Genomic DNA, 72,089 nt, shown 5'->3' with positions numbered 1-72,089 from the left:
GAAGTACGTGCTAAAAAAACTGAGTCACGGTCGAGGTTTTTTGAAACTTTCGTTGCGAATGATTAGGCTAGATGATTTAGATTAGAATGTCGAAGAAACGGAGCGTAAAAACCAGTAAAAGAGTGCTTAAAATCGAAACCCTTATTCGGAAACCCTAATCTGTGACGTTTGAAGTACATGCTAAAAAAACAGAGTCACCGTTAACGTTTTTCAAAATATTCGTGGGGAATGATCAGGGATAATGATTTAGAATACAATTTCGAAGAAACGGAGTGCATAAAACAGTAAAAGGGTGATTTAAATCGACTCCTAATCTGGATATTTGAAGTACGTGCTAAAAAAACTGAGTCACGGTCGAGGTTTTTTGAAACTTTCGTTGCGAATGATTAGGCTTGGTTATTTAGAATAGAATGTCGAAGAAACGGAGCGTAAAAACAAGTAAAAGAGTGCTTAAAATCGAAACCCTTATTCGGAAACCCTAATCTGTGACGTTTGAAGTACATGCTTAAAAAACCGAGTCACCGTCAACGTTTTTCAAAACTTTTGTGGGGAATGATCAGGGATAATGATTTAGAACACAATTTCGAAGAAACGGGGTGCATAAAACAGTAAAAGGGTGATTTAGATCGACTCCTAATCTGGATGTTTGAAGTACGTGCTAAAAAAACTGAGTCACGGTCGAGGTTTTCTGAAACTTTCGTTGCGAATGATTAGGCTAGATGATTTAGAATAGAATGTCGAAGAAACGGAGCGTAAAAACCAGTAAAAGAGTGCTTAAAATCGAAACCCTTATTCGGAAACCCTAATCTGTGACGTTTGAAGTACATGCTAAAAAAACAGAGTCACCGTTAACGTTTTTCAAAATATTTGTGGGGAATGATCAGGGATAATGATTTAGAATACAATTTCGAAGAAACGGAGTGCATAAAACAGTAAAAGGGTGATTTAAATCGACTCCTAATCTGGATATTTGAAGTACGTGCTAAAAAAACTGAGTCACGGTCGAGGTTTTTTGAAACTTTCGTTGCGAATGATTAGGCTTGGTTATTTAGAATAGAATGTCGAAGAAACGGAGCGTAAAAACCAGTAAAAGAGTGCTTAAAATCGAAACCCTTATTCGGAAACCCTAATCTGTGACGTTTGAAGTACATGCTTAAAAAACCGAGTCACCGTCAACGTTTTTCAAAACTTTTGTGGGGAATGATCAGGGATAATGATTTAGAACACAATTTCGAAGAAACGGGGTGCATAAAACAGTAAAAGGGTGATTTAGATCGACTCCTAATCTGGATATTTGAAGTACGTGCTAAAAAAACTGAGTCACGGTCGAGGTTTTTTGAAACTTTCGTTGCGAATGATTAGGCTAGATGATTTAGATTAGAATGTCGAAGAAACGGAGCGTAAAAACCAGTAAAAGAGTGCTTAAAATCGAAACCCTTATTCGGAAACCCTAATCTGTGACGTTTGAAGTACATGCTAAAAAAACAGAGTCACCGTTAACGTTTTTCAAAATATTCGTGGGGAATGATCAGGGATAATGATTTAGAATACAATTTCGAAGAAACGGAGTGCATAAAACAGTAAAAGGGTGATTTAAATCGACTCCTAATCTGGATATTTGAAGTACGTGCTAAAAAAACTGAGTCACGGTCGAGGTTTTTTGAAACTTTCGTTGCGAATGATTAGGCTTGGTTATTTAGAATAGAATGTCGAAGAAACGGAGCGTAAAAACAAGTAAAAGAGTGCTTAAAATCGAAACCCTTATTCGGAAACCCTAATCTGTGACGTTTGAAGTACATGCTTAAAAAACCGAGTCACCGTCAACGTTTTTCAAAACTTTTGTGGGGAATGATCAGGGATAATGATTTAGAACACAATTTCGAAGAAACGGGGTGCATAAAACAGTAAAAGGGTGATTTAGATCGACTCCTAATCTGGATGTTTGAAGTACGTGCTAAAAAAACTGAGTCACGGTCGAGGTTTTCTGAAACTTTCGTTGCGAATGATTAGGCTAGATGATTTAGAATAGAATGTCGAAGAAACGGAGCGTAAAAACCAGTAAAAGAGTGCTTAAAATCGAAACCCTTATTCGGAAACCCTAATCTGTGACGTTTGAAGTACATGCTAAAAAAACAGAGTCACCGTTAACGTTTTTCAAAATATTTGTGGGGAATGATCAGGGATAATGATTTAGAATACAATTTCGAAGAAACGGAGTGCATAAAACAGTAAAAGGGTCATTTAAATCGACTCCTAATCTGGATATTTGAAGTACGTGCTAAAAAAACTGAGTCACGGTCGAGGTTTTTTGAAACTTTCGTTGCGAATGATTAGGCTTGGTTATTTAGAATAGAATGTCGAAGAAACGGAGCGTAAAAACCAGTAAAAGAGTGCTTAAAATCGAAACCCTTATTCGGAAACCCTAATCTGTGACGTTTGAAGTACATGCTTAAAAAACCGAGTCACCGTCAACGTTTTTCAAAACTTTTGTGGAGAATGATCAGGGATAATGATTTAGAATACAATTTCGAAGAAACGGGGTGCATAAAATAGTAAAAGGGTGATTTAGATCGATCCCTAATTTGGGATGTTTGAAGTACGTGCTAAAAAAACTGAGTCACGGTCGAGGTTTTTTGAAACTTTCGTTGCGAATGATTAGGCTAGATGATTTAGAATAGAATGTCGAAGAAACGGAGCGTAAAAACCAGTAAAAGAGTGCTTAAAATCGAAACCCTTATTCGGAAACCCTAATCTGTGACGTTTGAAGTACATGCTAAAAAAACAGAGTCACCGTTAACGTTTTTCAAAATATTCGTGGGGAATGATCAGGGATAATGATTTAGAATACAATTTCGAAGAAACGGAGTGCATAAAACAGTAAAAGGGTGATTTAAATCGACTCCTAATCTGGATATTTGAAGTACGTGCTAAAAAAACTGAGTCACGGTCGAGGTTTTTTGAAACTTTCGTTGCGAATGATTAGGCTTGGTTATTTAGAATAGAATGTCGAAGAAACGGAGCGTAAAAACCAGTAAAAGAGTGCTTAAAATCGAAACCCTTATTCGGAAACCCTAATCTGTGACGTTTGAAGTACATGCTTAAAAAACCGAGTCACCGTCAACGTTTTTCAAAACTTTTGTGGGGAATGATCAGGGATAATGATTTAGAATACAATTTCGAAGAAACGGGGTGCATAAAATAGTAAAAGGGTGATTTAGATCGATCCCTAATTTGGGATGTTTGAAGTACGTGCTAAAAAAACTGAGTCACGGTCGAGGTTTTCTGAAACTTTCGTTGCGAATGATTAGGCTAGATGATTTAGAATAGAATGTCGAAGAAACGGAGCGTAAAAACCAGTAAAAGAGTGCTTAAAATCGAAACCCTTATTCGGAAACCCTAATCTGTGACGTTTGAAGTACATGCTAAAAAAACAGAGTCACCGTTAACGTTTTTCAAAATATTTGTGGGGAATGATCAGGGATAATGATTTAGAATACAATTTCGAAGAAACGGAGTGCATAAAACAGTAAAAGGGTCATTTAAATCGACTCCTAATCTGGATATTTGAAGTACGTGCTAAAAAAACTGAGTCACGGTCGAGGTTTTTTGAAACTTTCGTTGCGAATGATTAGGCTTGGTTATTTAGAATAGAATGTCGAAGAAACGGAGCGTAAAAACCAGTAAAAGAGTGCTTAAAATCGAAACCCTTATTCGGAAACCCTAATCTGTGACGTTTGAAGTACATGCTTAAAAAACCGAGTCACCGTCAACGTTTTTCAAAACTTTTGTGGAGAATGATCAGGGATAATGATTTAGAATACAATTTCGAAGAAACGGGGTGCATAAAATAGTAAAAGGGTGATTTAGATCGATCCCTAATTTGGGATGTTTGAAGTACGTGCTAAAAAAACTGAGTCACGGTCGAGGTTTTTTGAAACTTTCGTTGCGAATGATTAGGCTAGATGATTTAGAATAGAATGTCGAAGAAACGGAGCGTAAAAACCAGTAAAAGAGTGCTTAAAATCGAAACCCTTATTCGGAAACCCTAATCTGTGACGTTTGAAGTACATGCTAAAAAAACAGAGTCACCGTTAACGTTTTTCAAAATATTCGTGGGGAATGATCAGGGATAATGATTTAGAATACAATTTCGAAGAAACGGAGTGCATAAAACAGTAAAAGGGTGATTTAAATCGACTCCTAATCTGGATATTTGAAGTACGTGCTAAAAAAACTGAGTCACGGTCGAGGTTTTTTGAAACTTTCGTTGCGAATGATTAGGCTTGGTTATTTAGAATAGAATGTCGAAGAAACGGAGCGTAAAAACCAGTAAAAGAGTGCTTAAAATCGAAACCCTTATTCGGAAACCCTAATCTGTGACGTTTGAAGTACATGCTTAAAAAACCGAGTCACCGTCAACGTTTTTCAAAACTTTTGTGGGGAATGATCAGGGATAATGATTTAGAATACAATTTCGAAGAAACGGGGTGCATAAAATAGTAAAAGGGTGATTTAGATCGATCCCTAATTTGGGATGTTTGAAGTACGTGCTAAAAAAACTGAGTCACGGTCGAGGTTTTCTGAAACTTTCGTTGCGAATGATTAGGCTAGATGATTTAGAATAGAATGTCGAAGAAACGGAGCGTAAAAACCAGTAAAAGAGTGCTTAAAATCGAAACCCTTATTCGGAAACCCTAATCTGTGACGTTTGAAGTACATGCTAAAAAAACAGAGTCACCGTTAACGTTTTTCAAAATATTTGTGGGGAATGATCAGGGATAATGATTTAGAATACAATTTCGAAGAAACGGAGTGCATAAAACAGTAAAAGGGTCATTTAAATCGACTCCTAATCTGGATATTTGAAGTACGTGCTAAAAACACTGAGTCACGGTCGAGGTTTTTTGAAACTTTCGTTGCGAATGATTAGGCTTGGTTATTTAGAATAGAATGTCGAAGAAACGGAGCGTAAAAACCAGTAAAAGAGTGCTTAAAATCGAAACCCTTATTCGGAAACCCTAATCTGTGACGTTTGAAGTACATGCTTAAAAAACCGAGTCACCGTCAACGTTTTTCAAAACTTTTGTGGAGAATGATCAGGGATAATGATTTAGAATACAATTTCGAAGAAACGGGGTGCATAAAATAGTAAAAGGGTGATTTAGATCGATCCCTAATTTGGGATGTTTGAAGTACGTGCTAAAAAAACTGAGTCACGGTCGAGGTTTTTTGAAACTTTCGTTGCGAATGATTAGGCTAGATGATTTAGAATAGAATGTCGAAGAAACGGAGCGTAAAAACCAGTAAAAGAGTGCTTAAAATCGAAACCCTTATTCGGAAACCCTAATCTGTGACGTTTGAAGTACATGCTAAAAAAACAGAGTCACCGTTAACGTTTTTCAAAATATTCGTGGGGAATGATCAGGGATAATGATTTAGAAAACAATTTCGAAGAAACGGAGTGCATAAAACAGTAAAAGGGTGATTTAAATCGACTCCTAATCTGGATATTTGAAGTACGTGCTAAAAAAACTGAGTCACGGTCGAGGTTTTTTGAAACTTTCGTTGCGAATGATTAGGCTTGGTTATTTAGAATAGAATGTCGAAGAAACGGAGCGTAAAAACCAGTAAAAGAGTGCTTAAAATCGAAACCCTTATTCGGAAACCCTAATCTGTGACGTTTGAAGTACATGCTTAAAAAACCGAGTCACCGTCAACGTTTTTCAAAACTTTTGTGGGGAATGATCAGGGATAATGATTTAGAATACAATTTCGAAGAAACGGGGTGCATAAAATAGTAAAAGGGTGATTTAGATCGATCCCTAATTTGGGATGTTTGAAGTACGTGCTAAAAAAACTGAGTCACGGTCGAGGTTTTCTGAAACTTTCGTTGCGAATGATTAGGCTAGATGATTTAGAATAGAATGTCGAAGAAACGGAGCGTAAAAACCAGTAAAAGAGTGCTTAAAATTGAAACCCTTATTCGGAAACCCTAATCTGTGACGTTTGAAGTACATGCTAAAAAAACAGAGTCACCGTTAACGTTTTTCAAAATATTTGTGGGGAATGATCAGGGATAATGATTTAGAATACAATTTCGAAGAAACGGAGTGCATAAAACAGTAAAAGGGTCATTTAAATCGACTCCTAATCTGGATATTTGAAGTACGTGCTAAAAAAACTGAGTCACGGTCGAGGTTTTTTGAAACTTTCGTTGCGAATGATTAGGCTTGGTTATTTAGAATAGAATGTCGAAGAAACGGAGCGTAAAAACCAGTAAAAGTGCTTAAAATCGAAACCCTTATTCGGAAACCCTAATCTGTGACGTTTGAAGTACATGCTTAAAAAACCGAGTCACCGTCAACGTTTTTCAAAACTTTTGTGGAGAATGATCAGGGATAATGATTTAGAATACAATTTCGAAGAAACGGGGTGCATAAAATAGTAAAAGGGTGATTTAGATCGATCCCTAATTTGGGATGTTTGAAGTACGTGCTAAAAAAACTGAGTCACGGTCGAGGTTTTTTGAAACTTTCGTTGCGAATGATTAGGCTAGATGATTTAGAATAGAATGTCGAAGAAACGGAGCGTAAAAACCAGTAAAAGAGTGCTTAAAATCGAAACCCTTATTCGGAAACCCTAATCTGTGACGTTTGAAGTACATGCTAAAAAAACAGAGTCACCGTTAACGTTTTTCAAAATATTCGTGGGGAATGATCAGGGATAATGATTTAGAATACAATTTCGAAGAAACGGAGTGCATAAAACAGTAAAAGGGTGATTTAAATCGACTCCTAATCTGGATATTTGAAGTACGTGCTAAAAAAACTGAGTCACGGTCGAGGTTTTTTGAAACTTTCGTTGCGAATGATTAGGCTTGGTTATTTAGAATAGAATGTCGAAGAAACGGAGCGTAAAAACAAGTAAAAGAGTGCTTAAAATCGAAACCCTTATTCGGAAACCCTAATCTGTGACGTTTGAAGTACATGCTTAAAAAACCGAGTCACCGTCAACGTTTTTCAAAACTTTTGTGGGGAATGATCAGGGATAATGATTTAGAATACAATTTCGAAGAAACGGGGTGCATAAAATAGTAAAAGGGTGATTTAGATCGATCCCTAATTTGGGATGTTTGAAGTACGTGCTAAAAAAACTGAGTCACGGTCGAGGTTTTTTGAAACTTTCGTTGCGAATGATTAGGCTAGATGATTTAGAATAGAATGTCGAAGAAACGGAGCGTAAAAACCAGTAAAAGAGTGCTTAAAATCGAAACCCTTATTCGGAAACCCTAATCTGTGACGTTTGAAGTACATGCTAAAAAAACAGAGTCACCGTTAACGTTTTTCAAAATATTTGTGGGGAATGATCAGGGATAATGATTTAGAATACAATTTCGAAGAAACGGAGTGCATAAAACAGTAAAAGGGTGATTTAAATCGACTCCTAATCTGGATATTTGAAGTACGTGCTAAAAAAACTGAGTCACGGTCGAGGTTTTTTGAAACTTTCGTTGCGAATGATTAGGCTTGGTTATTTAGAATAGAATGTCGAAGAAACGGAGCGTAAAAACCAGTAAAAGAGTGCTTAAAATCGAAACCCTTATTCGGAAACCCTAATCTGTGACGTTTGAAGTACATGCTTAAAAAACCGAGTCACCGTCAACGTTTTTCAAAACTTTTGTGGGGAATGATCAGGGATAATGATTTAGAATACAATTTCGAAGAAACGGGGTGCATAAAATAGTAAAAGGGTGATTTAGATCGATCCCTAATTTGGGATGTTTGAAGTACGTGCTAAAAAAACTGAGTCACGGTCGAGGTTTTTTGAAACTTTCGTTGCGAATGATTAGGCTAGATGATTTAGAATAGAATGTCGAAGAAACGGAGCGTAAAAACCAGTAAAAGAGTGCTTAAAATCGAAACCCTTATTCGGAAACCCTAATCTGTGACGTTTGAAGTACATGCTAAAAAAACAGAGTCACCGTTAACGTTTTTCAAAATATTTGTGGGGAATGATCAGGGATAATGATTTAGAATACAATTTCGAAGAAACGGAGTGCATAAAACAGTAAAAGGGTGATTTAAATCGACTCCTAATCTGGATATTTGAAGTACGTGCTAAAAAAACTGAGTCACGGTCGAGGTTTTTTGAAACCTTCGTTGCGAATGGTTAGGCTTGGTTATTTAGAATAGAATGTCGAAGAAACGGAGCGTAAAAACCAGTAAAAGAGTGCTTAAAATCGAAACCCTTATTCGGAAACCCTAATCTGTGACGTTTGAAGTACATGCTTAAAAAACCGAGTCACCGTCAACGTTTTTCAAAACTTTTGTGGGGAATGATCAGGGATAATGATTTAGAATACAATTTCGAAGAAACGGGGTGCATAAAATAGTAAAAGGGTGATTTAGATCGATCCCTAATTTGGGATGTTTGAAGTACGTGCTAAAAAAACTGAGTCACGGTCGAGGTTTTTTGAAACTTTCGTTGCGAATGATTAGGCTAGATGATTTAGAATAGAATGTCGAAGAAACGGAGCGTAAAAACCAGTAAAAGAGTGCTTAAAATCGAAACCCTTATTCGGAAACCCTAATCTGTGACGTTTGAAGTACATGCTAAAAAAACAGAGTCACCGTTAACGTTTTTCAAAATATTTGTGGGGAATGATCAGGGATAATGATTTAGAATACAATTTCGAAGAAACGGAGTGCATAAAACAGTAAAAGGGTGATTTAAATCGACTCCTAATCTGGATATTTGAAGTACGTGCTAAAAAAACTGAGTCACGGTCGAGGTTTTTTGAAACTTTCGTTGCGAATGATTAGGCTTGGTTATTTAGAATAGAATGTCGAAGAAACGGAGCGTAAAAACAAGTAAAAGAGTGCTTAAAATCGAAACCCTTATTCGGAAACCCTAATCTGTGACGTTTGAAGTACATGCTAAAAAAACAGAGTCACCGTTAACGTTTTTCAAAATATTTGTGGGGAATGATCAGGGATAATGATTTAGAATACAATTTCGAAGAAACGGAGTGCATAAAACAGTAAAAGGGTCATTTAAATCGACTCCTAATCTGGATATTTGAAGTACGTGCTAAAAAAACTGAGTCACGGTCGAGGTTTTTTGAAACTTTCGTTGCGAATGATTAGGCTTGGTTATTTAGAATAGAATGTCGAAGAAACGGAGCGTAAAAACCAGTAAAAGAGTGCTTAAAATCGAAACCCTTATTCGGAAACCCTAATCTGTGACGTTTGAAGTACATGCTTAAAAAACCGAGTCACCGTCAACGTTTTTCAAAACTTTTGTGGAGAATGATCAGGGATAATGATTTAGAATACAATTTCGAAGAAACGGGGTGCATAAAATAGTAAAAGGGTGATTTAGATCGATCCCTAATTTGGGATGTTTGAAGTACGTGCTAAAAAAACTGAGTCACGGTCGAGGTTTTTTGAAACTTTCGTTGCGAATGATTAGGCTAGATGATTTAGAATAGAATGTCGAAGAAACGGAGCGTAAAAACCAGTAAAAGAGTGCTTAAAATCGAAACCCTTATTCGGAAACCCTAATCTGTGACGTTTGAAGTACATGCTAAAAAAACAGAGTCACCGTTAACGTTTTTCAAAATATTCGTGGGGAATGATCAGGGATAATGATTTAGAATACAATTTCGAAGAAACGGAGTGCATAAAACAGTAAAAGGGTGATTTAAATCGACTCCTAATCTGGATATTTGAAGTACGTGCTAAAAAAACTGAGTCACGGTCGAGGTTTTTTGAAACTTTCGTTGCGAATGATTAGGCTTGGTTATTTAGAATAGAATGTCGAAGAAACGGAGCGTAAAAACAAGTAAAAGAGTGCTTAAAATCGAAACCCTTATTCGGAAACCCTAATCTGTGACGTTTGAAGTACATGCTTAAAAAACCGAGTCACCGTCAACGTTTTTCAAAACTTTTGTGGGGAATGATCAGGGATAATGATTTAGAATACAATTTCGAAGAAACGGGGTGCATAAAATAGTAAAAGGGTGATTTAGATCGATCCCTAATTTGGGATGTTTGAAGTACGTGCTAAAAAAACTGAGTCACGGTCGAGGTTTTTTGAAACTTTCGTTGCGAATGATTAGGCTAGATGATTTAGAATAGAATGTCGAAGAAACGGAGCGTAAAAACCAGTAAAAGAGTGCTTAAAATCGAAACCCTTATTCGGAAACCCTAATCTGTGACGTTTGAAGTACATGCTAAAAAAACAGAGTCACCGTTAACGTTTTTCAAAATATTTGTGGGGAATGATCAGGGATAATGATTTAGAATACAATTTCGAAGAAACGGAGTGCATAAAACAGTAAAAGGGTGATTTAAATCGACTCCTAATCTGGATATTTGAAGTACGTGCTAAAAAAACTGAGTCACGGTCGAGGTTTTTTGAAACTTTCGTTGCGAATGATTAGGCTTGGTTATTTAGAATAGAATGTCGAAGAAACGGAGCGTAAAAACCAGTAAAAGAGTGCTTAAAATCGAAACCCTTATTCGGAAACCCTAATCTGTGACGTTTGAAGTACATGCTTAAAAAACCGAGTCACCGTCAACGTTTTTCAAAACTTTTGTGGGGAATGATCAGGGATAATGATTTAGAATACAATTTCGAAGAAACGGGGTGCATAAAATAGTAAAAGGGTGATTTAGATCGATCCCTAATTTGGGATGTTTGAAGTACGTGCTAAAAAAACTGAGTCACGGTCGAGGTTTTTTGAAACTTTCGTTGCGAATGATTAGGCTAGATGATTTAGAATAGTATGTCGAAGAAACGGAGCGTAAAAACCAGTAAAAGAGTGCTTAAAATCGAAACCCTTATTCGGAAACCCTAATCTGTGACGTTTGAAGTACATGCTAAAAAAACAGAGTCACCGTTCACGTTTTTCAAAATATTTGTGGGGAATGATCAGGGATAATGATTTAGAATACAATTTCGAAGAAACGGAGTGCATAAAACAGTAAAAGGGTGATTTAAATCGACTCCTAATCTGGATATTTGAAGTACGTGCTAAAAAAACTGAGTCACGGTCGAGGTTTTTTGAAACCTTCGTTGCGAATGGTTAGGCTTGGTTATTTAGAATAGAATGTCGAAGAAACGGAGCGTAAAAACCAGTAAAAGAGTGCTTAAAATCGAAACCCTTATTCGGAAACCCTAATCTGTGACGTTTGAAGTACATGCTTAAAAAACCGAGTCACCGTCAACGTTTTTCAAAACTTTTGTGGGGAATGATCAGGGATAATGATTTAGAATACAATTTCGAAGAAACGGGGTGCATAAAATAGTAAAAGGGTGATTTAGATCGATCCCTAATTTGGGATGTTTGAAGTACGTGCTAAAAAAACTGAGTCACGGTCGAGGTTTTTTGAAACTTTCGTTGCGAATGATTAGGCTAGATGATTTAGAATAGAATGTCGAAGAAACGGAGCGTAAAAACCAGTAAAAGAGTGCTTAAAATCGAAACCCTTATTCGGAAACCCTAATCTGTGACGTTTGAAGTACATGCTAAAAAAACAGAGTCACCGTTAACGTTTTTCAAAATATTTGTGGGGAATGATCAGGGATAATGATTTAGAATACAATTTCGAAGAAACGGAGTGCATAAAACAGTAAAAGGGTGATTTAAATCGACTCCTAATCTGGATATTTGAAGTACGTGCTAAAAAAACTGAGTCACGGTCGAGGTTTTTTGAAACTTTCGTTGCGAATGATTAGGCTTGGTTATTTAGAATAGAATGTCGAAGAAACGGAGCGTAAAAACAAGTAAAAGAGTGCTTAAAATCGAAACCCTTATTCGGAAACCCTAATCTGTGACGTTTGAAGTACATGCTTAAAAAACCAAGTCACCGTCAACGTTTTTCAAAACTTTTGTGGGGAATGATCAGGGATAATGATTTAGAATACAATTTCGAAGAAACGGGGTGCATAAAATAGTAAAAGGGTGATTTAGATCGATCCCTAATTTGGGATGTTTGAAGTACGTGCTAAAAAAACTGAGTCACGGTCGAGGTTTTTTGAAACTTTCGTTGCGAATGATTAGGCTAGATGATTTAGAATAGAATGTCGAAGAAACGGAGCGTAAAAACCAGTAAAAGAGTGCTTAAAATCGAAACCCTTATTCGGAAACCCTAATCTGTGACGTTTGAAGTACATGCTAAAAAAACAGAGTCACCGTTAACGTTTTTCAAAATATTTGTGGGGAATGATCAGGGATAATGATTTAGAATACAATTTCGAAGAAACGGAGTGCATAAAACAGTAAAAGGGTGATTTAAATCGACTCCTAATCTGGATATTTGAAGTACGTGCTAAAAAAACTGAGTCACGGTCGAGGTTTTTTGAAACTTTCGTTGCGAATGATTAGGCTTGGTTATTTAGAATAGAATGTCGAAGAAACGGAGCGTAAAAACCAGTAAAAGAGTGCTTAAAATCGAAACCCTTATTCGGAAACCCTAATCTGTGACGTTTGAAGTACATGCTTAAAAAACCGAGTCACCGTCAACGTTTTTCAAAACTTTTGTGGTGAATGATCAGGGATAATGATTTAGAATACAATTTCGAAGAAACGGGGTGCATAAAATAGTAAAAGGGTGATTTAGATCGATCCTTAATTTGGGATGTTTGAAGTACGTGCTAAACAAACTGAGTCACGGTCGAGGTTTTTTGAAACTTTCGTTGCGAATGATTAGGCTAGATGATTTAGAATAGAATGTCGAAGAAACGGAGCGTAAAAACCAGTAAAAGAGTGCTTAAAATCGAAACCCTTATTCGGAAACCCTAATCTGTGACGTTTGAAGTACATGCTAAAAAAACAGAGTCACCGTTAACGTTTTTCAAAATATTTGTGGGGAATGATCAGGGATAATGATTTAGAATACAATTTCGAAGAAACGGAGTGCATAAAACAGTAAAAGGGTGATTTAAATCGACTCCTAATCTGGATATTTGAAGTACGTGCTAAAAAAACTGAGTCACGGTCGAGGTTTTTTGAAACTTTCGTTGCGAATGATTAGGCTTGGTTATTTAGAATAGAATGTCGAAGAAACGGAGCGTAAAAACAAGTAAAAGAGTGCTTAAAATCGAAACCCTTATTCGGAAACCCTAATCTGTGACGTTTGAAGTACATGCTTAAAAAACCGAGTCACCGTCAACGTTTTTCAAAACTTTTGTGGGGAATGATCAGGGATAATGATTTAGAATACAATTTCGAAGAAACGGGGTGCATAAAATAGTAAAAGGGTGATTTAGATCGATCCCTAATTTGGGATGTTTGAAGTACGTGCTAAAAAAACTGAGTCACGGTCGAGGTTTTTTGAAACTTTCGTTGCGAATGATTAGGCTTGGTTATTTAGAATAGAATGTCGAAGAAACGGAGCGTAAAAACCAGTAAAAGAGTGCTTAAAATCGAAACCCTTATTCGGAAACCCTAATCTGTGACGTTTGAAGTACATGCTAAAAAAAAAAATTCACCGTTAACGTTTTTCAAAATATTTGTGGGGAATGATCAGGGATAATGATTTAGAATACAATTTCGAAGAAACGGAGTGCATAAAACAGTAAAAGGGTGATTTAAATCGACTCCTAATCTGGATATTTGAAGTACGTGCTAAAAAAACTGAGTCACGGTCGAGGTTTTTTGAAACTTTCGTTGCGAATGATTAGGCTTGGTTATTTAGAATAGAATGTCGAAGAAACGGAGCGTAAAAACCAGTAAAAGAGTGCTTAAAATCGAAACCCTTATTCGGAAACCCTAATCTGTGACGTTTGAAGTACATGCTAAAAAAACAGATTCACCGTTAACGTTTTTCAAAATATTTGTGGGGAATGATCAGGGATAATGATTTAGAATACAATTTCGAAGAAACGGAGTGCATAAAACAGTAAAAGGGTGATTTAAATCGACTCCTAATCTGGATATTTGAAGTACGTGCTAAAAAAACTGAGTCACGGTCGAGGTTTTTTGAAACTTTCGTTGCGAATGATTAGGCTTGGTTATTTAGAATAGAATGTCGAAGAAACGGAGCGTAAAAACCAGTAAAAGAGTGCTTAAAATCGAAACCCTTATTCGGAAACCCTAATCTGTGACGTTTGAAGTACATGCTTAAAAAACCGAGTCACCGTCAACGTTTTTCAAAACTTTTGTGGGGAATGATCAGGGATAATGATTTAGAATACAATTTCGAAGAAACGGGGTGCATAAAATAGTAAAAGGGTGATTTAGATCGATCCTTAATTTGGGATGTTTGAAGTACGTGCTAAAAAAACTGAGTCACGGTCGAGGTTTTTTGAAACTTTCGTTGCGAATGATTAGGCTAGATGATTTAGAATAGAATGTCGAAGAAACGGAGCGTAAAAACCAGTAAAAGAGTGCTTAAAATCGAAACCCTTATTCGGAAACCCTAATCTGTGACGTTTGAAGTACATGCTAAAAAAACAGAGTCACCGTTAACGTTTTTCAAAATATTTGTGGGGAATGATCAGGGATAATGATTTAGAATACAATTTCGAAGAAACGGAGTGCATAAAACAGTAAAAGGGTGATTTAAATCGACTCCTAATCTGGATATTTGAAGTACGTGCTAAAAAAACTGAGTCACGGTCGAGGTTTTTTGAAACTTTCGTTGCGAATGATTAGGCTTGGTTATTTAGAATAGAATGTCGAAGAAACGGAGCGTAAAAACAAGTAAAAGAGTGCTTAAAATCGAAACCCTTATTCGGAAACCCTAATCTGTGACGTTTGAAGTACATGCTTAAAAAACCAAGTCACCGTCAACGTTTTTCAAAACTTTTGTGGGGAATGATCAGGGATAATGATTTAGAATACAATTTCGAAGAAACGGGGTGCATAAAATAGTAAAAGGGTGATTTAGATCGATCCCTAATTTGGGATGTTTGAAGTACGTGCTAAAAAAACTGAGTCACGGTCGAGGTTTTTTGAAACTTTCGTTGCGAATGATTAGGCTAGATGATTTAGAATAGAATGTCGAAGAAACGGAGCGTAAAAACCAGTAAAAGAGTGCTTAAAATCGAAACCCTTATTCGGAAACCCTAATCTGTGACGTTTGAAGTACATGCTAAAAAAACAGAGTCACCGTTAACGTTTTTCAAAATATTTGTGGGGAATGATCAGGGATAATGATTTAGAATACAATTTCGAAGAAACGGAGTGCATAAAACAGTAAAAGGGTGATTTAAATCGACTCCTAATCTGGATATTTGAAGTACGTGCTAAAAAAACTGAGTCACGGTCGAGGTTTTTTGAAACTTTCGTTGCGAATGATTAGGCTTGGTTATTTAGAATAGAATGTCGAAGAAACGGAGCGTAAAAACAAGTAAAAGAGTGCTTAAAATCGAAACCCTTATTCGGAAACCCTAATCTGTGACGTTTGAAGTACATGCTTAAAAAACCAAGTCACCGTCAACGTTTTTCAAAACTTTTGTGGGGAATGATCAGGGATAATGATTTAGAATACAATTTCGAAGAAACGGGGTGCATAAAATAGTAAAAGGGTGATTTAGATCGATCCCTAATTTGGGATGTTTGAAGTACGTGCTAAAAAAACTGAGTCACGGTCGAGGTTTTTTGAAACTTTCGTTGCGAATGATTAGGCTAGATGATTTAGAATAGAATGTCGAAGAAACGGAGCGTAAAAACCAGTAAAAGAGTGCTTAAAATCGAAACCCTTATTCGGAAACCCTAATCTGTGACGTTTGAAGTACATGCTAAAAAAACAGAGTCACCGTTAACGTTTTTCAAAATATTTGTGGGGAATGATCAGGGATAATGATTTAGAATACAATTTCGAAGAAACGGAGTGCATAAAACAGTAAAAGGGTGATTTAAATCGACTCCTAATCTGGATATTTGAAGTACGTGCTAAAAAAACTGAGTCACGGTCGAGGTTTTTTGAAACTTTCGTTGCGAATGATTAGGCTTGGTTATTTAGAATAGAATGTCGAAGAAACGGAGCGTAAAAACCAGTAAAAGAGTGCTTAAAATCGAAACCCTTATTCGGAAACCCTAATCTGTGACGTTTGAAGTACATGCTTAAAAAACCGAGTCACCGTCAACGTTTTTCAAAACTTTTGTGGGGAATGATCAGGGATAATGATTTAGAATACAATTTCGAAGAAACGGGGTGCATAAAATAGTAAAAGGGTGATTTAGATCGATCCTTAATTTGGGATGTTTGAAGTACGTGCTAAAAAAACTGAGTCACGGTCGAGGTTTTTTGAAACTTTCGTTGCGAATGATTAGGCTAGATGATTTAGAATAGAATGTCGAAGAAACGGAGCGTAAAAACCAGTAAAAGAGTGCTTAAAATCGAAACCCTTATTCGGAAACCCTAATCTGTGACGTTTGAAGTACATGCTAAAAAAACAGAGTCACCGTTAACGTTTTTCAAAATATTTGTGGGGAATGATCAGGGATAATGATTTAGAATACAATTTCGAAGAAACGGAGTGCATAAAACAGTAAAAGGGTGATTTAAATCGACTCCTAATCTGGATATTTGAAGTACGTGCTAAAAAAACTGAGTCACGGTCGAGGTTTTTTGAAACTTTCGTTGCGAATGATTAGGCTTGGTTATTTAGAATAGAATGTCGAAGAAACGGAGCGTAAAAACAAGTAAAAGAGTGCTTAAAATCGAAACCCTTATTCGGAAACCCTAATCTGTGACGTTTGAAGTACATGCTTAAAAAACCGAGTCACCGTCAACGTTTTTCAAAACTTTTGTGGGGAATGATCAGGGATAATGATTTAGAATACAATTTCGAAGAAACGGGGTGCATAAAATAGTAAAAGGGTGATTTAGATCGATCCCTAATTTGGGATGTTTGAAGTACGTGCTAAAAAAACTGAGTCACGGTCGAGGTTTTTTGAAACTTTCGTTGCGAATGATTAGGCTAGATGATTTAGAATAGAATGTCGAAGAAACGGAGCGTAAAAACCAGTAAAAGAGTGCTTAAAATCGAAACCCTTATTCGGAAACCCTAATCTGTGACGTTTGAAGTACATGCTAAAAAAACAGATTCACCGTTAACGTTTTTCAAAATATTTGTGGGGAATGATCAGGGATAATGATTTAGAATACAATTTCGAAGAAACAGAGTGCATAAAACAGTAAAAGGGTGATTTAAATCGACTCCTAATCTGGATATTTGAAGTACGTGCTAAAAAAACTGAGTCACGGTCGAGGTTTTTTGAAACTTTCGTTGCGAATGATTAGGCTTGGTTATTTAGAATAGAATGTCGAAGAAACGGAGCGTAAAAACCAGTAAAAGAGTGCTTAAAATCGAAACCCTTATTCGGAAACCCTAATCTGTGACGTTTGAAGTACATGCTAAAAAAACAGATTCACCGTTAACGTTTTTCAAAATATTTGTGGGGAATGATCAGGGATAATGATTTAGAATACAATTTCGAAGAAACGGAGTGCATAAAACAGTAAAAGGGTGATTTAAATCGACTCCTAATCTGGATATTTGAAGTACGTGCTAAAAAAACTGAGTCACGGTCGAGGTTTTTTGAAACTTTCGTTGCGAATGATTAGGCTTGGTTATTTAGAATAGAATGTCGAAGAAACGGAGCGTAAAAACCAGTAAAAGAGTGCTTAAAATCGAAACCCTTATTCGGAAACCCTAATCTGTGACGTTTGAAGTACATGCTTAAAAAACCGAGTCACCGTCAACGTTTTTCAAAACTTTTGTGGGGAATGATCAGGGATAATGATTTAGAATACAATTTCGAAGAAACGGGGTGCATAAAATAGTAAAAGGGTGATTTAGATCGATCCTTAATTTGGGATGTTTGAAGTACGTGCTAAAAAAACTGAGTCACGGTCGAGGTTTTTTGAAACTTTCGTTGCGAATGATTAGGCTAGATGATTTAGAATAGAATGTCGAAGAAACGGAGCGTAAAAACCAGTAAAAGAGTGCTTAAAATCGAAACCCTTATTCGGAAACCCTAATCTGTGACGTTTGAAGTACATGCTAAAAAAACAGAGTCACCGTTAACGTTTTTCAAAATATTTGTGGGGAATGATCAGGGATAATGATTTAGAATACAATTTCGAAGAAACGGAGTGCATAAAACAGTAAAAGGGTGATTTAAATCGACTCCTAATCTGGATATTTGAAGTACGTGCTAAAAAAACTGAGTCACGGTCGAGGTTTTTTGAAACTTTCGTTGCGAATGATTAGGCTTGGTTATTTAGAATAGAATGTCGAAGAAACGGAGCGTAAAAACAAGTAAAAGAGTGCTTAAAATCGAAACCCTTATTCGGAAACCCTAATCTGTGACGTTTGAAGTACATGCTTAAAAAACCGAGTCACCGTCAACGTTTTTCAAAACTTTTGTGGGGAATGATCAGGGATAATGATTTAGAATACAATTTCGAAGAAACGGGGTGCATAAAATAGTAAAAGGGTGATTTAGATCGATCCCTAATTTGGGATGTTTGAAGTACGTGCTAAAAAAACTGAGTCACGGTCGAGGTTTTTTGAAACTTTCGTTGCGAATGATTAGGCTAGATGATTTAGAATAGAATGTCGAAGAAACGGAGCGTAAAAACCAGTAAAAGAGTGCTTAAAATCGAAACCCTTATTCGGAAACCCTAATCTGTGACGTTTGAAGTACATGCTAAAAAAACAGAGTCACCGTTAACGTTTTTCAAAATATTTGTGGGGAATGATCAGGGATAATGATTTAGAATACAATTTCGAAGAAACGGAGTGCATAAAACAGTAAAAGGGTGATTTAAATCGACTCCTAATCTGGATATTTGAAGTACGTGCTAAAAAAACTGAGTCACGGTCGAGGTTTTTTGAAACTTTCGTTGCGAATGATTAGGCTTGGTTATTTAGAATAGAATGTCGAAGAAACGGAGCGTAAAAACCAGTAAAAGAGTGCTTAAAATCGAAACCCTTATTCGGAAACCCTAATCTGTGACGTTTGAAGTACATGCTTAAAAAACCGAGTCACCGTCAACGTTTTTCAAAACTTTTGTGGGGAATGATCAGGGATAATGATTTAGAATACAATTTCGAAGAAACGGGGTGCATAAAATAGTAAAAGGGTGATTTAGATCGATCCCTAATATGGGATGTTTGAAGTACGTGCTAAAAAAACTGAGTCACGGTCGAGCTTTTTTGAAACTTTCATTGCGAATGATTAGGCTAGATGATTTAGAATAGAATGTCGAAGAAACGGAGCGTAAAAACCAGTAAAAGATTGCTTAAAATCGAAACCCTTATTCGGAAACCCTAATCTGTGACGTTTGAAGTACATGCTAAAAAAACAGATTCACCGTTAACGTTTTTCAAAATATTTGTGGGGAATGATCAGGGATAATGATTTAGAATACAATTTCGAAGAAACGGAGTGCATAAAACAGTAAAAGGGTGATTTAAATCGACTCCTAATCTGGATATTTGAAGTACGTGCTAAAAAAACTGAGTCACGGTCGAGGTTTTTTGAAACTTTCGTTGCGAATGATTAGGCTTGGTTATTTAGAATAGAATGTCGAAGAAACGGAGCGTAAAAACCAGTAAAAGAGTGCTTAAAATCGAAACCCTTATTCGGAAACCCTAATCTGTGACGTTTGAAGTACATGCTTAAAAAACCGAGTCACCGTCAACGTTTTTCAAAACTTTTGTGGGGAATGATCAGGGATAATGATTTAGAATACAATTTCGAAGAAACGGGGTGCATAAAATAGTAAAAGGGTGATTTAGATCGATCCTTAATTTGGGATGTTTGAAGTACGTGCTAAAAAAACTGAGTCACGGTCGAGGTTTTTTGAAACTTTCGTTGCGAATGATTAGGCTAGATGATTTAGAATAGAATGTCGAAGAAACGGAGCGTAAAAACCAGTAAAAGAGTGCTTAAAATCGAAACCCTTATTCGGAAACCCTAATCTGTGACGTTTGAAGTACATGCTAAAAAAACAGAGTCACCGTTAACGTTTTTCAAAATATTTGTGGGGAATGATCAGGGATAATGATTTAGAATACAATTTCGAAGAAACGGAGTGCATAAAACAGTAAAAGGGTGATTTAAATCGACTCCTAATCTGGATATTTGAAGTACGTGCTAAAAAAACTGAGTCACGGTCGAGGTTTTTTGAAACTTTCGTTGCGAATGATTAGGCTTGGTTATTTAGAATAGAATGTCGAAGAAACGGAGCGTAAAAACAAGTAAAAGAGTGCTTAAAATCGAAACCCTTATTCGGAAACCCTAATCTGTGACGTTTGAAGTACATGCTTAAAAAACCGAGTCACCGTCAACGTTTTTCAAAACTTTTGTGGGGAATGATCAGGGATAATGATTTAGAATACAATTTCGAAGAAACGGGGTGCATAAAATAGTAAAAGGGTGATTTAGATCGATCCCTAATTTGGGATGTTTGAAGTACGTGCTAAAAAAACTGAGTCACGGTCGAGGTTTTTTGAAACTTTCGTTGCGAATGATTAGGCTAGATGATTTAGAATAGAATGTCGAAGAAACGGAGCGTAAAAACCAGTAAAAGAGTGCTTAAAATCGAAACCCTTATTCGGAAACCCTAATCTGTGACGTTTGAAGTACATGCTAAAAAAACAGAGTCACCGTTAACGTTTTTCAAAATATTTGTGGGGAATGATCAGGGATAATGATTTAGAATACAATTTCGAAGAAACGGAGTGCATAAAACAGTAAAAGGGTGATTTAAATCGACTCCTAATCTGGATATTTGAAGTACGTGCTAAAAAAACTGAGTCACGGTCGAGGTTTTTTGAAACTTTCGTTGCGAATGATTAGGCTTGGTTATTTAGAATAGAATGTCGAAGAAACGGAGCGTAAAAACCAGTAAAAGAGTGCTTAAAATCGAAACCCTTATTCGGAAACCCTAATCTGTGACGTTTGAAGTACATGCTTAAAAAACCGAGTCACCGTCAACGTTTTTCAAAACTTTTGTGGGGAATGATCAGGGATAATGATTTAGAATACAATTTCGAAGAAACGGGGTGCATAAAATAGTAAAAGGGTGATTTAGATCGATCCCTAATATGGGATGTTTGAAGTACGTGCTAAAAAAACTGAGTCACGGTCGAGCTTTTTTGAAACTTTCATTGCGAATGATTAGGCTAGATGATTTAGAATAGAATGTCGAAGAAACGGAGCGTAAAAACCAGTAAAAGATTGCTTAAAATCGAAACCCTTATTCGGAAACCCTAATCTGTGACGTTTGAAGTACATGCTAAAAAAACAGAGTCACCGTTAACGTTTTTCAAAATATTCGTGGGGAATGATCAGGGATAATGATTTAGAATACAATTTCGAAGAAACGGAGTGCATAAAACAGTAAAAGGGTGATTTAAATCGACTCCTAATCTGGATATTTGAAGTACGTGCTAAAAAAACTGAGTCACGGTCGAGGTTTTTTGAAACTTTCGTTGCGAATGATTAGGCTTGGTTATTTAGAATAGAATGTCGAAGAAACGGAGCGTAAAAACCAGTAAAAGAGTGCTTAAAATCGAAACCCTTATTCGGAAACCCTAATCTGTGACGTTTGAAGTACATGCTTAAAAAACCGAGTCACCGTCAACGTTTTTCAAAACTTTTGTGGGGAATGATCAGGGATAATGATTTAGAATACAATTTCGAAGAAACGGGGTGCATAAAATAGTAAAAGGGTGATTTAGATCGATCCCTAATTTGGGATGTTTGAAGTACGTGCTAAAAAAACTGAGTCACGGTCGAGGTTTTTTGAAACTTTCGTTGCGAATGATTAGGCTAGATGATTTAGAATAGAATGTCGAAGAAACGGAGCGTAAAAACCAGTAAAAGAGTGCTTAAAATCGAAACCCTTATTCGGAAACCCTAATCTGTGACGTTTGAAGTACATGCTAAAAAAACAGAGTCACCGTTAACGTTTTTCAAAATATTTGTGGGGAATGATCAGGGATAATGATTTAGAATACAATTTCGAAGAAACGGAGTGCATAAAACAGTAAAAGGGTGATTTAAATCGACTCCTAATCTGGATATTTGAAGTACGTGCTAAAAAAACTGAGTCACGGTCGAGGTTTTTTGAAACTTTCGTTGCGAATGATTAGGCTTGGTTATTTAGAATAGAATGTCGAAGAAACGGAGCGTAAAAACCAGTAAAAGAGTGCTTAAAATCGAAACCCTTATTCGGAAACCCTAATCTGTGACGTTTGAAGTACATGCTTAAAAAACCGAGTCACCGTCAACGTTTTTCAAAACTTTTGTGGGGAATGATCAGGGATAATTATTTAGAATACAATTTCGAAGAAACGGGGTGCATAAAATAGTAAAAGGGTGATTTAGATCGATCCTTAATTTGGGATGTTTGAAGTACGTGCTAAAAAAACTGAGTCACGGTCGAGGTTTTTTGAAACTTTCGTTGCGAATGATTAGGCTAGATGATTTAGAATAGAATGTCGAAGAAACGGAGCGTAAAAACCAGTAAAAGAGTGCTTAAAATCAAAACCCTTATTCGGAAACCCTAATCTGTGACGTTTGAAGTACATGCTAAAAAAACAGAGTCACCGTTAACGTTTTTCAAAATATTTGTGGGGAATGATCAGGGATAATGATTTAGAATACAATTTCGAAGAAACGGAGTGCATAAAACAGTAAAAGGGTGATTTAAATCGACTCCTAATCTGGATATTTGAAGTACGTGCTAAAAAAACTGAGTCACGGTCGAGGTTTTTTGAAACTTTCGTTGCGAATGATTAGGCTTGGTTATTTAGAATAGAATGTCGAAGAAACGGAGCGTAAAAACCAGTAAAAGAGTGCTTAAAATCGAAACCCTTATTCGGAAACCCTAATCTGTGACGTTTGAAGTACATGCTTAAAAAACCGAGTCACCGTCAACGTTTTTCAAAACTTTTGTGGGGAATGATCAGGGATAATGATTTAGAATACAATTTCGAAGAAACGGGGTGCATAAAATAGTAAAAGGGTGATTTAGATCGATCCCTAATATGGGATGTTTGAAGTACGTGCTAAAAAAACTGAGTCACGGTCGAGCTTTTTTGAAACTTTCATTGCGAATGATTAGGCTAGATGATTTAGAATAGAATGTCGAAGAAACGGAGCGTAAAAACCAGTAAAAGATTGCTTAAAATCGAAACCCTTATTCGGAAACCCTAATCTGTGACGTTTGAAGTACATGCTAAAAAAACAGAGTCACCGTTAACGTTTTTCAAAATATTTGTGGGGAATGATCAGGGATAATGATTTAGAATACAATTTCGAAGAAACGGAGTGCATAAAACAGTAAAAGGGTGATTTAAATCGACTCCTAATCTGGATATTTGAAGTACGTGCTAAAAAAACTGAGTCACGGTCGAGGTTTTTTGAAACTTTCGTTGCGAATGATTAGGCTTGGTTATTGAGAATAGAATGTCGAAGAAACGGAGCGTAAAAACCAGTAAAAGAGTGCTTAAAATCGAAACCCTTATTCGGAAACCCTAATCTGTGACGTTTGAAGTACATGCTTAAAAAACCGAGTCACCGTCAACGTTTTTCAAAACTTTTGTGGGGAATGATCAGGGATAATGATTTAGAATACAATTTCGAAGAAACGGGGTGCATAAAATAGTAAAAGGGTGATTTAGATCGATCCCTAATATGGGATGTTTGAAGTACGTGCTAAAAAAACTGAGTCACGGTCGAGCTTTTTTGAAACTTTCATTGCGAATGATTAGGCTAGATGATTTAGAATAGAATGTCGAAGAAACGGAGCGTAAAAACCAGTAAAAGATTGCTTAAAATCGAAACCCTTATTCGGAAACCCTAATCTGTGACGTTTGAAGTACATGCTAAAAAAACAGAGTCACCGTTAACGTTTTTCAAAATATTTGTGGGGAATGATCAGGGATAATGATTTAGAATACAATTTCGAAGAAACGGAGTGCATAAAACAGTAAAAGGGTGATTTAAATCGACTCCTAATCTGGATATTTGAAGTACGTGCTAAAAAAACTGAGTCACGGTCAAGGTTTTTTGAAACTTTCGTTGCGAATGATTATGCTTGGTTATTTAGAATAGAATGTCGAAGAAACGGAGCGTAAAAACCAGTAAAAGAGTGCTTAAAATCGAAACCCTTATTCGGAAACCCTAATCTGTGACGTTTGAAGTACATGCTTAAAAAACCGAGTCACCGTCAACGTTTTTCAAAACTTTTGTGGGGAATGATCAGGGATAATGATTTAGAATACAATTTCGAAGAAACGGGGTGCATAAAATAGTAAAAGGGTGATTTAGATCGATCCCTAATTTGGGATGTTTGAAGTACGTGCTAAAAAAACTGAGTCACGGTCGAGGTTTTTTGAATCTTTCGTTGCGAATGATTAGGCTAGATGATTTAGAATAGAATGTCGAAGAAACGGAGCGTAAAAACCAGTAAAAGTGTGCTTAAAATCGAAACCCTTATTCGGAAACCCTAATCTGTGACGTCTGAAGTACATGCTTAAAAAACCGAGTCACCGTCAACGTTTTTCAAAACTTTTGTGGGGAATGATTAGGGATAATGATTTACAATACAATTTCGAAGAAACGGAGTGCATAAAACAGTAAAAGGGTGATTTAAATCGACTCCTAATCTGGATATTTGAAGTACGTGCTAAAAAAACTGAGTCACGGTCGAGGTTTTTTGAAACTTTCGTTGCGAATGATTAGGCTTGGTTATTGAGAATAGAATGTCGAAGAAACGGAGCGTAAAAACCAGTAAAAGAGTGCTTAAAATCGAAACCCTTATTCGGAAACCCTAATCTGTGACGTTTGAAGTACATGCTTAAAAAACCGAGTCACCGTCAACGTTTTTCAAAACTTTTGTGGGGAATGATCAGGGATAATGATTTAGAATACAATTTCGAAGAAACGGGGTGCATAAAATAGTAAAAGGGTGATTTAGATCGATCCCTAATATGGGATGTTTGAAGTACGTGCTAAAAAAACTGAGTCACGGTCGAGCTTTTTTGAAACTTTCATTGCGAATGATTAGGCTAGATGATTTAGAATAGAATGTCGAAGAAACGGAGCGTAAAAACCAGTAAAAGATTGCTTAAAATCGAAACCCTTATTCGGAAACCCTAATCTGTGACGTTTGAAGTACATGCTAAAAAAACAGAGTCACCGTTAACGTTTTTCAAAATATTTGTGGGGAATGATCAGGGATAATGATTTAGAATACAATTTCGAAGAAACGGAGTGCATAAAACAGTAAAAGGGTGATTTAAATCGACTCCTAATCTGGATATTTGAAGTACGTGCTAAAAAAACTGAGTCACGGTCAAGGTTTTTTGAAACTTTCGTTGCGAATGATTATGCTTGGTTATTTAGAATAGAATGTCGAAGAAACGGAGCGTAAAAACCAGTAAAAGAGTGCTTAAAATCGAAACCCTTATTCGGAAACCCTAATCTGTGACGTTTGAAGTACATGCTTAAAAAACCGAGTCACCGTCAACGTTTTTCAAAACTTTTGTGGGGAATGATCAGGGATAATGATTTAGAATACAATTTCGAAGAAACGGGGTGCATAAAATAGTAAAAGGGTGATTTAGATCGATCCCTAATTTGGGATGTTTGAAGTACGTGCTAAAAAAACTGAGTCACGGTCGAGGTTTTTTGAATCTTTCGTTGCGAATGATTAGGCTAGATGATTTAGAATAGAATGTCGAAGAAACGGAGCGTAAAAACCAGTAAAAGTGTGCTTAAAATCGAAACCCTTATTCGGAAACCCTAATCTGTGACGTCTGAAGTACATGCTTAAAAAACCGAGTCACCGTCAACGTTTTTCAAAACTTTTGTGGGGAATGATTAGGGATAATGATTTACAATACAATTTCGAAGAAACGGAGTGCATAAAACAGTAAAAGGGTGATTTAAATCGACTCCTAATCTGGATATTTGAAGTACGTGCTAAAAAAACTGAGTCACGGTCGAGGTTTTTTGAAACTTTCGTTGCGAATGATTAGGCTTGGTTATTTAGAATAGAATGTCGAAGAAACGGAGCGTAAAAACCAGTAAAAGAGTGCTTAAAATCGAAACCCTTATTCGGAAACCCTAATCTGTGACGTTTGAAGTACATGCTTAAAAAACCGAGTCACCGTCAACGTTTTTCAAAACTTTTGTGGGGAATGATCAGGGATAATGATTTAGAATACAATTTCGAAGAAACGGGGTGCATAAAATAGTAAAAGGGTGATTTAGATCGATCCCTAATATGGGATGTTTGAAGTACGTGCTAAAAAAACTGAGTCACGGTCGAGCTTTTTTGAAACTTTCATTGCGAATGATTAGGCTAGATGATTTATAATAGAATGTCGAAGAAACGGAGCGTAAAAACCAGTAAAAGAGTGCTTAAAATCGAAACCCTTATTCGGAAACCCTAATCTGTGACGTTAGAAGTACATGCTTAAAAAACCGAGTCACCGTCAACGTTTTTCAAAACTTTTGTGGGGAATGATCAGGGATAATGATTTAGAATACAATTTCGAAGAAACGGAGTGCATAAAACAGTAAAAGGGTGATTTAAATCGAACCCTAATCTGGGATGTTTGAAGTACGTGCTAAAAAAACTGAGTCACGGTCGAGGTTTTTTGAATCTTTCGTTGCGAATGATTAGGCTAGATGATTTAGAATAGAATGTCGAAGAAACGGAGCGTAAAAACCAGTAAAAGTGTGCTTAAAATCGAAACCCTTATTCGGAAACCCTAATCTGTGACGTCTGAAGTACATGCTTAAAAAACCGAGTCACCGTCAACGTTTTTCAAAACTTTTGTGGGGAATGATTAGGGATAATGATTTACAATACAATTTCGAAGAAACGGAGTGCATAAAACAGTAAAAGGGTGATTTAAATCGACTCCTAATCTGGATATTTGAAGTACGTGCTAAAAAAACTAAGTCACGGTCGAGGTTTTTTGAAACTTTCGTTGCGAATGATTAGGCTTGGTTATTTAGAATAGAATGTCGAAGAAACGGAGCGTAAAAACCAGTAAAAAAGTGCTTAAAATCGAAACCCTTATTCGGAAACCCTAATCTGTGACGTTTGAAGTACATGCTTAAAAAACCGAGTCACCGTCAACGTTTTTCAAAACTTTTGTGGGGAATGATCAGGGATAATGATTTAGAATACAATTTCGAAGAAACGGGGTGCATAAAATAGTAAAAGGGTGATTTAGATCGATCCCTAATATGGGATGTTTGAAGTACGTGCTAAAAAAACTGAGTCACGGTCGAGCTTTTTTGAAACTTTCATTGCGAATGATTAGGCTAGATGATTTATAATAGAATGTCGAAGAAACGGAGCGTAAAAACCAGTAAAAGATTGCTTAAAATCGAAACCCTTATTCGGAAACCCTAATCTGTGACGTTTGAAGTACATGCTAAAAAAACAGAGTCACCGTTAACGTTTTTCAAAATATTTGTGGGGAATGATCAGGGATAATGATTTAGAATACAATTTCGAAGAAACGGAGTGCATAAAACAGTAAAAGGGTGATTTAAATCGACTCCTAATCTGGATATTTGAAGTACGTGCTAAAAAAACTGAGTCACGGTCGAGGTTTTTTGAAACTTTCGTTGCGAATGATTAGGCTTGGTTATTTAGAATAGAATGTCCAAGAAACGGAGCGTAAAAACCAGTAAAAGAGTGCTTAAAATCGAAACCCTTATTCGGAAACCCTAATCTGTGACGTTTGAAGTACATGCTTAAAAAACCGAGTCACCGTCAACGTTTTTCAAAACTTTTGTGGGGAATGATCAGGGATAATGATTTAGAATACAAGTTCGAAGAAACGGGGTGCATAAAATAGTAAAAGGGTGATTTAGATCGATCCCTAATTTGGGATGTTTGAAGTACGTGCTAAAAAAACTGAGTCACGGTCGAGGTTTTTTGAAACTTTCGTTGCGAATGATTAGGCTAGATGATTTAGAATAGAATGTCGAAGAAACGGAGCGTAAAAGCCAGTAAAAGAGTGCTTAAAATCGAAACCCTTATTCGGAAACCCTAATCTGTGACGTTTGAAGTACATGCAAAAAAAACAGAGTCACCGTTAACGTTTTTCAAAATATTTGTGGGGAATGATCAGGGATAATGATTTAGAATACAATTTCGAAGAAACGGAGTGCATAAAACAGTAAAAGGGTGATTTAAATCGACTCCTAATCTGGATATTTGAAGTACGTGCTAAAAAAACTGAGTCACGGTCGAGGTTTTTTGAAACTTTCGTTGCGAATGATTAGGCTTGGTTATTTAGAATAGAATGTCGAAGAAACGGAGCGTAAAAACCAGTAAAAGAGTGCTTAAAATCGAAACCCTTATTCGGAAACCCTAATCTGTGACGTTTGAAGTACATGCTTAAAAAACCGAGTCACCGTCAACGTTTTTCAAAACTTTTGTGGGGAATGATCAGGGATAATGATTTAGAATACAATTTCGAAGAAACGGGGTGCATAAAATAGTAAAAGGGTGATTTAGATCGATCCCTAATATGGGATGTTTGAAGTACGTGCTAAAAAAACTGAGTCACGGTCGAGCTTTTTTGAAACTTTCATTGCGAATGATTAGGCTAGATGATTTAGAATAGAATGTCGAAGAAACGGAGCGTAAAAACCAGTAAAAGATTGCTTAAAATCGAAACCCTTATTCGGAAACCCTAATCTGTGACGTTTGAAGTACATGCTAAAAAAACAGAGTCACCGTTAACGTTTTTCAAAATATTTGTGGGGAATGATCAGGGATAATGATTTAGAATACAATTTCGAAGAAACGGAGTGCATAAAACAGTAAAAGGGTGATTTAAATCGACTCCTAATCTGGATATTTGAAGTACGTGCTAAAAAAACTGAGTCACGGTCGAGGTTTTTTGAAACTTTCGTTGCGAATGATTAGGCTTGGTTATTGAGAATAGAATGTCGAAGAAACGGAGCGTAAAAACCAGTAAAAGAGTGCTTAAAATCGAAACCCTTATTCGGAAACCCTAATCTGTGACGTTTGAAGTACATGCTTAAAAAACCGAGTCACCGTCAACGTTTTTCAAAACTTTTGTGGGGAATGATCAGGGATAATGATTTAGAATACAATTTCGAAGAAACGGGGTGCATAAAATAGTAAAAGGGTGATTTAGATCGATCCCTAATTTGGGATGTTTGAAGTACGTGCTAAAAAAACTGAGTCACGGTCGAGGTTTTTTGAAACTTTCGTTGCGAATGATTAGGCTAGATGATTTAGAATAGAATGTCGAAGAAACGGAGCGTAAAAACCAGTAAAAGAGTGCTTAAAATCGAAACCCTTATTCGGAAACCCTAATCTGTGACGTTTGAAGTACATGCTAAAAAAACAGAGTCACCGTTAACGTTTTTCAAAATATTTGTGGGGAATGATCAGGGATAATGATTTAGAATACAATTTCGAAGAAACGGAGTGCATAAAACAGTAAAAGGGTGATTTAAATCGACTCCTAATCTGGATATTTGAAGTACGTGCTAAAAAAACTGAGTCACGGTCGAGGTTTTTTGAAACTTTCGTTGCGAATGATTAGGCTTGGTTATTTAGAATAGAATGTCGAAGAAACGGAGCGTAAAAACCAGTAAAAGAGTGCTTAAAATCGAAACCCTTATTCGGAAACCCTAATCTGTGACGTTTGAAGTACATGCTAAAAAAACAGAGTCACCGTTAACGTTTTTCAAAATATTTGTGGGGAATGATCAGGGATAATGATTTAGAATACAATTTCGAAGAAACGGAGTGCATAAAACAGTAAAAGGGTGATTTAAATCGACTCCTAATCTGGATATTTGAAGTACGTGCTAAAAAAACTGAGTCACGGTCGAGGTTTTTTGAAACTTTCGTTGCGAATGATTAGGCTAGATGATTTAGAATAGAATGTCGAAGAAACGGAGCGTAAAAGCCAGTAAAAGAGTGCTTAAAATCGAAACCCTTATTCGGAAACCCTAATCTGTGACGTTTGAAGTACATGCTTAAAAAACCGAGTCACCGTCAACGTTTTTCAAAATATTTGTGGGGAATGATCAGGGATAATGATTTAGAATACAATTTCGAAGAAACGGGGTGCATAAAATAGTAAAAGGGTGATTTAGATCGATCCCTAATTTGGGATGTTTGAAGTACGTGCTAAAAAAACTGAGTCACGGTCGAGGTTTTTTGAAACTTTCGTTGCGAATGATTAGGCTAGATGATTTAGAATAGAATGTCGAAGAAACGGAGCGTAAAAACCAGTAAAAGAGTGCTTAAAATCGAAACCCTTATTCGGAAACCCTAACCTGTGATGTTTGAAGTACATGCTAAAAAAACAGAGTCACCGTTAACGTTTTTCAAAATATTTGTGGGGAATGATCAGGGATAATGATTTAGAATACAATTTCGAAGAAACGGAGTGCATAAAACAGTAAAAGGGTGATTTAAATCGACTCCTAATCTGGATATTTGAAGTACGTGCTAAAAAAACTGAGTCACGGTCGAGGTTTTTTGAAACTTTCGTTGCGAATGATTAGGCTTGGTTATTTAGAATAGAATGTCGAAGAAACGGAGCGTAAAAACCAGTAAAAGAGTGCTTAAAATCGAAACCCTTATTCGGAAACCCTAATCTGTGACGTTTGAAGTACATGCTTAAAAAACCGAGTCACCGTCAACGTTTTTCAAAACTTTTGTGGAGAATGATCAGGGATAATGATTTAGAATACAATTTCGAAGAAACGGGGTGCATAAAATAGTAAAAGGGTGATTTAGATCGATCCCTAATATGGGATGTTTGAAGTACGTGCTAAAAAAACTGAGTCACGGTCGAGGTTTTTTGAAACTTACATTGCGAATGATTAGGCTAGATGATTTAGAATAGAATGTCGAAGAAACGGAGCGTAAAAACCAGTAAAAGATTGCTTAAAATCAAAACCCTTATTCGGAAACCCTAATCTGTGACGTTTGAAGTACATGCTAAAAAAACAGAGTCACCGTTAACGTTTTTCAAAACTTTTGTGGGGAATGAGCAGGGAAAATGATTTAAAATACAATTTCGAAGAAACGGAGTGCATAAAACAGTAAAAGGGTGATTTAAATCGACTCCTAATCTGGATATTTGAAGTACGTGCTAAAAAAACTGAGTCACGGTCGAGGTTTTTTGAAACTTTCATTGCGAATGGTTAGGCTTGGTTATTTAGAATAGAATGTCGAAGAAACGGAGCGTAAAAACCAGTAAAAGAGTGCTTAAAATCGAAACCCTTATTCGGAAACCCTAATCTGTGACGTTAGAAGTACATGCTTAAAAAACCGAGTCACCGTCAACGTTTTTCAAAACTTTTGTGGGGAATGATCAGGGATAATGATTTAGAATACAATTTCGAAGAAACGGGGTGCATAAAATAGTAAAAGGGTGATTTAGATCGATCCCTAATATGGGATGTTTGAAGTACGTGCTAAAAAAACTGAGTCACGGTCGAGCTTTTTTGAAACTTTCATTGCGAATGATTAGGCTAGATGATTTAGAATAGAATGTCGAAGAAACGGAGCGTAAAAACCAGTAAAAGATTGCTTAAAATCGAAACCCTTATTCGGAAACCCTAATCTGTGACGTTTGAAGTACATGCTAAAAAAACAGAGTCACCGTTAACGTTTTTCAAAATATTTGTGGGGAATGATCAGGGAAATGGATTTAGAATACAATTTCGAAGAAACGGAGTGCATAAAACAGTAAAAGGGTGATTTAAATCGACTCCTAATCTGGATATTTGAAGTACGTGCTAAAAAAACTGAGTCACGGTCAAGGTTTTTTGAAACTTTCGTTGCGAATGATTGGGCTTGGTTATTTAGAATAGAATGTCGAAGAAACGGAGCGTAAAAACCAGTAAAAGAGTGCTTAAAATCGAAACCCTTATTCGGAAACCCTAATCTTTGACGTTTGAAGTACATGCTAAAAAAACAGAGTCACCGTTAACGTTTTTCAAAATATTTGTGGGGAATGATCAGGGATAATGATTTAGAATACAATTTCGAAGAAACGGAGTGCATAAAACAGTAAAAGGGTGATTTAAATCGACTCCTAATCTGGATATTTGAAGTACGTGCTAAAAAAACTGAGTCACGGTCGAGGTTTTTTGAAACTTTCGTTGCGAATGATTAGGCTAGATGATTTAGAATAGAATGTCGAAGAAACGGAGCGTAAAAGCCAGTAAAAGAGTGCTTAAAATCGAAACCCTTATTCGGAAACCCTAATCTGTGACGTTTGAAGTACATGCTTAAAAAACCGAGTCACCGTCAACGTTTTTCAAAATATTTGTGGGGAATGATCAGGGATAATGATTTAGAATACAATTTCGAAGAAACGGGGTGCATAAAATAGTAAAAGGGTGATTTAGATCGATCCCTAATTTGGGATGTTTGAAGTACGTGCTAAAAAAACTGAGTCACGGTCGAGGTTTTTTGAAACTTTCGTTGCGAATGATTAGGCTAGATGATTTAGAATAGAATGTCGAAGAAACGGAGCGTAAAAACCAGTAAAAGAGTGCTTAAAATCGAAACCCTTATTCGGAAACCCTAACCTGTGATGTTTGAAGTACATGCTAAAAAAACAGAGTCACCGTTAACGTTTTTCAAAATATTTGTGGGGAATGATCAGGGATAATGATTTAGAATACAATTTCGAAGAAACGGAGTGCATAAAACAGTAAAAGGGTGATTTAAATCGACTCCTAATCTGGATATTTGAAGTACGTGCTAAAAAAACTGAGTCACGGTCGAGGTTTTTTGAAACTTTCGTTGCGAATGATTAGGCTTGGTTATTTAGAATAGAATGTCGAAGAAACGGAGCGTAAAAACCAGTAAAAGAGTGCTTAAAATCGAAACCCTTATTCGGAAACCCTAATCTGTGACGTTTGAAGTACATGCTTAAAAAACCGAGTCACCGTCAACGTTTTTCAAAACTTTTGTGGAGAATGATCAGGGATAATGATTTAGAATACAATTTCGAAGAAACGGGGTGCATAAAATAGTAAAAGGGTGATTTAGATCGATCCCTAATATGGGATGTTTGAAGTACGTGCTAAAAAAACTGAGTCACGGTCGAGGTTTTTTGAAACTTACATTGCGAATGATTAGGCTAGATGATTTAGAATAGAATGTCGAAGAAACGGAGCGTAAAAACCAGTAAAAGATTGCTTAAAATCAAAACCCTTATTCGGAAACCCTAATCTGTGACGTTTGAAGTACATGCTAAAAAAACAGAGTCACCGTTAACGTTTTTCAAAACTTTTGTGGGGAATGAGCAGGGAAAATGATTTAAAATACAATTTCGAAGAAACGGAGTGCATAAAACAGTAAAAGGGTGATTTAAATCGACTCCTAATCTGGATATTTGAAGTACGTGCTAAAAAAACTGAGTCACGGTCGAGGTTTTTTGAAACTTTCATTGCGAATGGTTAGGCTTGGTTATTTAGAATAGAATGTCGAAGAAACGGAGCGTAAAAACCAGTAAAAGAGTGCTTAAAATCGAAACCCTTATTCGGAAACCCTAATCTGTGACGTTAGAAGTACATGCTTAAAAAACCGAGTCACCGTCAACGTTTTTCAAAACTTTTGTGGGGAATGATCAGGGATAATGATTTAGAATACAATTTCGAAGAAACGGGGTGCATAAAATAGTAAAAGGGTGATTTAGATCGATCCCTAATATGGGATGTTTGAAGTACGTGCTAAAAAAACTGAGTCACGGTCGAGCTTTTTTGAAACTTTCATTGCGAATGATTAGGCTAGATGATTTAGAATAGAATGTCGAAGAAACGGAGCGTAAAAACCAGTAAAAGATTGCTTAAAATCGAAACCCTTATTCGGAAACCCTAATCTGTGACGTTTGAAGTACATGCTAAAAAAACAGAGTCACCGTTAACGTTTTTCAAAATATTTGTGGGGAATGATCAGGGAAATGGATTTAGAATACAATTTCGAAGAAACGGAGTGCATAAAACAGTAAAAGGGTGATTTAAATCGACTCCTAATCTGGATATTTGAAGTACGTGCTAAAAAAACTGAGTCACGGTCAAGGTTTTTTGAAACTTTCGTTGCGAATGATTGGGCTTGGTTATTTAGAATAGAATGTCGAAGAAACGGAGCGTAAAAACCAGTAAAAGAGTGCTTAAAATCGAAACCCTTATTCGGAAACCCTAATCTGTGACGTTTGAAGTACATGCTTAAAAAACCGAGTCACCGTCAACGTTTTTCAAAACTTTTGTGGGGAATGATCAGGGATAATGATTTAGAATACAATTTCGAAGAAACGGGGTGCATAAATTAGTAAAAGGGTGATTTAGATCGATCCCTAATTTGGGATGTTTGAAGTACGTGCTAAAAAAACTGAGTCACGGTCGAGGTTTTTTGAAACTTTCGTTGCGAATGATTAGGCTAGATGATTTAGAATAGAATGTCGAAGAAACGGAGCGTAAAAACCAGTAAAAGAGTGCTTAAAATCGAAACCCTTATTCGGAAACCCTAACCTGTGATGTTTGAAGTACATGCTAAAAAAACAGAGTCACCGTTAACGTTTTTCAAAATATTTGTGGGGAATGATCAGGGATAATGATTTAGAATACAATTTCGAAGAAACGGAGTGCATAAAACAGTAAAAGGGTGATTTAAATCGACTCCTAATCTGGATATTTGAAGTACGTGCTAAAAAAACTGAGTCACGGTCGAGGTTTTTTGAAACTTTCGTTGCGAATGATTAGGCTTGGTTATTTAGAATAGAATGTCGAAGAAACGGAGCGTAAAAACCAGTAAAAGAGTGCTTAAAATCGAAACCCTTATTCGGAAACCCTAATCTGTGACGTTTGAAGTACATGCTTAAAAAACCGAGTCACCGTCAACGTTTTTCAAAACTTTTGTGGAGAATGATCAGGGATAATGATTTAGAATACAATTTCGAAGAAACGGGGTGCATAAAATAGTAAAAGGGTGATTTAGATCGATCCCTAATATGGGATGTTTGAAGTACGTGCTAAAAAAACTGAGTCACGGTCGAGGTTTTTTGAAACTTACATTGCGAATGATTAGGCTAGATGATTTAGAATAGAATGTCGAAGAAACGGAGCGTAAAAACCAGTAAAAGATTGCTTAAAATCAAAACCCTTATTCGGAAACCCTAATCTGTGACGTTTGAAGTACATGCTAAAAAAACAGAGTCACCGTTAACGTTTTTCAAAACTTTTGTGGGGAATGAGCAGGGAAAATGATTTAAAATACAATTTCGAAGAAACGGAGTGCATAAAACAGTAAAAGGGTGATTTAAATCGACTCCTAATCTGGATATTTGAAGTACGTGCTAAAAAAACTGAGTCACGGTCGAGGTTTTTTGAAACTTTCATTGCGAATGGTTAGGCTTGGTTATTTAGAATAGAATGTCGAAGAAACGGAGCGTAAAAACCAGTAAAAGAGTGCTTAAAATCGAAACCCTTATTCGGAAACCCTAATCTGTGACGTTAGAAGTACATGCTTAAAAAACCGAGTCACCGTCAACGTTTTTCAAAACTTTTGTGGGGAATGATCAGGGATAATGATTTAGAATACAATTTCGAAGAAACGGGGTGCATAAAATAGTAAAAGGGTGATTTAGATCGATCCCTAATATGGGATGTTTGAAGTACGTGCTAAAAAAACTGAGTCACGGTCGAGCTTTTTTGAAACTTTCATTGCGAATGATTAGGCTAGATGATTTAGAATAGAATGTCGAAGAAACGGAGCGTAAAAACCAGTAAAAGATTGCTTAAAATCGAAACCCTTATTCGGAAACCCTAATCTGTGACGTTTGAAGTACATGCTAAAAAAACAGAGTCACCGTTAACGTTTTTCAAAATATTTGTGGGGAATGATCAGGGAAATGGATTTAGAATACAATTTCGAAGAAACGGAGTGCATAAAACAGTAAAAGGGTGATTTAAATCGACTCCTAATCTGGATATTTGAAGTACGTGCTAAAAAAACTGAGTCACGGTCAAGGTTTTTTGAAACTTTCGTTGCGAATGATTGGGCTTGGTTATTTAGAATAGAATGTCGAAGAAACGGAGCGTAAAAACCAGTAAAAGAGTGCTTAAAATCGAAACCCTTATTCGGAAACCCTAATCTGTGACGTTTGAAGTACATGCTTAAAAAACCGAGTCACCGTCAACGTTTTTCAAAACTTTTGTGGGGAATGATCAGGGATAATGATTTAGAATACAATTTCGAAGAAACGGGGTGCATAAATTAGTAAAAGGGTGATTTAGATCGATCCCTAATTTGGGATGTTTGAAGTACGTGCTAAAAAAACTGAGTCACGGTCGAGGTTTTTTGAAACTTTCGTTGCGAATGATTAGGCTAGATGATTTAGAATAGAATGTCGAAGAAACGGAGCGTAAAAACCAGTAAAAGAGTGCTTAAAATCGAAACCCTTATTCGGAAACCCTAACCTGTGATGTTTGAAGTACATGCTAAAAAAACAGAGTCACCGTTAACGTTTTTCAAAATATTTGTGGGGAATGATCAGGGATAATGATTTAGAATACAATTTCGAAGAAACGGAGTGCATAAAACAGTAAAAGGGTGATTTAAATCGACTCCTAATCTGGATATTTGAAGTACGTGCTAAAAAAACTGAGTCACGGTCGAGGTTTTTTGAAACTTTCGTTGCGAATGATTAGGCTTGGTTATTTAGAATAGAATGTCGAAGAAACGGAGCGTAAAAACCAGTAAAAGAGTGCTTAAAATCGAAACCCTTATTCGGAAACCCTAATCTGTGACGTTTGAAGTACATGCTTAAAAAACCGAGTCACCGTCAACGTTTTTCAAAACTTTTGTGGAGAATGATCAGGGATAATGATTTAGAATACAATTTCGAAGAAACGGGGTGCATAAAATAGTAAAAGGGTGATTTAGATCGATCCCTAATATGGGATGTTTGAAGTACGTGCTAAAAAAACTGAGTCACGGTCGAGGTTTTTTGAAACTTACATTGCGAATGATTAGGCTAGATGATTTAGAATAGAATGTCGAAGAAACGGAGCGTAAAAACCAGTAAAAGATTGCTTAAAATCAAAACCCTTATTCGGAAACCCTAATCTGTGACGTTTGAAGTACATGCTAAAAAAACAGAGTCACCGTTAACGTTTTTCAAAACTTTTGTGGGGAATGAGCAGGGAAAATGATTTAAAATACAATTTCGAAGAAACGGAGTGCATAAAACAGTAAAAGGGTGATTTAAATCGACTCCTAATCTGGATATTTGAAGTACGTGCTAAAAAAACTGAGTCACGGTCGAGGTTTTTTGAAACTTTCATTGCGAATGGTTAGGCTTGGTTATTTAGAATAGAATGTCGAAGAAACGGAGCGTAAAAACCAGTAAAAGAGTGCTTAAAATCGAAACCCTTATTCGGAAACCCTAATCTGTGACGTTAGAAGTACATGCTTAAAAAACCGAGTCACCGTCAACGTTTTTCAAAACTTTTGTGGGGAATGATCAGGGATAATGATTTAGAATACAATTTCGAAGAAACGGGGTGCATAAAATAGTAAAAGGGTGATTTAGATCGATCCCTAATATGGGATGTTTGAAGTACGTGCTAAAAAAACTGAGTCACGGTCGAGCTTTTTTGAAACTTTCATTGCGAATGATTAGGCTAGATGATTTAGAATAGAATGTCGAAGAAACGGAGCGTAAAAACCAGTAAAAGATTGCTTAAAATCGAAACCCTTATTCGGAAACCCTAATCTGTGACGTTTGAAGTACATGCTAAAAAAACAGAGTCACCGTTAACGTTTTTCAAAATATTTGTGGGGAATGATCAGGGAAATTGATTTAGAATACAATTTCGAAGAAACGGAGTGCATAAAACAGTAAAAGGGTGATTTAAATCGACTCCTAATCTGGATATTTGAAGTACGTGCTAAAAAAACTGAGTCACGGTCAAGGTTTTTTGAAACTTTCGTTGCGAATGATTGGGCTTGGTTATTTAGAATAGAATGTCGAAGAAACGGAGCGTAAAAACCAGTAAAAGAGTGCTTAAAATCGAAACCCTTATTCGGAAACCCTAATCTGTGACGTTTGAAGTACATGCTTAAAAAACCGAGTCACCGTCAACGTTTTTCAAAACTTTTGTGGGGAATGATCAGGGATAATGATTTAGAATACAATTTCGAAGAAACGGGGTGCATAAATTAGTAAAAGGGTGATTTAGATCGATCCCTAATTTGGGATGTTTGAAGTACGTGCTAAAAAAACTGAGTCACGGTCGAGGTTTTTTGAAACTTTCGTTGCGAATGATTAGGCTAGATGATTTAGAATAGAATGTCGAAGAAACGGAGCGTAAAAACCAGTAAAAGAGTGCTTAAAATCGAAACCCTTATTCGGAAACCCTAATCTGTGACGTTTGAAGTACATGCTAAAAAAACAGAGTCACCGTTAACGTTTTTCAAAATATTTGTGGGGAATGATCAGGGATAATGATTTAGAATACAATTTCGAAGAAACGGAGTGCATAAAACAGTAAAAGGGTGATTTAAATCGACTCCTAATCTGGATATTTGAAGTACGTGCTAAAAAAACTGAGTCACGGTCGAGGTTTTTTGAAACTTTCGTTGCGAATGATTAGGCTTGGTTATTTAGAATAGAATGTCGAAGAAACGGAGCGTAAAAACCAGTAAAAGAGTGCTTAAAATCGAAACCCTTATTCAGAAACCCTAATCTGTGACGTTTGAAGTACATGCTTAAAAAACCGAGTCACTGTCAACGTTTTTCAAAACTTTTGTGGGGAATGATCAGGGATAATGATTTAGAATACAATTTCGAAGAAACGGGGTGCATAAAATAGTAAAAGGGTGATTTAGATCGATCCCTAATATGGGATGTTTGAAGTACGTGCTAAAAAAACTGAGTCACGGTCGAGGTTTTTTGAAACTTTCGTTGCGAATGATTAGGCTTGTTGATTTAGAATAGAATGTCGAAGAAACGGAGCGTAAAAACCAGTAAAAGATTGCTTAAAATCGAAACCCTTGTTCGGAAACCCTAATCTGTGACGTTTGAAGTACATGCTAAAAAAACAGAGTCACCGTTAACGTTTTTCAAAATATTTGTGGGGAATGATCAGGGATAATGATTTAGAATACAATTTCGAAGAAACGGAGTGCATAAAACAGTAAAAGGGTGATTTAAATCGACTCCTAATCTGGATATTTGAAGTACGTGCTAAAAAAACTGAGTCACGGTCAAGGTTTTTTGAAACTTTCGTTGTGAATGATTAGGCTTGGTTATTTAGAATAGAATGTCGAAGAAACGGAGTGTAAAAACCAGTAAAAGAGTGCTTAAAATCGAAACCCTTATTCGGAAACCCTAATCTGTGACGTTTGAAGTACATGCTTAAAAAACCGAGTCACCGTCAACGTTTTTCAAAACTTTTGTGGGGAATGATCAGGGATAATGATTTAGAACACAATTTCGAAGAAACGGGGTGCATAAAACAGTAAAAGGGTGATTTAAATCGACTCCTAATCTAGATATTTGAAGTACGTGCTAAAAAAACTGAGTCACGGTCGAGGTTTTTTGAAACTTTCGTTGCGAATGATTAGGCTAGATGATTTAGAATAGAATGTCGAAGAAACGGAGCGTAAAAACCAGTAAAAGAGTGCTTAAAATCGAAACCCTTATTCGGAAACCCTAATCTTTGACGTTTGAAGTACATGCTAAAAAAACAGAGTCACCGTTAACGTTTTTCAAAATATTTGTGGGGAATGATCAGGGATAATGATTTAGAATACAATTTCGAAGAAACGGAGTGCATAAAACAGTAAAAGGGTGATTTAAATCGACTCCTAATCTGGATATTTGAAGTACGTGCTAAAAAAACTGAGTCACCGTCGAGGTTTTTTGAAACTTTCGTTGCGAATGATTAGGCTTGGTTATTTAGAATAGAATGTCGAAGAAACGGAGCGTAAAAACCAGTAAAAGAGTGCTTAAAATCGAAACCCTTATTCAGAAACCCTAATCTGTGACGTTTGAAGTACATGCTTAAAAAACCGAGTCACTGTCAACGTTTTTCAAAACTTTTGTGGGGAATGATCAGGGATAATGATTTAGAATACAATTTCGAAGAAACGGGGTGCATAAAATAGTAAAAGGGTGATTTAGATCGATCCCTAATATGGGATGTTTGAAGTACGTGCTAAAAAAACTGAGTCACGGTCGAGGTTTTTTGAAACTTTCGTTGCGAATGATTAGGCTTGTTGATTTAGAATAGAATGTCGAAGAAACGGAGCGTAAAAACCAGTAAAAGATTGCTTAAAATCGAAACCCTTGTTCGGAAACCCTAATCTGTGACGTTTGAAGTACATGCTAAAAAAACAGAGTCACCGTTAACGTTTTTCAAAATATTTGTGGGGAATGATCAGGGATAATGATTTAGAATACAATTTCGAAGAAACGGAGTGCATAAAACAGTAAAAGGGTGATTTAAATCGACTCCTAATCTGGATATTTGAAGTACGTGCTAAAAAAACTGAGTCACGGTCAAGGTTTTTTGAAACTTTCGTTGTGAATGATTAGGCTTGGTTATTTAGAATAGAATGTCGAAGAAACGGAGTGTAAAAACCAGTAAAAGAGTGCTTAAAATCGAAACCCTTATTCGGAAACCCTAATCTGTGACGTTTGAAGTACATGCTTAAAAAACCGAGTCACCGTCAACGTTTTTCAAAACTTTTGTGGGGAATGATCAGGGATAATGATTTAGAACACAATTTCGAAGAAACGGGGTGCATAAAACAGTAAAAGGGTGATTTAAATCGACTCCTAATCTAGATATTTGAAGTACGTGCTAAAAAAACTGAGTCACGGTCGAGGTTTTTTGAAACTTTCGTTGCGAATGATTAGGCTAGATGATTTAGAATAGAATGTCGAAGAAACGGAGCGTAAAAACCAGTAAAAGAGTGCTTAAAATCGAAACCCTTATTCGGAAACCCTAATCTTTGATGTTTGAAGTACATGCTAAAAAAACAGAGTCACCGTTAACGTTTTTCAAAATATTTGTGGGGAATGATCAGGGATAATGATTTAGAATACAATTTCGAAGAAACGGAGTGCATAAAACAGTAAAAGGGTGATTTAAATCGACTCCTAATCTGGATATTTGAAGTACGTGCTAAAAAAACTGAGTCACGGTCGAGGTTTTTTGAAACTTTCGTTGCGAATGATTAGGCTTGGTTATTTAGAATAGAATGTCGAAGAAACGGAGCGTAAAAACCAGTAAAAGAGTGCTTAAAATCGAAACCCTTATTCGGAAACCCTAATCTGTGACGTTTGAAGTACATGCTTAAAAAACCGAGTCACCGTCAACGTTTTTCAAAACTTTTGTGGAGAATGATCAGGGATAATGATTTAGAATACAATTTCGAAGAAACGGGGTGCATAAAATAGTAAAAGGGTGATTTAGATCGATCCCTAATATGGGATGTTTGAAGTACGTGCTAAAAAAACTGAGTCACGGTCGAGGTTTTTTGAAACTTATATTGCGAATGATTAGGCTAGATGATTTAGAATAGAATGTCGAAGAAACGGAGCGTAAAAACCAGTAAAAGATTGCTTAAAATCAAAACCCTTATTCGGAAACCCTAATCTGTGACGTTTGAAGTACATGCTAAAAAAACAGAGTCACCGTTAACGTTTTTCAAAACTTTTATGGGGAATGAGCAGGGAAAATGATTTAAAATACAATTTCGAAGAAACGGAGTGCATAAAACAGTAAAAGGGTGATTTAAATCGACTCCTAATCTGGATATTTGAAGTACGTGCTAAAAAAACTGAGTCACGGTCGAGGTTTTTTGAAACTTTCGTTGCGAATGGTTAGGCTTGGTTATTTAGAATAGAATGTCGAAGAAACGGAGCGTAAAAACCAGTAAAAGAGTGCTTAAAATCGAAACCCTTATTCGGAAACCCTAATCTGTGACGTTAGAAGTACATGCTTAAAAAACCGAGTCACCGTCAACGTTTTTCAAAACTTTTGTGGGGAATGATCAGGGATAATGATTTAGAATACAATTTCGAAGAAACGGGGTGCATAAAATAGTAAAAGGGTGATTTAGATCGATCCCTAATATGGGATGTTTGAAGTACGTGCTAAAAAAACTGAGTCACGGTCGAGCTTTTTTGAAACTTTCATTGCGAATGATTAGGCTAGATGATTTAGAATAGAATGTCGAAGAAACGGAGCGTAAAAACCAGTAAAAGATTGCTTAAAATCGAAACCCTTGTTCGGAAACCCTAATCTGTGACGTTTGAAGTACATGCTAAAAAAACAGAGTCACCGTTAACGTTTTTCAAAATATTTGTGGGGAATGATCAGGGATAATGATTTAGAATACAATTTCGAAGAAACGGAGTGCATAAAACAGTAAAAGGGTGATTTAAATCGACTCCTAATCTGGATATTTGAAGTACGTGCTAAAAAAACTGAGTCACGGTCAAGGTTTTTTGAAACTTTCGTTGCGAATGATTAGGCTTGGTTATTTAAAATAGAATGTCGAAGAAACGGAGCGTAAAAACCAGTAAAAGAGTGCTTAAAATCGAAAACCTTATTCGGAAACCCTAATCTGTGACGTTTGAAGTACATGCTTAAAAAACCGAGTCACCGTCAACGTTTTTCAAAACTTTTGTGGGGAATGATCAGGGATAATGATTTAGAATACAATTTCGAAGAAACGGGGTGCATAAAGTAGTAAAAGGGTGATTTAGATCGATCCCTAATTTGGGATGTTTGAAGTACGTGCTAAAAAAACTGAGTCACGGTCGAGGTTTTTTGAAACTTTCATTGCGAATGATTAGGCTAGATGATTTAGAATAGAATGTCGAAGAAACGGAGCGTAAAAACCAGTAAAAGAGTGCTTAAAATCGAAACCCTTATTCGGAAACCCTAATCTGTGACGTTTGAAGTACATGCTAAAAAAACAGAGTCACCGTTAACGTTTTTCAAAACTTTTGTGGGGAATGAGCAGGGAAAATGATTTAAAATACAATTTCGAAGAAACGGAGTGCATAAAACAGTAAAAGGGTGATTTAAATCGACTCCTAATCTGGATATTTGAAGTACGTGCTAAAAAAACTGAGTCACGGTCGAGGTTTTTTGAAACTTTCGTTGCGAATGGTTAGGCTTGGTTATTTAGAATAGAATGTCGAAGAAACGGAGCGTAAAAACCAGTAAAAGAGTGCTCAAAATCGAAACCCTTATTCGGAAACCCTAATCTGTGACGTTTGTAGTACATGCTTAAAAAACTGAGTCACCGTCAACGTTTTTCAAAACTTTTGTGGGGAATGATCAGGGATAATGATTTAGAATACAATTTCGAAGAAACGGGGTGCATAAAATAGTAAAAGGGTGATTTAGATCGATCCCTAATATGGGATGTTTGAAGTACGTGCTAAAAAAACTGAGTCACGGTCGAGCTTTTTTGAAACTTTCATTGCGAATGATTAGGCTAGATGATTTAGAATAGAATGTCGAAGAAACGGAGCGTAAAAACCAGTAAAAGATTGCTTAAAATCGAAACCCTTATTCGGAAACCCTAATCTGTGACGTTTGAAGTACATGCTAAAAAAACAGAGTCACCGTTAACGTTTTTCAAAATATTTGTGGGGAATGATCAGGGATAATGATTTAGAATACAATTTCGAAGAAACGGAGTGCATAAAACAGTAAAAGGGTGATTTAAATCGACTCCTAATCTGGATATTTGAAGTACGTGCTAAAAAAACTGAGTCACGGTAGAGGTTTTTTGAAACTTTCGTTGCGAATGATTAGGCTTGGTTATTTAGAATAGAATGTCGAAGAAACGGAGCGTAAAAACCAGTAAAAGAGTGCTTAAAATCGAAACCCTTATTCGGAAACCCTAATCTGTGACGTTTGAAGTACATTCTTAAAAAACCGAGTCACCGTCAACGTTTTTCAAAACTTTTGTGGGGAATGATCAGGGATAATGATTTAGAATACAATTTCGAAGAAACGGGGTGCATAAAATAGTAAAAGGGTGATTTAGATCAATCCCTAATATGGGATGTTTGAAGTACGTGCTAAAAAAACTGAGTCACGGTCGAGGTTTTTTGAAACTTTCGTTGTGAATGATTAGGCTTGGTTATTTAGAATAGAATGTCGAAGAAACGGAGCGTAAAAACGAGTAAAAGAGTGCTTAAAATCGAAACCCTTATTTTGGAAACCCTAATCTGTGACGTTTGAAGTACATGCTTAAAAAACCGAGTCACCGTCAACGTTTTTCAAAACTTTTGTGGGGAATGATCAGGGATAATGATTTAGAACACAATTTCGAAGAAACGGGGTGCATAAAACAGTAAAAGGGTGATTTAAATCGACTCCTAATCTGGATATTTGAAGTACGTGCTAAAAAAACTGAGTCACGGTCGAGGTTTTTTGAAACTTTCGTTGCGAATGATTAGGCTAGATGATTTAGAATAGAATGTCGAAGAAACGGAGCGTAAAAACCAGTAAAAGAGTGCTTAAAATCGAAACCCTTATTCGGAAACCCTAATCTGTGACGTTTGAAGTACATGCTTTAAAAACCGAGTCACCGTCAACGTTTTTCAAAACTTTTGTGGGGAATGATCAGGGATAATGATTTAGAATACAATTTCGAAGAAACGGGGTGCATAAAATAGTAAAAGGGTGATTTAGATCAATCCCTAATATGGGATGTTTGAAGTACGTGCTAAAAAAACTGAGTCACGGTCGAGGTTTTTTGAAACTTTCGTTGTGAATGATTAGGCTTGGTTATTTAGAATAGAATGTCGAAGAAACGGAGCGTAAAAACGAGTAAAAGAGTGCTTAAAATCGAAACCCTTATTTTGGAAACCCTAATCTGTGACGTTTGAAGTACATGCTTAAAAAACCGAGTCACCGTCAACGTTTTTCAAAACTTTTGTGGGGAATGATCAGGGATAATGATTTAGAACACAATTTCGAAGAAACGGGGTGCATAAAACAGTAAAAGGGTGATTTAAATCGACTCCTAATCTGGATATTTGAAGTACGTGCTAAAAAAACTGAGTCACGGTCGAGGTTTTTTGAAACTTTCGTTGCGAATGATTAGGCTAGATGATTTAGAATAGAATGTCGAAGAAACGGAGCGTAAAAACCAGTAAAAGAGTGCTTAAAATCGAAACCCTTATTCGGAAACCCTAATCTGTGACGTTTGAAGTACATGCTAAAAAAACAGAGTCACCGTTAACGTTTTTCAAAATATTTGTGGGGAATGATCAGGGATAATGATTTAGAATACAATTTCGAAGAAACGGAGTGCATAAAACTGATTTAAATCGACTCCTAATCTGGATATTTGAAGTACGTGCTAAAAAAACTGAGTCACGGTCGAGGTTTTTTGAAACTTTCGTTGCGAATGATTAAGCTTGGTTATTTAGAATAGAATGTCGAAGAAACGGAGCGTAAAAACCAGTAAAAGAGTGCTTAAAATCGAAACCCTTATTCGGAAACCCTAATCTGTGACGTTTGAAGTACATGCTTAAAAAACCGAGTCACTGTCAACGTTTTTCTAAACTTTTGTGGGGAATGATCAGGGATAATGATTTAGAATACAATTTCGAAGAAACGGGGTGCATAAAATAGTAAAAGGGTGATTTAGATCGATCCCTAATTTGGGATGTTTGAAGTACGTGCTAAAAAAATTGATTCACGGTCGAGGTTTTTTGAAACTTTCGTTTCGAATGATTAGGCTTGTTGATTTAGAATAGAATGTCGAATAAACGGAGCGTAAAAACCAATAAAAGAGTGATTAAAATCGAAACCCTTATTCGGAAATACGAATCTGTGACGTTCGAAGTACATGCTAAAAAAAACCGAGTCACCTTCAACGTTTTTCAAAACTTTTGTTGGGAATGAGCAGGGATAATGATTTATGATACAATTTCGAAGAAACGGAGTGCATAAAACAGTAAAAGGGTGATTTAAATCGAACCCTAATCTGGATGTTTAAAGTACGTGCTAAAAAAACTGAGTCACGGTTTTGGTTTTTTGAAACTTTCGTTCCGAATGATTAGGCTTGATGATTTAGATTAGAATGTCGAAGAAACGGAGCGTAAAAACCAGTAAAAGAGTGCTTAAAATCGAAACCCTTATTCGGAAACCCTAATCTGTGACGTTTGAAGTACATGCTAAAAAAACAGAGTCACCGTTAACGTTTTTCAAAATATTTGTGGGGAATGATCAGGGATAATGATTTAGAATACAATTTCGAAGAAACGGAGTGCATAAAACTGATTTAAATCGACTCCTAATCTGGATATTTGAAGTACGTGCTAAAAAAACTGAGTCACGGTCGAGGTTTTTTGAAACTTTCGTTGCGAATGATTAGGCTTGGTTATTTAGAATAGAATGTCGAAGAAACGGAGCGTAAAAACCAGTAAAAGAGTGCTTAAAATCGAAACCCTTATTCGGAAACCCTAATCTGTGACGTTTGAAGTACATGCTTAAAAAACCGAGTCACCGTCAACGTTTTTCAAAACTTTTGTGGGGAATGATCAGGGATAATGATTTAGAATACAATTTCGAAGAAACGGGGTGCATAAAATAGTAAAAGGGTGATTTAGATCAATCCCTAATATGGGATGTTTGAAGTACGTGCTAAAAAAACTGAGTCACGGTCGAGGTTTTTTGAAACTTTCGTTGCGAATGATTAGGCTAGATGATTTAGAATAGAATGTCGAAGAAACGGAGCGTAAAAACCAGTAAAAGAGTGCTTAAAATCGAAACCCTTATTCGGAAACCCTAATCTGTGACGTTTGAAGTACATGCTTTAAAAACCGAGTCACCGTCAACGTTTTTCAAAACTTTTGTGGGGAATGATCAGGGATAATGATTTAGAATACAATTTCGAAGAAACGGGGTGCATAAAATAGTAAAAGGGTGATTTAGATCAATCCCTAATATGGGATGTTTGAAGTACGTGCTAAAAAAACTGAGTCACGGTCGAGGTTTTTTGAAACTTTCGTTGTGAATGATTAGGCTTGGTTATTTAGAATAGAATGTCGAAGAAACGGAGCGTAAAAACGAGTAAAAGAGTGCTTAAAATCGAAACCCTTATTTTGGAAACCCTAATCTGTGACGTTTGAAGTACATGCTTAAAAAACCGAGTCACCGTCAACGTTTTTCAAAACTTTTGTGGGGAATGATCAGGGATAATGATTTAGAACACAATTTCGAAGAAACGGGGTGCATAAAACAGTAAAAGGGTGATTTAAATCGACTCCTAATCTGGATATTTGAAGTACGTGCTAAAAAAACTGAGTCACGGTCGAGGTTTTTTGAAACTTTCGTTGCGAATGATTAGGCTAGATGATTTAGAATAGAATGTCGAAGAAACGGAGCGTAAAAACCAGTAAAAGAGTGCTTAAAATCGAAACCCTTATTCGGAAACCCTAATCTGTGACGTTTGAAGTACATGCTAAAAAAACAGAGTCACCGTTAACGTTTTTCAAAATATTTGTGGGGAATGATCAGGGATAATGATTTAGAATACAATTTCGAAGAAACGGAGTGCATAAAACAGTAAAAGGGTGATTTAAATCGACTCCTAATCTGGATATTTGAAGTACGTGCTAAAAAAACTGAGTCACGGTCGAGGTTTTTTGAAACTTTCGTTGCGAATGATTAGGCTTGGTTATTTAGAATAGAATGTCGAAGAAACGGAGCGTAAAAACCAGTAAAAGAGTGCTTAAAATCGAAACCCTTATTCGGAAACCCTAATCTGTGACGTTTGAAGTACATGCTTAAAAAACCGAGTCACCGTCAACGTTTTTCAAAACTTTTGTGGGGAATGATCAGGGATAATGATTTAGAATACAATTTCGAAGAAACGGGGTGCATAAAATAGTAAAAGGGTGATTTAGATCAATCCCTAATATGGGATGTTTGAAGTACGTGCTAAAAAAACTGAGTCACGGTCGAGGTTTTTTGAAACTTTCGTTGTGAATGATTAGGCTTGGTTATTTAGAATAGAATGTCGAAGAAACGGAGCGTAAAAACGAGTAAAAGAGTGCTTAAAATCGAAACCCTTATTTTGGAAACCCTAATCTGTGACGTTTGAAGTACATGCTTAAAAAACCGAGTCACCGTCAACGTTTTTCAAAACTTTTGTGGGGAATGATCAGGGATAATGATTTAGAACACAATTTCGAAGAAACGGGGTGCATAAAACAGTAAAAGGGTGATTTAAATCGACTCCTAATCTGGATATTTGAAGTACGTGCTAAAAAAACTGAGTCACGGTCGAGGTTTTTTGAAACTTTCGTTGCGAATGATTAGGCTAGATGATTTAGAATAGAATGTCGAAGAAACGGAGCGTAAAAACCAGTAAAAGAGTGCTTAAAATCGAAACCCTTATTCGGAAACCCTAATCTGTGACGTTTGAAGTACATGCTAAAAAAACAGAGTCACCGTTAACGTTTTTCAAAATATTTGTGGGGAATGATCAGGGATAATGATTTAGAATACAATTTCGAAGAAACGGAGTGCATAAAACAGTAAAAGGGTGATTTAAATCGACTCCTAATCTTGATATTTGAAGTACGTGCTAAAAAAACTGAGTCACGGTCGAGGTTTTTTGAAACTTTCGTTGCGAATGATTAGGCTTGGTTATTTAGAATAGAATGTCGAAGAAACGGAGCGTAAAAACCAGTAAAAGAGTGCTTAAAATCGAAACCCTTATTCGGAAACCCTAATCTGTGACGTTTGAAGTACATGCTTAAAAAACCGAGTCACCGTCAACGTTTTTCAAAACTTTTGTGGGGAATGATCAGGGATAATGATTTAGAATACAATTTCGAAGAAACGGGGTGCATAAAATAGTAAAAGGGTGATTTAGATCAATCCCTAATATGGGATGTTTGAAGTACGTGCTAAAAAAACTGAGTCACGGTCGAGGTTTTTTGAAACTTTCGTTGTGAATGATTAGGCTTGGTTATTTAGAATAGAATGTCGAAGAAACGGAGCGTAAAAACGAGTAAAAGAGTGCTTAAAATCGAAACCCTTATTTTGGAAACCCTAATCTGTGACGTTTGAAGTACATGCTTAAAAAACCGAGTCACCGTCAACGTTTTTCAAAACTTTTGTGGGGAATGATCAGGGATAATGATTTAGAACACAATTTCGAAGAAACGGGGTGCATAAAACAGTAAAAGGGTGATTTAAATCGACTCCTAATCTGGATATTTGAAGTACGTGCTAAAAAAACTGAGTCACGGTCGAGGTTTTTTGAAACTTTCGTTGCGAATGATTAGGCTAGATGATTTAGAATAGAATGTCGAAGAAACGGAGCGTAAAAACCAGTAAAAGAGTGCTTAAAATCGAAACCCTTATTCGGAAACCCTAATCTGTGACGTTTGAAGTACATGCTAAAAAAACAGAGTCACCGTTAACGTTTTTCAAAATATTTGTGGGGAATGATCAGGGATAATGATTTAGAATACAATTTCGAAGAAACGGAGTGCATAAAACAGTAAAAGGGTGATTTAAATCGACTCCTAATCTGGATATTTGAAGTACGTGCTAAAAAAACTGAGTCACGGTCGAGGTTTTTTGAAACTTTCGTTGCGAATGATTAAGCTTGGTTATTTAGAATAGAATGTCGAAGAAACGGAGCGTAAAAACCAGTAAAAGAGTGCTTAAAATCGAAACCCTTATTCGGAAACCCTAATCTGTGACGTTTGAAGTACATGCTTAAAAAACCGAGTCACCGTCAACGTTTTTCAAAACTTTTGTGGGGAATGATCAGGGATAATGATTTAGAATACAATTTCGAAGAAACGGGGTGCATAAAATAGTAAAAGGGTGATTTAGATCAATCCCTAATATGGGATGTTTGAAGTACGTGCTAAAAAAACTGAGTCACGGTCGAGGTTTTTTGAAACTTTCGTTGTGAATGATTAGGCTTGGTTATTTAGAATAGAATGTCGAAGAAACGGAGCGTAAAAACCAGTAAAAGAGTGCTTAAAATCGAAACCCTTATTTTGGAAACCCTAATCTGTGACGTTTGAAGTACATGCTTAAAAAACCGAGTCACCGTCAACGTTTTTCAAAACTTTTGTGGGGAATGATCAGGGATAATGATTTAGAACACAATTTCGAAGAAACGGGGTGCATAAAACAGTAAAAGGGTGATTTAAATCGACTCCTAATCTGGATATTTGAAGTACGTGCTAAAAAAACTGAGTCACGGTCGAGGTTTTTTGAAACTTTCGTTGCGAATGATTAGGCTAGATGATTTAGAATAGAATGTCGAAGAAACGGAGCGTAAAAACCAGTAAAAGAGTGCTTAAAATCGAAACCCTTATTCGGAAACCCTAATCTGTGACGTTTGAAGTACATGCTAAAAAAACAGAGTCACCGTTAACGTTTTTCAAAATATTTGTGGGGAATGATCAGGGATAATGATTTAGAATACAATTTCGAAGAAACGGAGTGCATAAAACAGTAAAAGGGTGATTTAAATCGACTCCTAATCTGGATATTTGAAGTACGTGCTAAAAAAACTGAGTCACGGTCGAGGTTTTTTGAAACTTTCGTTGCGAATGATTAGGCTTGGTTATTTAGAATAGAATGTCGAAGAAACGGAGCGTAAAAACCAGTAAAAGAGTGCTTAAAATCGAAACCCTTATTCGGAAACCCTAATCTGTGACGTTTGAAGTACATGCTTAAAAAACCGAGTCACCGTCAACGTTTTTCAAAACTTTTGTGGGGAATGATCAGGGATAATGATTTAGAATACAATTTCGAAGAAACGGGGTGCATAAAATAGTAAAAGGGTGATTTAGATCAATCCCTAATATGGGATGTTTGAAGTACGTGCTAAAAAAACTGAGTCACGGTCGAGGTTTTTTGAAACTTTCGTTGTGAATGATTAGGCTTGGTTATTTAGAATAGAATGTCGAAGAAACGGAGCGTAAAAACGAGTAAAAGAGTGCTTAAAATCGAAACCCTTATTTTGGAAACCCTAATCTGTGACGTTTGAAGTACATGCTTAAAAAACCGAGTCACCGTCAACGTTTTTCAAAACTTTTGTGGGGAATGATCAGGGATAATGATTTAGAACACAATTTCGAAGAAACGGGGTGCATAAAACAGTAAAAGGGTGATTTAAATCGACTCCTAATCTGGATATTTGAAGTACGTGCTAAAAAAACTGAGTCACGGTCGAGGTTTTTTGAAACTTTCGTTGCGAATGATTAGGCTAGATGATTTAGAATAGAATGTCGAAGAAACGGAGCGTAAAAACCAGTAAAAGAGTGCTTAAAATCGAAACCCTTATTCGGAAACCCTAATCTGTGACGTTTGAAGTACATGCTAAAAAAACAGAGTCACCGTTAACGTTTTTCAAAATATTTGTGGGGAATGATCAGGGATAATGATTTAGAATACAATTTCGAAGAAACGGAGTGCATAAAACAGTAAAAGGGTGATTTAAATCGACTCCTAATCTGGATATTTGAAGTACGTGCTAAAAAAACTGAGTCACGGTCGAGGTTTTTTGAAACTTTCGTTGCGAATGATTAGGCTTGGTTATTTAGAATAGAATGTCGAAGAAACGGAGCGTAAAAACCAGTAAAAGAGTGCTTAAAATCGAAACCCTTATTCGGAAACCCTAATCTGTGACGTTTGAAGTACATGCTTTAAAAACCGAGTCACCGTCAACGTTTTTCAAAACTTTTGTGGGGAATGATCAGGGATAATGATTTAGAATACAATTTCGAAGAAACGGGGTGCATAAAATAGTAAAAGGGTGATTTAGATCAATCCCTAATATGGGATGTTTGAAGTACGTGCTAAAAAAACTGAGTCACGGTCGAGGTTTTTTGAAACTTTCGTTGTGAATGATTAGGCTTGGTTATTTAGAATAGAATGTCGAAGAAACGGAGCGTAAAAACCAGTAAAAGAGTGCTTAAAATCGAAACCCTTATTTTGGAAACCCTAATCTGTGACGTTTGAAGTACATGCTTAAAAAACCGAGTCACCGTCAACGTTTTTCAAAACTTTTGTGGGGAATGATCAGGGATAATGATTTAGAACACAATTTCGAAGAAACGGGGTGCATAAAACAGTAAAAGATTGATTTAAATCGACTCCTAATCTGGATATTTGAAGTACGTGCTAAAAAAACTGAGTCACGGTCGAGGTTTTTTGAAACTTTCGTTGCGAATGATTAGGCTAGATGATTTAGAATAGAATGTCGAAGAAACGGAGCGTAAAAACCAGTAAAAGAGTGCTTAAAATCGAAACCCTTATTCGGAAACCCTAATCTGTGACGTTTGAAGTACATGCTTAAAAAACCGAGTCACCATCAACGTTTTTCAAAACTTTTGTGGGGAATGATCAGGGATAATGATTTAGAACACAATTTCGAAGAAACGGGGTGCATAAAACAGTAAAAGGGTGATTTAAATCGACTCCTAATCTGGATATTTGAAGTACGTGCTAAAAAAACTGAGTCACGGTCGAGGTTTTTTGAAACTTTCGTTGCGAATGATTAGGCTAGATGATTTAGAATAGAATGTCGAAGAAACGGAGCGTAAAAACCAGTAAAAGAGTGCTTAAAATCGAAACCCTTATTCGGAAACCCTAATCTGTGACGTTTGAAGTACATGCTTAAAAAACCGAGTCACCGTCAACGTTTTTCAAAACTTTTGTGGGGAATGATCAGGGATAATGATTTAGAATACAATTTCGAAGAAACGGGGTGCATAAAATAGTAAAAGGGTGATTTAGATCAATCCCTAATATGGGATGTTTGAAGTACGTGCTAAAAAAACTGAGTCACGGTCGAGGTTTTTTGAAACTTTCGTTGCGAATGATTAGGCTAGATGATTTAGAATAGAATGTCGAAGAAACGGAGCGTAAAAACCAGTAAAAGAGTGCTTAAAATCGAAACCCTTATTCGGAAACCCTAATCTGTGACGTTTGAAGTACATGCTTAAAAAACCGAGTCACCATCAACGTTTTTCAAAACTTTTGTGGGGAATGATCAGGGATAATGATTTAGAACACAATTTCGAAGAAACGGGGTGCATAAAAAAGTAAAAGGGTGATTTAGATCGATCCCTAATTTGGGATGTTTGAAGTACGTGCTAAAAAAACTGATTCACGGTCGAGGTTTTTTGAAACTTTCGTTTCGAATGATTAGGCTTGTTGATTTAGAATAGAATGTCGAATAAACGGAGCGTAAAAACCAATAAAAGAGTGATTAAAATCGAAACCCTTATTCGGAAATACGAATCTGTGACGTTCGAAGTACATGCTAAAAAAAACCGAGTCAACTTCAACGTTTTTCAAAACTTTTGTGGGGAATGAGCAGGGATAATGATTTAGAATACAATTTCGAAGAAACGGAGTGCATAAAACAGTAAAAGGGTTATTTAAATCGAACCCTAATCTGGATGTTTGAAGTACGTGCTAAAAAAACTGAGTCACGGTTGAGGTTTTTTGAAACTTTCGTTCCGAATGATTAGGCTTGATGATTTAGATTAGAATGTCGAAGAAACGGAGCGTAAAAACAAGTAAAAGAGTGCTTAAAATCGAAACCCTTATTCGGAAACCCTAATCTGTGACGTTTGAAGTACATGCTAAAAAAACAGAGTCACCGTTAACGTTTTTCAAAATATTTGTGGGGAATGATCAGGGATAATGATTTAGAATAAAATTTCGAAGAAACGGAGTGCATAAAACAGTAAAAGGGTGATTTAAATCGACTCCTAATCTGGATATTTGAAGTACGTGCTAAAAAACCTGAGTCACGGTCGAGGTTTTTTGAAACTTTCGTTGCGAATGATTAGGCTTGGTTATTTAATATAGAATGTCGAAGAAACGGAGCGTAAAAACCAGTAAAAGAGTGCTTAAAATCGAAACCCTTATTCGGAAACCCTAATCTGTGACGTTTGAAGTACATGCTTAAAAAACCGAGTCACCGTCAACGTTTTTCAAAACTTTTGTGGGGAATGATCAGGGATAATGATTTAGAATACAATTTCGAAGAAACCGGGTGCATAAAATAGTAAAAGGGTGATTTAAATCGAACCCTAATCTGGGATGTTTGAAGTACGTGCTAAAAAAACTGAGTCACAGTCGAGGTTTTTTGAATTTTTCGTTGCGAATGATTAGGCTTGATGATTTAGAATAGAATGTCGAATAAACGGAGCGTAAAAACCAGTAAAAGAGTTGTTAAAATCGAAACCCTTATTCGGAAACCCTAATCTGTGACGTTTGAAGTACATGCTAAAAAAATAGAGTCACCGTTAACGTTTTTCAAAATATTTGTGGGGAATGATCAGGGATAATGATTTAGAATACAATTTCGAAGAAACGGAGTGCATAAAACAGTGAAAGGGTGATTTAAATCGACTCCTAATCTTGATATTTGAAGTACGTGCTAAAAAAACTGAGTCACGGTCGAGGTTTTTTGAAACTTTCGTTGCGAATGATTAGGCTTGGTTATTTAGAATAGAATGTCGAAGAAACGGAGCGTAAAAACCAGTAAAAGAGTGCTTAAAATCGAAACCCTTATTCGGAAACCCTAATCTGTGACGTTTGAAGTACATGCTTAAAAAACCGAGTCACCGTCAACGTTTTTCAAAACTTTTGTGGGGAATGATCAGGGATAATGATTTAGAATACAATTTCGAAGAAACGGGGTGCATAAAATAGTAAAAGGGTGATTTAGATCGATCCCTAATTTGGGATGTTTGAAGTACGTGCTAAAAAAACTGAGTCACGGTTGAGGTTTTTTGAAACTTTCGTTCCGAATGATTAGGCTTGATGATTTAGATTAGAATGTCGAAGAAACGGAGCGTAAAAACCAGTAAAAGAGTGCTTAAAATCGAAACCCTTATTCGGAAACCCTAATCTGTGACGTTTGAAGTACATGCTAAAAAAACAGAGTCACCGTTAACGTTTTTCAAAATATTTGTGGGGAATGATCAGGGATAATGATTTAGAATACAATTTCGAAGAAACGAAGTGCATAAAACAGTAAAAGGGTGATTTAAATCGAACCCTAATCTGGATGTTTGAAGTACGTGCTAAAAAAACTGAGTCACGGTCAAGGTTTTTTGAAACTTTCGTTGTGAATGATTAGGCTTGGTTATTTAGAATAGAATGTCGAAGAAACGGAGCGTAAAAACCAGTAAAAGAGTGCTTAAAATCGAAACCCTTATTCGGAAACCCTAATCTGTGACGTTTGAAGTACATGCTAAAAAAACCGAGTCACCGTCAACGTTTTTCAAAACTTTTGTGGGGAATGATCAGGGATAATGATTTGGAATACAATTTCGAAGAAACGGAGTGCATAAAACAGTAAAAGGGTGATTTAAATCGACTCCTAATCTAGATATTTGAAGTACGTGCTAAAAAACCTGAGTCACGGTCGAGGTTTTTTGAAACTTTCGTTGCGAATGATTAGGCTTGGTTATTTAATATAGAATGTCGAAGAAACGGAGCGTAAAAACCAGTAAAAGAGTGCTTAAAATCGAAACCCTTATTCGGAAACCCTAATCTGTGACGTTAAAAGTACATGCTTAAAAAACCGAGTCACCGTCAACGTTTTTCAAAACTTTTGTGGGGAATGATCAGGGATAATGATTTAGAATACAATTTCGAAGAAACGGGGTGCATAAAATAGTAAAAGGGTGATTTAGATCGATCCCTAATTTGGGATGTTTGAAGTACGTGCTAAAAAAACTGAGTCACGGTCGAGGTTTTTTGAAACTTTCGTTGCGAATGATTAGGCTAGATGATTTAGAATAGAATGTCGAAGAAACGGAGCGTAAAAACCAGTAAAAGAGTGCTTAAAATCGAAACCCTTATTCGGAAACCCTAATCTGTGACGTTTGAAGTACATGCTAAAAAAACAGAGTCACCGTTAACGTTTTTCAAAATATTTGTGGGGAATGATCAGGGATAATGATTTAGAATACAATTTCGAAGAAACGGAGTGCATAAAACAGTAAAAGGGTGATTTAAATCGACTCCTAATCTGGATATTTGAAGTACGTGCTAAAAAAACTGAGTCACGGTCGAGGTTTTTTGAAACTTTCGTTGCGAATGATTAGGCTTTGTTATTTAGAATAGAATGTCGAAGAAACGGAGCGTAAAAACCAGTAAAAGAGTGCTTAAAATCGAAACCCTTATTCGGAAACCCTAATCTGTGACGTTTGAAGTACATGCTTAAAAAACCGAGTCACCGTCAACGTTTTTCAAAACTTTTGTGGGGAATGATCAGGGATAATGATTTAGAATACAATTTCGAAGAAACGGGGTGCATAAAATAGTAAAAGGGTTATTTAGATCGATCCCTAATTTGGGATGTTTGAAGTACGTGCTAAAAAAACTGAGTCACGGTCGAGGTTTTTTGAAACTTTCGTTTCGAATGATTAGGCTTGTTGATTTAGAATAGAATGTCGAATAAACGGAGCGTAAAAACCAATAAAAGAGTGATTAAAATCGAAACCCTTATTCGGAAATCCTAATCTGTGACGTTCGAAGTACATGCTAAAAAAAACCGAGTCACCTTCAACGTTTTTCAAAACTTTTGTGGGGAATGAGCAGGGATAATGATTTAGAATACAATTTCGAAGAAACGGAGTGCATAAAACAGTAAAAGGGTGATTTAAATCGAACCCTAATCTGGATGTTTGAAGTACGTGCTAAAAAAACTGAGTCACGGTCGAGGTTTTTTGAAACTTTCATTGCGAATGATTAGGCTAGATGATTTAGAATAGAATGTCGAAGAAACGGAGCGTAAAAACCAGTAAAAGAGTGCTTAAAATCGAAACCCTTATTCGGAAACCCTAATCTGTGACGTTTGAAGTACATGCTAAAAAAACAGAGTCACCGTTAACGTTTTTCAAAACTTTTGTGGGGAATGAGCAGGGAAAATGATTTAAAATACAATTTCGAAGAAACGGAGTGCATAAAACAGTAAAAGGGTGATTTAAATCGACTCCTAATCTGGATATTTGAAGTACGTGCTAAAAAAACTGAGTCACGGTCGAGGTTTTTTGAAACTTTCGTTGCGAATGATTAGGCTAGATGATTTAGAATAGAATGTCGAAGAAACGGAGCGTAAAAACCAGTAAAAGAGTGCTTAAAATCGAAACCCTTATTCGGAAACCCTAATCTGTGACGTTTGAAGTACATGCTAAAAAAACAGAGCACCGTTAACGTTTTTCAAAATATTTGTGGGGAATGATCAGGGATAATGATTTAGAATACAATTTCGAAGAAACGGAGTGCATAAAACAGTAAAAGGGTGATTTAAATCGACTCCTAATCTGGATATTTGAAGTACGTGCTAAAAAAACTGAGTCACGGTCGAGGTTTTTTGAAACTTTCGTTGCGAATGATTAGGCTTTGTTATTTAGAATAGAATGTCGAAGAAACGGAGCGTAAAAACCAGTAAAAGAGTGCTTAAAATCGAAACCCTTATTCGGAAACCCTAATCTGTGACGTTTGAAGTACATGCTTAAAAAACCGAGTCACCGTCAACGTTTTTCAAAACTTTTGTGGGGAATGATCAGGGATAATGATTTAGAATACAATTTCGAAGAAACGGGGTGCATAAAATAGTAAAAGGGTTATTTAGATCGATCCCTAATTTGGGATGTTTGAAGTACGTGCTAAAAAAACTGAGTCACGGTCGAGGTTTTTTGAAACTTTCGTTTCGAATGATTAGGCTTGTTGATTTAGAATAGAATGTCGAATAAACGGAGCGTAAAAACCAATAAAAGAGTGATTAAAATCGAAACCCTTATTCGGAAATCCTAATCTGGGACGTTCGAAGTACATGCTAAAAAAAACCGAGTCTCCTTCAACGTTTTTCAAAACTTTTGTGGGGAATGAGCAGGGATAATGATTTAGAATACAATTTCGAAGAAACGGAGTGCATAAAACAGTAAAAGGGTGATTTAAATCGAACCCTAATCTGGATGTTTGAAGTACGTGCTAAAAAAACTGAGTCACGGTTGAGGTTTTTTGAAACTTTCGTTCCGAATGATTAGGCTTGATGATTTAGATTAGAATGTCGAAGAAACGGAGCGTAAAAACCAGTAAAAGAGTGCTTAAAATCGAAACCCTTATTCGGAAACCCTAATCTGTGACGTTTGAAGTACATGCTAAAAAAACGGAGTCACCGTTAACGTTTTTCAAAATATTTGTGGGGAATGATCAGGGATAATGATTTAGAATACAATTTCGAAGAAACGGAGTGCATAAAACAGTAAAAGGGTGATTTAAATCGACTCCTAATCTGGATATTTGAAGTACGTGCTAAAAAAACTGAGTCACGGTCGAGGTTTTTTGAAACTTTCGTTGCGAATGATTAGGCTTTGTTATTTAGAATAGAATGTCGAAGAAACGGAGCGTAAAAACCAGTAAAAGAGTGCTTAAAATCGATACCCTTATTCGGAAACCCTAATCTGTGACGTTTGAAGTACATGCTTAAAAAACCGAGTCACCGTCAATGTTTTTCAAAACTTTTGTGGGGAATGATCAGGGATAATGATTTAGAATACAATTTCGAAGAAACGGGGTGCATAAAATAGTAAAAGGGTGATTTAGATCGATCCCTAATTTGGGATGTTTGAAGTACGTGCTAAAAAAACTGAGTCACGGTCGAGGTTTTTTGAAACTTTCGTTTCGAATGATTAGGCTTGTTGATTTAGAATAGAATGTCGAATAAACGGAGCGTAAAAACCAATAAAAGAGTGATTAAAATCGAAACCCTTATTCGGAAATCCTAATCTGTGACGTTCGAAGTACATGCTAAAAAAAACCGAGTCACCTTCAACGTTTTTCAAAACTTTTGTGGGGAATGAGCAGGGATAATGATTTAGAATACAATTTCGAAGAAACGGAGTGCATAAAACAGTAAAAGGGTGATTTAAATCGAACCCTAATCTGGATGTTTGAAGTACGTGCTAAAAAAACTGAGTCACGGTTGAGGTTTTTTGAAACTTTTGTTCCGAATGATTAGGCTTGATGATTTAGATTAGAATGTCGAAGAAACGGAGCGTAAAAACCAGTAAAAGAGTGCTTAAAATCGAAACCCTTATTCGGAAACCCTAATCTGTGACGTTTGAAGTACATGCTAAAAAAACCGAGTCACCGTTAACGTTTTTCAAAATATTTGTGGGGAATGATCAGGGATAATGATTTAGAATACAATTTCGAAGAAACGGAGTGCATAAAACAGTAAAAGGGTGATTTAAATCGACTCCTAATCTTGATATTTGAAGTACGTGCTAAAAAAACTGAGTCACGGTCGAGGTTTTTTGAAACTTTCGTTGCGAATGATTAGGCTTGGTTATTTAGAATAGAATGTCGAAGAAACGGAGCGTAAAAACCAGTAAAAGAGTGCTTAAAATCGAAACCCTTATTCGGAAACCCTAATCCGTGACGTTTGAAGTACATGCTAAATAAAACCGAGTCACCTTCAACGATTTTCAAAACTTTGGTGGGGAATAAGCAGGGATAATGATTTAGAATACAATTCCGAAGAAACGGAGTGCATAAAAAAGTAAAAGGGTGATTTAAATTGAACCATAATCTGGGATGTTTGAAGTACGTGCTAAGAAAACTGAGTCACGGTCGAGGTTTTTTGAAACTTTCGTTGCGAATGATTAGGCTTGATGATTTAGAATAGAATGTCGAAGAAACGGAGCGTAAAAACCAGTAAAAGAGTGCTTAAAATCGAAACCCTTATTCGGAAACCCTAATCTGTGACGTTTGAAGTACATGCTTAAAAAACTGAGTCACCGTCAACGTTTTTCAAAACTTTTGTGGGGAATGATCAAGGATAATGATTTAGAATACAATTTCGAAGAAACGGGGTGCATAAAATAGTAAAAGGGTGATTTAGATCAATCCCTAATTTGGGATGTTTGAAGTACGTGCTAAAAAAACTGTGTCACGGTCGAGGTTTTTTGAAACTTTCGTTCCGAATGATTTGGCTTGTTGATTTAGAATAGAATGTCGAATAAACGGAGCGTAAAAACCAGTAAAAGAGTGATTAAAATCGAAACACTTATTCGGAAATCCGAATCTGTGACGTTCGAAGTACATGCTAAAAAAAACTGAGTCACCTTCAACGTTTTTCAAAACTTTTGTGGGGAATGAGCAGGGATAATGATTTAGAATACAATTTCGAAGAAACGGAGTGCATAAAACAGTAAAATGGTGAATTAAATCGAACCCTAATCTGGGATGTTTGAAGTACGTGCTAAAAAAACTGAGTCACAGTCGAGGTTTTTTGAAACTTTCGTTGCGAATGATTAGGCTTGATGATTTAGAATAGAATGTCGAATAAACGGAGCGTAAAAACCAGTAAAAGAGTTGTTAAAATCGAAACCCTTATTCGGAAATCCGAATCTGTGATGTTCGAAGTACATGCTAAATAAAACCGAGTCACCTTCAACGATTTTCAAAACTTTTGTGGGGAATGAGCAGGGATAATGATTTAGAATACAATTCCGAAGAAACGGAGTGCATAAAACAGTAAAAGGGTGATTTAAATTGAACCATAATCTGGGATGTTTGAAGTACGTGCTAAAAAAACTGAGCCACGGTCGAGGTTTTTTGAAACTTTCGTTGCGAATGTTTAGGCTAGATTATTTAGAATAGAATGTCGAAGAAACGGAGCGTAAAAACCAGTAAAAGAGTGCTTAAAATCGAAACCCTTATTCGGAAACCCTAATCTGTGACGTCTGAAGTACATGCTTAAAAAACCGAGTCACCGTCAACGTTTTTCAAAACTTTTGTGGGGAATGATCAGGGATAATGATTTAGAATACAATTTCGAAGAAACGGGGTGCATAAAATAGTAAAAGGGTGATTTAGATCAATCCCTAATTTGGGATGTTTGAAGTACGTGCTAAAAAAACTGAGTCACGGTCGAGGTTTTTTGAAACTTTCGTTTTGAATGATTTGGCTTGTTGATTTAGAATAGAATGTCGAATAAACGGAGCGTAAAAACCAGTAAAAGAGTGATTAAAATCGAAACCCTTATTCGGAAATCCGAATCTGTGACGTTCGAAGTACATGCTAAAAAAAACTGAGTCACCTTCAACGTTTTTCAAAACTTTTGTGGGGAATGAGCAGAGATAATGATTTAGAATACAATTTCGAAGAAACGGAGTGCATAAAACAGTAAAAGGGTGAATTAAATCGAACCCTAATCTGGGATGTTTGAAGTACGTGCTAAAAAAACTGAGTCACAGTCGAGGTTTTTTGAAACTTTCGTTGCGAATGATTAGGCTTGATGATTTAGAATAGAATGTCGAATAAACGGAGCGTAAAAACCAGTAAAAGAGTTGTTAAAATCGAAACCCTTATTCGGAAATCCGAATCTGTGATGTTCGAAGTACATGCTAAATAAAACCGAGTCACCTTCAACGATTTTCAAAACTTTTGTGGGGAATGAGCAGGGATAATGATTTAGAATACAATTCCGAAGAAACGGAGTGCATAAAACAGTAAAAGGGTGATTTAAATTGAACCATAATCTGGGATGTTTGAAGTACGTGCTAAAAAAACTGAGCCACGGTCGAGGTTTTTTGAAACTTTCGTTGCGAATGTTTAGGCTAGATTATTTAGAATAGAATGTCGAAGAAACGGAGCGTAAAAACCAGTAAAAGAGTGCTTAAAATCGAAACCCTTATTCGGAAACCCTAATCTGTGACGTCTGAAGTACATGCTTAAAAAACCGAGTCACCGTCAACGTTTTTCAAAACTTTTGTGGGGAATGATCAGGGATAATGATTTAGAATACAATTTCGAAGAAACGGGGTGCATAAAATAGTAAAAGGGTGATTTAGATCAATCCCTAATTTGGGATGTTTGAAGTACGTGCTAAAAAAACTGAGTCACGGTCGAGGTTTTTTGAAACTTTCGTTTTGAATGATTTGGCTTGTTGATTTAGAATAGAATGTCGAATAAACGGAGCGTAAAAACCAGTAAAAGAGTGATTAAAATCGAAACCCTTATTCGGAAATCCGAATCTGTGACGTTCGAAGTACATGCTAAAAAAAACTGAGTCACCTTCAACGTTTTTCAAAACTTTTGTGGGGAATGAGCAGAGATAATGATTTAGAATACAATTTCGAAGAAACGGAGTGCATAAAACAGTAAAAGGGTGAATTAAATCGAACCCTAATCTGGGATGTTTGAAGTACGTGCTAAAAAAACTGAGTCACAGTCGAGGTTTTTTGAAACTTTCGTTGCGAATGATTAGGCTTGATGATTTAGAATAGAATGTCGAATAAACGGAGCGTAAAAACCAGTAAAAGAGTTGTTAAAATCGAAACCCTTATTCGGAAATCCGAATCTGTGATGTTCGAAGTACATGCTAAATAAAACCGAGTCACCTTCAACGATTTTCAAAACTTTTGTGGGGAATGAGCAGGGATAATGATTTAGAATACAATTCCGAAGAAACGGAGTGCATAAAACAGTAAAAGGGTGATTTAAATTGAACCGTAATCTGGGATGTTTGAAGTACGTGCTAAAAAATCTGAGTCACGGTCGAGGTTTTTTGAAACTTTCGTTGCGAATGTTTAGGCTAGATTATTTAGAATAGAATGTCGAAGAAACGGAGCGTAAAAACCAGTAAAAGAGTGCTTAAAATCGAAACCCTTATTCGGAAACCCTAATCTGTGACGTTTGAAGTACATGCTAAAAAAACAGAGTCACCGTTAACGTTTTTCAAAACTTTTGTGGGGAATGAGCAGGGAAAATGATTTAAAATACAATTTCGAAGAAACGGAGTGCATAAAACAGTAAAAGGGTGATTTAAATCGAACCCTAATCTGGGATGTTTGAAGTACGTGCTAAAAAAACTGAGTCACGGTCGAGGTTTTTTGAATCTTTCGTTGCGAATGATTAGGCTAGATGATTTAGAATAGAATGTCGAAGAAACGGAGCGTAAAAACCAGTAAAAGTGTGCTTAAAATCGAAACCCTTATTCGGAAACCCTAATCTGTGACGTCTGAAGTACATGCTTAAAAAACCGAGTCACCGTCAACGTTTTTCAAAACTTTTGTGGGGAATGATTAGGGATAATGATTTACAATACAATTTCGAAGAAACGGAGTGCATAAAACAGTAAAAGGGTGAATTAAATCGAACCCTAATCTGGGATGTTTGAAGTACGTGCTAAAAAAACTGAGTCACAGTCGAGGTTTTTTGAAACTTTCGTTGCGAATGATTAGGCTTGATGATTTAGAATAGAATGTCGAATAAACGGAGCGTAAAAACCAGTAAAAGAGTTGTTAAAATCGAAACCCTTATTCGAAAATCCGAATCTGTGATGTTCGAAGTACATGCTAAATAAAACCGAGTCACCTTCAACGATTTTCAAAACTTTTGTGGGGAATGAGCAGGGATAATGATTTAGAATACAATTCCGAAGAAACGGAGTGCATAAAACAGTAAAAGGGTGATTTAAATTGAACCATAATTTGGGATGTTTGAAGTACGTGCTAAAAAAACTGAGTCACGGTCGAGGTTTTTTGAAACTTTCGTTTTGAATGATTTGGCTTGTTGATTTAGAATAGAATGTCGAATAAACGGAGCGTAAAAACCAGTAAAAGAGTGATTAAAATCGAAACCCTTATTCGGAAATCCGAATCTGTGACGTTCGAAGTACATGCTAAAAAAAATTGAGTCACCTTCAACGTTTTTCAAAACTTTTGTGGGGAATGAGCAGAGATAATGATTTAGAATACAATTTCGAAGAAACGGAGTGCATAAAACAGTAAAAGGGTGAATTAAATCGAACCCTAATCTGGGATGTTTGAAGTACGTGCTAAAAAAACTGAGTCACAGTCGAGGTTTTTTGAAACTTTCGTTGCGAATGATTAGGCTTGATGATTTAGAATAGAATGTCGAATAAACGGAGCGTAAAAACCAGTAAAAGAGTTGTTAAAATCGAAACCCTTATTCGGAAATCCGAATCTGTGATGTTCGAAGTACATGCTAAATAAAACCGAGTCACCTTCAACGATTTTCAAAACTTTTGTGGGGAATGAGCAGGGATAATGATTTAGAATACAATTCCGAAGAAACGGAGTGCATAAAACAGTAAAAGTGTGATTTAAATTGAACCGTAATCTGGGATGTTTGAAGTACGTGCTAAAAAAACTGAGTCACGGTCGAGGTTTTTTGAAACTTTCGTTGCGAATGTTTAGGCTAGATTATTTAGAATAGAATGTCGAAGAAACGGAGGGTAAAAACCAGTAAAAGAGTGCTTAAAATCGAAACCCTTATTCGGAAACCCTAATCTGTGACGTTTGAAGTACATGCTAAAAAAACAGAGTCACCGTTAACGTTTTTCAAAACTTTTGTGGGGAATGAGCAGGGAAAATGATTTAAAATACAATTTCAAAGAAACGGAGTGCATAAAACAGTAAAAGGGTGATTTAAATCGAACCCTAATCTGGGATGTTTGAAGTACGTGCTAAAAAAACTGAGTCACGGTCGAGGTTTTTTGAAACTTTCGTTGCGAATGATTAGGCTAGATGATTTAGAATAGAATGTCGAAGAAACGGAGCGTAAAAACAAGTAAAAGAGTGCTTAAAATCGAAACCCTTATTCGGAAACCCTAATCTGTGACGTTTGAAGTACATGCTTAAAAAACCGAGTCACCGTCAACGTTTTTCAAAACTTTTGTGGGGAATGATCAGGGATAATGATTTAGAATACAATTTCGAAGAAACGGGGTGCATAAAATAGTAAAAGGGTGATTTAGATCAATCCCTAATTTGGGATGTTTGAAGTACGTGCTAAAAAAACTGAGTCACGGTCGAGGTTTTTTGAAACTTTCGTTTTGAATGATTTGGCTTGTTGATTTAGAATAGAATGTCGAATAAACGGAGCGTAAAAACCAGTAAAAGAGTGATTAAAATCGAAACCCTTATTCGGAAATCCGAATCTGTGACGTTCGAAGTACATGCTAAAAAAAATTGAGTCACCTTCAACGTTTTTCAAAACTTTTGTGGGGAATGAGCAGAGATAATGATTTAGAATACAATTTCGAAGAAACGGAGTGCATAAAACAGTAAAAGGGTGAATTAAATCGAACCCTAATCTGGGATGTTTGAAGTACGTGCTAAAAAAACTGAGTCACAGTCGAGGTTTTTTGAAACTTTCGTTGCGAATGATTAGGCTTGATGATTTAGAATAGAATGTCGAATAAACGGAGCGTAAAAACCAGTAAAAGAGTTGTTAAAATCGAAACCCTTATTCGGAAATCCGAATCTGTGATGTTCGAAGTACATGCTAAATAAAACCGAGTCACCTTCAACGATTTTCAAAACTTTTGTGGGGAATGAGCAGGGATAATGATTTAGAATACAATTCCGAAGAAACGGAGTGCATAAAACAGTAAAAGGGTGATTTAAATTGAACCGTAATCTGGGATGTTTGAAGTACGTGCTAAAAAAACTGAGTCACGGTCGAGGTTTTTTGAAACTTTCGTTGCGAATGTTTAGGCTAGATTATTTAGAATAGAATGTCGAAGAAACGGAGCGTAAAAACCAGTAAAAGAGTGCTTAAAATCGAAACCCTTATTCGGAAATCCTAATCTGTGACGTTTGAAGTACATGCTAAAAAAACAGAGTCACCGTTAACGTTTTTCAAAATATTTGTGGGGAATGATCAGGGATAATGATTTACAATACAATTTCGAAGAAACGGAGTGCATAAAACAGTAAAATGGTGATTTAAATCGAACCCTAATCTGGATGTTTGAAGTACGTGCTAAAAAAACTGAGTCACGGTCGAGGTTTTTTGAAACTTTCGTTGCGAATGTTTAGGCTAGATTATTTAGAATAGAATGTCGAAGAAACGGAGCGTAAAAACCAGTAAAAGAGTGCTTAAAATCGAAACCCTTATTCGGAAACCCTAATCTGTGACGTTTGAAGTACATGCTAAAAAAACAGAGTCACCATTAACGTTTTTCAAAACTTTTGTGGGGAATGAGCAGGGAAAATGATTTAAAATACAATTTCGAAGAAACGGAGTGCATAAAACAGTAAAAGGGTGATTTAAATCGAACCCTAATCTGGGATGTTTGAAGTACGTGCTAAAAAAACTGAGTCACGGTCGAGGTTTTTTGAAACTTTCGTTGCGAATGATTAGGCTAGATGATTTAGAATAGAATGTCGAAGAAACGGAGCGTAAAAACAAGTAAAAGAGTGCTTAAAATCGAAACCCTTATTCGGAAACCCTAATCTGTGACGTTTGAAGTACATGCTTAAAAAACCGAGTCACCGTCAACGTTTTTCAAAACTTTTGTGGGGAATGATCATGGATAATGATTTAGAATACAATTTCGAAGAAACGGGGTGCATAAAATAGTAAAAGGGTGATTTAGATCAATCCCTAATTTGGGATGTTTGAAGTACGTGCTAAAAAAACTGAGTCACGGTCGAGGTTTTTTGAAACTTTCGTTTTGAATGATTTGGCTTGTTGATTTAGAATAGAATGTCGAATAAACGGAGCGTAAAAACCAGTAAAAGAGTGATTAAAATCGAAACCCTTATTCGGAAATCCGAATCTGTGACGTTCGAAGTACATGCTAAAAAAAACTGAGTCACCTTCAACGTTTTTCAAAACTTTTGTGGGGAATGAGCAGAGATAATGATTTAGAATACAATTTCGAAGAAACGGAGTGCATAAAACAGTAAAAGGGTGAATTAAATCGAACCCTAATCTGGGATGTTTGAAGTACGTGCTAAAAAAACTGAGTCACAGTCGAGGTTTTTTGAAACTTTCGTTGCGAATGATTAGGCTTGATGATTTAGAATAGAATGTCGAATAAACGGAGCGTAAAAACCAGTAAAAGAGTTGTTAAAATCGAAACCCTTATTCGGAAATCCGAATCTGTGATGTTCGAAGTACATGCTAAATAAAACCGAGTCACCTTCAACGATTTTAAAAACTTTTGTGGGGAATGAGCAGGGATAATGATTTAGAATACAATTCCGAAGAAACGGAGTGCATAAAACAGTAAAAGTGTGATTTAAATTGAACCGTAATCTGGGATGTTTGAAGTACGTGCTAAAAAAACTGAGTCACGGTCGAGGTTTTTTGAAACTTTCGTTGCGAATGTTTAGGCTAGATTATTTAGAATAGAATGTCGAAGAAACGGAGGGTAAAAACCAGTAAAAGAGTGCTTAAAATCGAAACCCTTATTCGGAAACCCTAATCTGTGACGTTTGAAGTACATGCTAAAAAAACAGAGTCACCATTAACGTTTTTCAAAACTTTTGTGGGGAATGAGCAGGGAAAATGATTTAAAATACAATTTCAAAGAAACGGAGTGCATAAAACAGTAAAAGGGTGATTTAAATCGAACCCTAATCTGGGATGTTTGAAGTACGTGCTAAAAAAACTGAGTCACGGTCGAGGTTTTTTGAAACTTTCGTTGCGAATGATTAGGCTAGATTATTTAGAATAGAATGTCGAAGAAACGGAGCGTAAAAACCAGTAAAAGAGTGCTTAAAATCGAAACCCTTATTCGGAAACCCTAATCTGTGACGTTTGAAGTACATGCTAAAAAAACAGAGTCACCGTTAACGTTTTTCAAAATATTTGTGGGGAATGATCAGGGATAATGATTTACAATACAATTTCGAAGAAACGGAGTGCATAAAACAGTAAAAGGGTGATTTAAATCGAACCCTAATCTGGGATGTTTGAAGTACGTGCTAAAAAAACTGAGTCACGGTCGAGGTTTTTTGAAACTTTCGTTGCGAATGATTAGGCTAGATGATTTAGAATAGAATGTCGAAGAAACGGAGCGTAAAAACAAGTAAAAGAGTGCTTAAAATCGAAACCCTTATTCGGAAACCCTAATCTGTGACGTTTGAAGTACATGCTTAAAAAACCGAGTCACCGTCAACGTTTTTCAAAACTTTTGTGGGGAATGATCATGGATAATGATTTAGAATACAATTTCGAAGAAACGGGGTGCATAAAATAGTAAAAGGGTGATTTAGATCAATCCCTAATTTGGGATGTTTGAAGTACGTGCTAAAAAAACTGAGTCACGGTCGAGGTTTTTTGAAACTTTCGTTTTGAATGATTTGGCTTGTTGATTTAGAATAGAATGTCGAATAAACGGAGCGTAAAAACCAGTAAAAGAGTGATTAAAATCGAAACCCTTATTCGGAAATCCGAATCTGTGACGTTCGAAGTACATGCTAAAAAAAACTGAGTCACCTTCAACGTTTTTCAAAACTTTTGTGGGGAATGAGCAGAGATAATGATTTAGAATACAATTTCGAAGAAACGGAGTGCATAAAACAGTAAAAGGGTGAATTAAATCGAACCCTAATCTGGGATGTTTGAAGTACGTGCTAAAAAAACTGAGTCACAGTCGAGGTTTTTTGAAACTTTCGTTGCGAATGATTAGGCTTGATGATTTAGAATAGAATGTCGAATAAACGGAGCGTAAAAACCAGTAAAAGAGTTGTTAAAATCGAAACCCTTATTCGGAAATCCGAATCTGTGATGTTCGAAGTACATGCTAAATAAAACCGAGTCACCTTCAACGATTTTCAAAACTTTTGTGGGGAATGAGCAGGGATAATGATTTAGAATACAATTCCGAAGAAACGGAGTGCATAAAACAGTAAAAGTGTGATTTAAATTGAACCGTAATCTGGGATGTTTGAAGTACGTGCTAAAAAAACTGAGTCACGGTCGAGGTTTTTTGAAACTTTCGTTGCGAATGTTTAGGCTAGATTATTTAGAATAGAATGTCGAAGAAACGGAGCGTAAAAACCAGTAAAAGAGTGCTTAAAATCGAAACCCTTATTCGGAAACCCTAATCTGTGACGTTTGAAGTACATGCTAAAAAAACAGAGTCACCATTAACGTTTTTCAAAACTTTTGTGGGGAATGAGCAGGGAAAATGATTTAAAATACAATTTCAAAGAAACGGAGTGCATAAAACAGTAAAAGGGTGATTTAAATCGAACCCTAATCTGGGATGTTTGAAGTACGTGCTAAAAAAACTGAGTCACGGTCGAGGTTTTTTGAAACTTTCGTTGCGAATGATTAGGCTAGATGATTTAGAATAGAATGTCGAAGAAACGGAGCGTAAAAACAAGTAAAAGAGTGCTTAAAATCGAAACCCTTATTCGGAAACCCTAATCTGTGACGTTTGAAGTACATGCTTAAAAAACCGAGTCACCGTCAACGTTTTTCAAAACTTTTGTGGGGAATGATCAGGGATAATGATTTAGAATACAATTTCGAAGAAACGGGGTGCATAAAATAGTAAAAGGGTGATTTAGATCAATCCCTAATTTGGGATGTTTGAAGTACGTGCTAAAAAAACTGAGTCACGGTCGAGGTTTTTTGAAACTTTCGTTTTGAATGATTTGGCTTGTTGATTTAGAATAGAATGTCGAATAAACGGAGCGTAAAAACCAGTAAAAGAGTGATTAAAATCGAAACCCTTATTCGGAAATCCGAATCTGTGACGTTCGAAGTACATGCTAAAAAAAATTGAGTCACCTTCAACGTTTTTCAAAACTTTTGTGGGGAATGAGCAGAGATAATGATTTAGAATACAATTTCGAAGAAACGGAGTGCATAAAACAGTAAAAGGGTGAATTAAATCGAACCCTAATCTGGGATGTTTGAAGTACGTGCTAAAAAAACTGAGTCACAGTCGAGGTTTTTTGAAACTTTCGTTGCGAATGATTAGGCTTGATGATTTAGAATAGAATGTCGAATAAACGGAGCGTAAAAACCAGTAAAAGAGTTGTTAAAATCAAAACCCTTATTCGGAAATCCGAATCTGTGATGTTCGAAGTACATGCTAAATAAAACCGAGTCACCTTCAATGATTTTAAAAACTTTTGTGGGGAATGAGCAGGGATAATGATTTAGAATACAATTCCGAAGAAACGGAGTGCATAAAACAGTAAAAGGGTGATTTAAATTGAACCGTAATCTGGGATGTTTGAAGTACGTGCTAAAAAAACTGAGTCACGGTCGAGGTTTTTTGAAACTTTCGTTGCGAATGTTTAGGCTAGATTATTTAGAATAGAATGTCGAAGAAACGGAGCGTAAAAACCAGTAAAAGAGTGCTTAAAATCGAAACCCTTATTCGGAAACCCTAATCTGTGACGTTTGAAGTACATGCTAAAAAAACAGAGTCACCGTTAACGTTTTTCAAAATATTTGTGGGGAATGATCAGGGATAATGATTTACAATACAATTTCGAAGAAACGGAGTGCATAAAACAGTAAAATGGTGATTTAAATCGAACCCTAATCTGGATGTTTGAAGTACGTGCTAAAAAAACTGAGTCACGGTCGAGGTTTTTTGAAACTTTCGTTGCGAATGTTTAGGCTAGATTATTTAGAATAGAATGTCGAAGAAACGGAGCGTAAAAACCAGTAAAAGAGTGCTTAAAATCGAAACCCTTATTCGAAAACCCTAATCTGTGACGTTTGAAGTACATGCTAAAAAAACAGAGTCACCATTAACGTTTTTCAAAACTTTTGTGGGGAATGAGCAGGGAAAATGATTTAAAATACAATTTCGAAGAAACGGAGTGCATAAAACAGTAAAAGGGTGATTTAAATCGAACCCTAATCTGGGATGTTTGAAGTACGTGCTAAAAAAACTGAGTCACGGTCGAGGTTTTTTGAAACTTTCGTTGCGAATGATTAGGCTAGATGATTTAGAATAGAATGTCGAAGAAACGGAGCGTAAAAACAAGTAAAAGAGTGCTTAAAATCGAAACCCTTATTCGGAAACCCTAATCTGTGACGTTTGAAGTACATGCTTAAAAAACCGAGTCACCGTCAACGTTTTTCAAAACTTTTGTGGGGAATGATCAGGGATAATGATTTAGAATACAATTTCGAAGAAACGGGGTGCATAAAATAGTAAAAGGGTGATTTAGATTAATCCCTAATTTGGGATGTTTGAAGTACGTGCTAAAAAAACTGAGTCACGGTCGAGGTTTTTTGAAACTTTCGTTTTGAATGATTTGGCTTGTTGATTTAGAATAGAATGTCGAATAAACGGAGCGTAAAAACCAGTAAAAGAGTGATTAAAATCGAAACCCTTATTCGGAAATCCGAATCTGTGACGTTCGAAGTACATGCTAAAAAAAATTGAGTCACCTTCAACGTTTTTCAAAACTTTTGTGGGGAATGAGCAGAGATAATGATTTAGAATACAATTTCGAAGAAACGGAGTGCATAAAACAGTAAAAGGGTGAATTAAATCGAACCCTAATCTGGGATGTTTGAAGTACGTGCTAAAAAAACTGAGTCACAGTCGAGGTTTTTTGAAACTTTCGTTGCGAATGATTAGGCTTGATGATTTAGAATAGAATGTCGAATAAACGGAGCGTAAAAACCAGTAAAAGAGTTGTTAAAATCGAAACCCTTATTCGGAAATCCGAATCTGTGATGTTCGAAGTACATGCTAAATAAAACCGAGTCACCTTCAACGATTTTAAAAACTTTTGTGGGGAATGAGCAGGGATAATGATTTAGAATACAATTCCGAAGAAACGGAGTGCATAAAACAGTAAAAGGGTGATTTAAATTGAACCGTAATCTGGGATGTTTGAAGTACGTGCTAAAAAAACTGAGTCACGGTCGAGGTTTTTTGAAACTTTCGTTGCGAATGTTTAGGCTAGATTATTTAGAATAGAATGTCGAAGAAACGGAGCGTAAAAACCAGTAAAAGAGTGCTTAAAATCGAAACCCTTATTCGGAAACCCTAATCTGTGACGTTTGAAGTACATGCTAAAAAAACAGAGTCACCGTTAACGTTTTTCAAAATATTTGTGGGGAATGATCAGGGATAATGATTTACAATACAATTTCGAAGAAACGGAGTGCATAAAACAGTAAAAGGGTGATTTAAATTGAACCGTAATCTGGGATGTTTGAAGTACGTGCTAAAAAAACTGAGTCACGGTCGAGG

This window comes from Cucurbita pepo, chromosome 19 (assembly GCF_057944985.1).
Source record: "Cucurbita pepo subsp. pepo isolate OVF chromosome 19, ASM5794498v1, whole genome shotgun sequence".
NCBI classification, from domain to species: domain Eukaryota; kingdom Viridiplantae; phylum Streptophyta; class Magnoliopsida; order Cucurbitales; family Cucurbitaceae; genus Cucurbita; species Cucurbita pepo.
The sequence above is the reverse complement of the archived record's forward strand: the minus strand, read 5'-3'. Positions refer to the sequence as shown.